The 72,089-nt window shown below is 43.2% G+C and overlaps 1 long non-coding RNA gene across 1 annotated transcript; it reads left to right on the top strand.

Moving 5' to 3' along the window:
• Nucleotides 1–48,313: 48,313 nt before the first annotated feature.
• Nucleotides 48,314–54,110, top strand: LOC133258918 (uncharacterized). The gene is made up of 2 exons (XR_009740196.1): nucleotides 48,314–50,164; nucleotides 53,252–54,110. It is a non-coding gene; the product is annotated as an uncharacterized LOC133258918 (long non-coding RNA).
• The last annotated feature ends 17,979 nt before the right edge of the window (nucleotides 54,111–72,089 follow it).

Here is a 72,089-nt window from a genome sequence, read left to right as displayed (position 1 = left end):
TCCTGGTATAAAGAAACAAAATCCACTACTTTCTAATTTCTTGCCTGTCTTTTACAATGGTGTGATTTAAGCTGCTTACTTTTGTTTTTCAAACTAGCTTCCCATGATTTGCTGTGTGTATCAGCTTTTGTTATGTAGCAACCACCCCAAAACTTACCAACCTAAAATATCAACCATTTTACTTAGTTCGTAATTCAGTGGGTTGGCTAGGAGGTTCTTCTGGACAGGCTAGCTGGTCTGGTCTCTGCTGGATGCCATCATGCATCTGTGGGTCTTATGACAGCTGACTGATCTAAGCTGGCATCACTCACATGTCTGATGGTTTGGTGGCTATTGGCTGGGTGACTACGTTTTCCTCTATGTGGTTCTTCATTTTCATCAGGCTTGCTAGGGCTCATTTACATCATGGTCTTAAGATTTCAACCAAAGGAAGACAAGTCTCAATCTGTACTCTTTAATCTTCATTTTGGATCACCTTTGCTAATATTCTATTTTCTAAAACATGTCACACGGACAACCAAGATTAAAGGGATAGAAAAATGGACTCCATTTCCTGATTGGAGGGACTGCAGAAGTGTGGCCACTCTTTCAGTCTGTAGCACTGTGCTTAAACCATGCTTTCTCAAGGTGATCCCCAATTTATTCTACAGGATCGCCCTATAGAAAGATGCCTTTTTTCCTCTTGGCTTTGTCACCAGTATATTTCCCAACCAATAAAAGAACTAACATGGCTACAACTGTGAAGCTTAAAAGTGACAAACAATGAATAATGGGAGGGCCTGTGTACCTGATAACGTCTAGGGCTGATTCTGTGAGTGGGGCACCCAGTCTGAGCCCAAGCTGGAAAAGTTCACGGGAAAAGATGGCACCAACTGAGTTTATCCCGAGTGGACAGAAGGAAGAGGCTGGGGCATCCATGGTTTCTATACTTCCCTCCAGGAAACCTGTTAGAGACTGTATTTCTGGATGATAGTGCAGTCTGCTCTGTCATATGGAAGCCACTGTAATTCATGTCTTAGGGCTATGAGACTCTGGAAATCTCACATTTCACCATGTGGCCAGAACAGGATGTGTCCAGGGGAAACAATGTATCTTGTTTCCCAAAGCTCATGTGTGTTGACCCTGAGTTCAGTTCAGTGTCCGACTCTTTGTGACCCCATGAATCGCAGCACGCCAGGCCTCCCTGTCCATCACCATCTCCCAGAGTTCACTCAGACTCACGTCTATCAAGTCAGTGATGCCATCCAGCCATCTCATCCTCTGTCGTCCCCTTCTCCTCCTGCCCCCAGTCCCTCCCAGCATCAGAGTCTTCTCCAATGAGTCAACTCTTCGCATGAGGTGGCCAAAGTACTGGAGTTTCAGCTTTAGCATCATTCCTTCCAAAGAAATCCCAGGGCTGACCTCCTTCAGAATGGACTGGTTGGATCTCCTTGCAGTCCAAGGGACTCTCAAGAGTCTTCTCCAACATCACAGTTCAAAAGCATCAATTCTTCAGCGCTTGGCTTTCTTCACAGTCCAACTCTCACATCCATACGTGACCACTGGAAAAACCATAGCCTTGACTAGACGGACCTTTGTTGACAAAGTAATGTCTCTGCTTTTGAATATGCTATCTAGGTTGGTCATAACTTTCCTTCCAAGGAGTAAGCGTCTTTTAATTTCATGACTGCAGTCACCATCTGTAGTGATTTTAGAGCCCCCCAAAATAAAGTCTGACACTGTTTCCACTGTTTCTCCATCTATTTCCCATGAAGTGATGGGACCAGATGCCATGATCTTCGTTTTCAAAATGTTGAGCTTTAAGCCAACTTTTTCACTCTCCTCTTTCACTTTCATCAAGAGGCTCTTTAGTTCCTCTTCACATTCTGCCACAAGGGTGGTGTCATCTGCATATCTGAGGTTATTGATATTTCTCCCAGAAATCTTGATTCCAGCTTGTGCTTCTTCCAGCCCAGCGTTTCTCATGATGTACTCTGCGTATAAGTTAAATAAGCAGGGTGACAATATACAGCCTTGACGTACTCCTTGTCCAATTTGGAACCAGTCTGTTGTTCCATGTCCAGTTCTAACTGTTGCTTCCTGACCTGCATACAGGTTTCTCAAGAGGCAGGTCAGGTGGTCTGGTATTCCCATCTCTTTCAGAATTTTCCATAGTTTGCTGTGATCCACACAGTCAAAGGCTTTGGCATAGTCAATAAAGCAGAAATAGATGTTTTTTCTGGAACTCTCTTGCTTTTTCCATGATCCAGCAGATGTTGGCAATTTGGTCTCTGGTTCCTCTGTCTTTTCTAAAACCAGCTTGAACATCTGGAAGTTCACGGTTCATGTACTGCTGAAGCCTGGCTTGGAGAATTTTCAGCATTACTTTACTAGTATGTGAGATGAGTACAATTGTGCAGTAGTTTGAGTATTCTTTGGCATTGCCTTTCTTTGGGATTGGAATGAAAACTGAGCTTTTCCAGTCCTGTGGCCACTGCTGAGTTTTCCAGATTTGCTGGCATATTGAGTGCAGCACTTTCACAGCATCATCTTTCAGGATTTGAAATAGCTCAACTGGAATTCCATCACCTCCACTAACTTTGTTCATAGTGATGCTTTCTAAGGCCCACTTGACTTCACATTCCAGGATGTCTGGCTCTAGGTGAGTGATCACACCATCATGATTATCTTGGTTGTGAAGATCTTTTTTGTATGGTTCTGTGTATTCCTGCCACCTCTCTTAATATCTTCTGCTTCTGTTAGGTCCATACCATTTCTGTCCTTTATTGAACCCATCTTCGCATGAAATGTTCCCTTGGTATCTCTGATTTTCTTGAAGAGATGTCTAGTCTTTCCCATTCTATTGTTTTCCTCTATTTATTTGCATTGATCGCTGAGGAAGGCTTTCTTATCTCTTCTTGCTATTCTTTGGAACTCTGTATTCAGATGCTTATATCTTTCCTTTTCTCCTTTGCTTTTTGCTTCTCTTCTTTTAACAGCTATGTGTAAGGCGTGGGGCACTGTTGACCCTAATACTGCCTATAACACGATGAGGAAGTGTCAGTGTAGGGCACCACCGTGGACCCAAACAGCCTAAACCTAAATTTCACCTGATGTGCTGCCTGCTTCGTTAAGTTAGTTAAGCAGTCAATGCCATGCCTCAATTTCCTCATATACAAGGTTGAGATAATGACAGTACCCATCCCTTTAGTTATTTTGAAGATAAAATGAGTGCATATGTCTAAAATACTTATAATAGAGCTGGTGTATGTTAGGCACTCAGTAAATACTAGCTCTTTTAATTTGTCAGTGAAATTGGAGAAAATAGGAACTCCATGGTGAATCTCATTGGTGAAACAGATCACTTCTCTATTGGACTTGCTTATTCTCCTGTGCTCAAGCTAGATACTCTGTTGGTGTTCTTTTCTCCTTTATACAAGAGACGCAATTATAAGATGGCTCACTTTCTTGACATAGTTAAAAGCGCTAATAGTTAATAATATTATTGTAGGATAGAGGGGGAGATAACAACTGAATCCACCTTATGTGTGACTTTTTGCCCCCCTTAAATATTTTTAATTTTATCACTCTCCAGGTGATCATTAAATTATGATGTTGGCAAAAGGATCATTGGATCGGGGCCCAAAGACCTTATTTCTAGATAGGATCCTGCCACAAATCAGCAGGGTGGTCTTGGGAAATGTTCTTTGCACCTCTGAACACCTTTTAAAAATGGAGTCTGTTTCCGTAGACTAGGAAAATCTATACAGAATGATTGATGTGTATTGGGAGGACCAAGAGCAAGCTGATAAGTGGATGTTTCAAGGCGTTGGCATGAATATTCTGTGGCAAATAATCATGTGGTATAGTCATGAAGCGACATCCTTAGGTGTGTTTTATTCTATTTCTCTGTAAAGAGAAGGAGGTGGGGTTGGTATTGGACTTTGAAAAATTAAAGGTTTTTGTGAAACTGCAGTATAAATAGGGAGCTTACAGCCTGAAATGATTTCATCTTGGACTCTTTGGACGACTGAGGCTGGTTGACCTCTAGGTGGAAGCAGCTTCTACAAAGCATCTGGGGCTGTTGCAGTGCCTGTGTGCAGGACCTTGCTGATTGCAAGGTGGCTTGTGAAGGGGTCAGTGGTGTGGTCATTTGTGATATTTAATTCTGTAGATATCTATGAAGTGTCTACTCTGTTGTGAGCACTGTGTGATAGGATGATGAAGAAAGTGCACTGGTTTATGATTTCACAAGTGGCCATGCGATACCAGGTACCATCCGGAACTTCAGGCCTTGGCTATATTAGGACTCCAGACAGCGAGTCTTGAACAAGGGCATGACTGTGTGTGGGGGGGGTCTTGACTGAGATTAGTGTCCCTTAACTAGAGCTGAGGTGTCCAGTATGATGAATCAAGATGTGTGGGATATATATGGAGGCCTGCCCAGTTATGCATTGGTGCTTGTACAATTGCAAGGCTTTATTTTTCTGGCCTGGGAAGTGACTAAAAGCAGAACTTGTATTTTATCTAGAGCAGCAGTCCCTAACCTCTTTGGCATGAGGGACCAGTTTTGAGGAAGACCATATTTCCATGAACTGGGGGCAGGAGGATGGTTTCAGGATGATTCTAGCGCATTACATTTATCATGCACTTTATTTCTATTATTATTATTATTATTACATCATCTCCACCTCAGATCATCAGGCATTACACCCCAGAGGTTGGGACTCCCTGGTCTAGAGCAAAGTGTTCTTAGAGGTTGAGGATCCATGCCAGGAGATCATCTCACAGCCAGACACTGACAGCATTTTCTGAATATGGTCTGAAGAATGGCCATCAGTTCTTAGTGGGAGTCATGAATTCCAGGTCCCTGAACAGAATATGGCCTTTCTAGTTCTTGATGTAACCAAGGACATGTTACATCACTGTGGGCCCAAGTGTAGGAAGATGGATCTTCATTAGTTATGTGCAGCACACTGCCTGCTAAATCCATAGTTACTCCTAAGGAAATGTGCATCTTGCCCTGGACACAGCATGTCTTAAAGGAATAGCCATGTTTTCCCCCTCACCTCCAAGGACAGGGCTTATCATATTAAGCGTAGGTTCTGTACAGTGGGCAACCAAGCTTTAGCCTGACCATGACCCAAGACATTACCAGGAGGGGAGCACTGAATAGATTTATTAGGAATTGTTGAAAAAATGAGTCAGGTAATTCTAATGTTCATTCAAGATCCAGAAACACTCTTCTGGAAGGTGAGGCCCTCAAATTCTTAAAGAGCCGAGGAAATCATCACCTACTCAGAGTTATCTGGGACACACGCTGGGTAGATTTGGGTGTCATCTTGGAGAATGGACCTCCTGGGAGCTTGCTGACTCTTTTGTGAGAACCTCTTTCTTCACATCTCAGCAGGTCAGAAGCATTAGAGGCAGAGCCCTTACCTGCAACATGTCCTATAGCAGAGTCTGATGGTGATATCTCTAGGCTTGGGCATCTAAGAGAAAGATAGAGATAGAAGGGTTATGCTTGAGTATGTCTTTATTTTTATTATTAAGTAACTTCAAAAACTCAATTCTGGACCTTAAGGTCAAAGCATTTAGGCCTTAAGTCTAAAGATGTACTTAATGTCAAAAGCTCTTATTAAAAAACCTGATTGTTTTTGTTTTACTTAAGCCAGTGATCAGTTGTGAGAGCTTGGGAAGTACATTGAAAGAGGCACATCAGCATTTCTTAATCTGCAGAATGGACAAAACAGTACCTCCATCTTATGGTCGGTTAGGGTGGCTAATCATATATAAAACATTAAAGTAGCACTTGATATAAAGTCCTTGATAAATGAGACTTTATATTACTCCTGATCAGGCACCTGAGTGATATGAGCTTAAGTGGGTTTGGGTTTTATTTAGTTCCCATAAAAATGGCAGTGTACATTTTCTATGGTGCTAAGAGATACTTTGGCAGTTTTTTTTTTTTTTTTCTGTAAACTTCTGCTGTTTTGTATAGGTTATGTCTATACAGTGCAGTTAGATTGATTTTTCCCCCATTCAATTCTGCATTTTGTTTTTCAGCTGGGATAATGGGCAATTGCAGAGATATTGATGGAAGTTACTGAGCTTCCTTAAAACAACCAAGCAAACACATCTGTGTATCGCTCCAGTGGAGGCAGCCCTACCGCAACTGCCAGAAAGCATTTGAGTCGGAAAGTGCTGTTAGAAAATTCTGGCTTCTCCTATCATCCTCTAACCCTTAGCTCTCAACTATTTCTAATGAATCTGAATCATGTGGAGACTCACTGGGATTGAACAAGAAATGAGAACAATGTATTGGTTATCTCAGTGCAGTTCAGTTGCTCACATGGCCGACTCTTTGCAACTCCATTGACTGCAGCACGTTAGGCTTCCCTGTCCATCATCAACTCCCAAAGCCTGCTCAAACTCATGCCCATTGAGTAGGTGATGCCATCCAACCACCTCATCCTCTGCCGTCCCCTTCTACTCCAGCCTTCAATCTTTCCCAGCATCAGGGTCTTTTTCAATGAGTCAGTTCTTCACATCAGGTGGCCAAGGTATTGGAGTTTCAGCATCAGTCCTTCCAATGAATATTCAGGACTGATTTCCTTTAGGATTGAATGGTTTTGATCTTGCAGTCCAAGGGACTCTCAAGAGTCTTCTCCAACACCACAGTTCAAAAGTATCAATTCTTTGGCGCTCAGCTTTCTTTATAGTTCTACTCTTACATCCATACATGACCACTGGAAAAACCATAGCCTTGACTAGACGAACCTTTGTTGGCAAAGCAATGTCTCTGATTTTAATATGCTGTCTAGGTTGGTCATAGCTTTTCTTCCAAGGAGCAAGCATCTTTTAATTTCATGGGTGCAGTCACCATCTGCAGTGATTTTGGAGCCCAAGAAAATAAAGTCTGTCACAGTTTCCATTGTTCGCCCATCTATTTGCCATGAAGTGATGGGACCAGATGCCATGATCTTCGTTTTCTGAATGTGGAGTTTTAAGTCAAAAATTCCACTGTCCTCTTTCACTTTCATCAAGAGGCTCTTTAGTTCCTCTTGTCTTTCTGCAATAAGGGTGGTGTCATCTGCATATCTGAGGTTATTGATATTTTTCCCGGCAGTCATGATTCCAGCTCATGTTTCATCCAACCTGGCATTTTGCATGACATACTCTGCATATAAGTTAAATAAGCAGGGTGACGATATACAGCCTTGACGTACTCCTTGTCCTATTTGGAACCAGTCTGTTGTTCCATGTCCAGTTCTAACTGTGGCTTCCTGACCTGCATATAGGTTTCTCAAGAGGCAGGTCAGATGGTCTGGTATTCCCATCTCTTTAAGACTTTTCCAGAGATCATTGTGATACACAGTGTCAAATGCTTAGGCGTAGTCAAGAAAGCAAAAGTAGAAGTTTTTCTGGAACTCTTGCTTTTACGATGATCCGAAACATATTGGCAAATTAATCTCTGGTTTCTCTGCCTTTTCTAAAATGAGCTTGAATTTTGTCAAAGGCTTTCTCTGCATCTATTGAGATAATCATATGGTTTTTATTTTTCAATTTGTTAATGTGGTGTATTACATTGATTGATTTGCGGATATTGAAGAATCCTTGCATCCCTGGGATAAAGCCCACTTGATCATGCCACAGTTATCAAGACAGTATGGTACTGGCACAAAGACAGAAATATTGATCAATGGGATAAAATAGAAAGCCCAGAGATAAATCCACGCACATATGGACACCTTATCTTTGACAAAGGAGGCAAGAATATACAATGGATTAAAGACAATCTCTTTAACAAGTGGTGCTGGGAAATCTGGTCAACCACTTGTAAAAGAATGAAACTGGACCACTTTCTAACACCATACACAAAAATAAACTCAAAATGGATTAAAGATCTAAACGTAAGACCAGAAACTATAAAACTCCTAGAGGAGAACATAGGCAAAACACTCTCTGACATACATCACAGCAGGATCCTCTATGACCCACCTCCCAGAATATTGGAAATAAAAGCAAAAATAAACAAATGGGACCTAATTAACCTTAAAAGCTTCTGCACATCAAAGGAAACTATTAGCAAGGTGAAAAGACAGCCTTCAGAATGGGAGAAAATAATAGCAAATGAAGCAACCGACAAACAACTAATCTCAAAAATATACAAGCAACTCCTACAGCTCAACTCCAGAAAAATAAACGACCCAATCAAAAAATGGGCCAAAGAACTAAATAGACAGTTCTCCAAAGAAGACATACAGATGGCTAACAAACACATGAAAAGATGCTCAACATCACTCATTATCAGAGAAATGCAAATCAAAACCACTATGAGGTACCATTTCACACCAGTCAGAATGGCTGCGATCCAAAAGTCTACAAATAATAAATGCTGGAGAGGGTGTGGAGAAAAGGGAACCCTCTTACACTGTTGGTGGGAATGCAAACTAGTACAGCCACTATGGAGAACAGTGTGGAGATTCCTTAAAAAACTGGAAATAGAACTGCCTTATGATCCAGCAACCCCACTGCTGGGCATACACACTGAGGAAACCAGAAGGGAAAGAGACACGTGTACCCCAATGTTCATCGCAGCACTGTTTATCATAGCCAGGACATGGAAGCAACCTAGATGTCCATCAGCAGATGAATGGATAAGAAAGCAGTGGTACATATACACAATGGAGTATTACTCAGCCATTAAAAAGAATACATTTGAATCAGTTCTAATGAGGTGGATGAAACTGGAGCCTATTATACAGAGTGAAGTAAGCCAGAAGGAAAAACATAAATACAGTATACTAACGCATATATATGGAATTTAGAAAGATGGTAACAATAACCCGGTGTACGAGACAGCAAAAGAGACACTGATGTATAGAACAGTCTTATGGACTCTGTGGGAGAGGGAGAGGGTGGGAAGATTTGGGAGAATGGCAATGAAACATGTAAAATATCATGTAGGAAACGAGTTGCCAGTCCAGGTTCGATGCACGATGCTGGATGAATGGGGCTGGTGCACTGGGACGGCCCAGAGGGATGGTATGGGGAGGGAGGAGGGAGGAGGGTTCGGGATGGGGAACACGTGTATACCTGTGGCGGATTCATTTTGATACTTGGCAAAACTAATACAATTATGTAAAGTTTAAAAATAAAATAAAATTAGAAAAAAAAAATGAACTTGAACACTGGAAGTTCACAGTTCACGTACTGTTGAAGCCTGGCTTGGAGAATTTTGAGCATTACTTTGCTAGTGTGTGAGATGAGTGCAATTGTGCGGTAGTTTGAACATTCTTTGGCATTGCCATTCTTTGGATTGGAATGAAAACTGACCTTTTCCAGTCCTGTGGCCACTGCTGCATTTTCCAATTTTGCTGGCAAATTTCCAAAATTGCTTGCATACTGAGTGCAGCACTTTCACAGCATCATCTTTCAGGATTTGAAATAGCTCTACTGGAATTCCATCACCTCCACTAGCTTTGTTCATAGTGATGCTTTCTAAGGCCCACTTGACTTCTCATTCCAGGATATATAGCTCTAGGTGAGTCATCACACCATTGTGACTCTCTGGGTCGTGAAGATCTTTTTTGTATAGTTCTTCCTTGTATTCTTGCCACCTCTTCTTAATATCTTCTGCTTCTGTTAGGTCCATACCATTTCTGTCCTTTATTGTGTCCATCTTTGCCTGAATTATTCCCTAGGTATCTCGAATTTTCTTGAAGAGATCTCTAGTCTTTCCCATTCTAGTGTTTTCCTCTTATTTCTTTGCACTGTTCACTGAGGACGGCTTTCTTATCTCTCCTTGTCATTCTTTGGAACCCTGCATTCAAGTGGGTATATCTTTTCTTTTCTCCTTTGCATTTCACTTCTCTTTTTTCTCAGCTATTTGTAAGGCCTCCTCAGACAACCACCATTTTTCTTTTTTGCATTTCTTTTTCTTGGAGATGTTCTTGATTACTGCCTCCTGTACAATGTCACAAACCTCCGTTCATAGTTCTTTAGGCACTCTGTCTATCAGATCTAATCCCTTGAATCTATTTCTCACTTCCCCTGTATAATCGTAATGGATTTGATTTAGGTCATACTTGAATGGTTTAGTGATTTTCCCCACTTTATTCAATTTAAGTCTGAATTTGGCAATAAGGAGTTTATGATCTGAGCCACAGTCAGCTCCCGCTCTTGTTTTTGCTAACTGTATAGAGCTTCTCCATCCTTGGCTGCAAATAATATAATCAATCTGGTTTTGGTGTTGACCATCTGGTGACGTCCATGTGTAGAGTCTTCTCTTGTGTTGTTGGAAGCAGGTGTTTGCTATGACCAGTGCGTTCTCTTGGCAAAACTCTGTTAGCCTTTGACCTGCTTCCTTTTGGACTCCAAGGCCAAATTTGCCTGTTATTCCAGGTATTTCTTGACTTCTAATTTTGCATTCCAGTCCCCTATAATGAAAAGGACATCTGTTTTGTGTGTTAGTTCTAGAAGGTCTTGTAGGTCTTCATAGAACTGTTCAACTTCAGCTTCTTCAGTGTTATTGGTTGGGGCATAGACTTGGATTACTGTGATATTGAATGGTTTGCCTTGGAAATGAACAGAGATCATTCTGTTGTTTCTGAGATTGCATCCAAGTTCTATATTTCAGGATCTATTCAGATTATGAGGGCTACTCCATTTCTTCTAAGGGATTCTTGCCCACAGTAGTAGATATAATGTTCATCTGTGTTAAATTCACCCATTCTAGTCCATTCACTGATTCATAAAATGTTGATGTTCATTCTTGCCATCTCCTGTTTGACCACTTCTAATTTACCTTGCAAAAACAAGACTGGGAGCTGACTGTGGCTCAGATCATGAACTCCTTATTGCCAAATTCAGACTGAAATTGAAGAAAGTAGGGAAAACCACTAGACCATTCAGGTATGACCTAAATCAGATCCCTTACGATTATACAGGGGAAGTGAGATATAAATTTTAGGGACTAGATCTGATAAACCGAGTGCCTGATGAACTATGGACGGAGGTTTGTGACATTGTACAGGAGACAGGGATCAAGACCATCCCCAAGAAAAAGAAATGCAAAAAAGCAAAATGGCTGTCTGAGGAGGCCTTACTAATAACTATGAAAAGAAGGGATGCGAAAAGCAAAGGAGAAAAGGAAAGATGTACCCACTTGAATGCAGAGTTCCAAAGAATAGCAAGGAGAGATAAGAAAGCCTTCCTCAGTGATTAATGCAAAGAAATAGAGGAGAACAATAGAATGGGAAAGACTAGAGATCTCGTCAAGGAAATTAGAGATACTAAGGGAACATTTCATGCAAAGATGGGCTCAAAAAAGGACAGAAATGATATGGACCTAACAGAAGCAGAAGATATTAAGAAGAGGTGGCAAGAATGCATGGAAGAACTGTACAAAAAGATCTTCACGACCCAGATAACCATGATGATGTGATCACTCATCTAGAGCCAGACATCCTGGAATGCAAAGTCAAATGGGCCTTAGGAAGCATCACTACGAACAAAGCTGGTAGAGGTGATGGAATCCCAGTTGAGTTATTGCAAACCCTGAAAGATGATGCTGTGAAAGTGCTGCACTCAGTATGCCAGCAAATTTGGAAAATCTCAGCAGTGGCCACAGGACTGGAAAAGGTCAGTTTTCATTCCAATCCCAAAGAAAGGAAATGCCAAAGAATGCTCAAACTACTGCACAATTGCACTCATCTCACATGCTAGTAACGTAATGCTCAAAATTCCCCAAGCCATGCTTCAGCCATATGTGAGATGTGAAATTCCAGATGTTCAAGCTGGTTTTAGAAAAGGCAGAGGAACCAGAGATCAACTTGGCAACATCCATTGGATCATCGAAAAAGCAAAAGAGTTCCAGAAAAACATCTATTTCTGCTTTATTTGCTATGCCAAAGCCTTTGTGTGGATCACCAGAAATTGTGGAAAATTCTTCAAGAGATGGGAATACCAGACCACCTGACCTGCCTCTTGAGAAACCTGTATGCAGGTCAGGAAGCAACAGTTAGAACTGGACATGGAACAACAGACTGGTTCCAAATAGGAAAAGGAGTACGTCAAGGCTGTATATCGTCACCCTGTTTATTTAACTTATATGCAGAGTACATCATGAGAAACGCTGGGCTGGAAGAAGCACAAGCTGGAATCAAGATTGCCAGGAGAAATATCAATAACCTCAGATATGCAGATGATGCCACCCTTACGGCAGAATGTGAAGAACTAAAGATCCTTTTAATGGAAGTGAAAGAGGAGAGTGAAAAATTTGATTTAAAGTTCAACCTTCAGAAAACGAAGATCATGGCATCTGGTCCCATCACTTCATGTCAGATAGATGGGGAAACAATGGCAGACTTTATTTTTGGGGCTCCCAAATCACTGCAGATGGTGACTGCAGCCGTGAAATTAAAAGACACTTGCTCCTTGGAAGAGAAGCTTTGACCAACATAGATAGCATATTAAAATCAGAGACATTGCTTTGCCAACAAAGGTTCGTCTAGTCAAGGCTATGATTTTTCTAGTAGTCATGTATGGATGTAAGAGTTGGACTATAAGGAATGGTGAGCGCCGAAGAATTGATGCTTTTGAACGGTGGTGTTGGAGAAGACTCTTGAGAGTCCCGTGGACTGCAAGGAGATCAAACCAATCAATCCTAAAGGAAATCAGTCCTGAATATTCATTGGAAGGACTGATGTTGAAGCTGAAACTCCAATAGGACACCTGATGCGAAGAGCTGACTCATTGAAAAAGACCCTGATGCTGGGAAAGATTGAAGGTGGGAGGAGAAGGGGACGACAGAGGATGAGATGTTTGAATGGCATCACCGACTTAATGGTCATGAGTTTGAGTTAGCTCCGGGAATTGGTGATGGACCTGGAGGCCTGGTGTAATGAAGTCCATAGGGTCTCAAAGAGTTGGACATGACTGAGCGAGTGAACTGAACTTAATTTACCTTGATTCATGGACCTAACATTCCAGGTTCCCCTGCAATATTGTTCTTTACCGCATCAGACTTTACTTCGACCACTAGTCACATCCACAATTTCATGTTGTTTTTTGCTTTGGCTCCATCCCTTCATTCTTTCTGTAGTTATTTCTCCACTGTTCTCCAGTAACATATTGGACAGCTGCCGACCTGGGGAGTTATCAGTTATCTATGGCTGCATAAAAAACCACCCCCACATTTAGTGGCTGAAAACAACATATTCTGTATATATTCATGGGTCTCTGGGTCAGCCATCTAGACTAGGCCCATCCAGCTGGTTCTCCTGTGGTCTTCGTTGAGGTCACTATGAGGCTGCAGTCATCAGACAGCCTGATACTGGCCTGTGGCTAGGTCACACATCTTCATCAGCTCAGCACAGCCTTCCTCACCTGGCAACAGCATCCAAATGGGCAAGAACAGATGGTGTAAAACCACTCAAAAGTTAAACTCAGAAGTTGCATGACATCAAAGCAAGTCAAAGGGTGGCCTAGAGTTCAAGTCATAAGTGAATGGGCTGCATGATTTAATGGGAAGAGCTGCAAAGATTTTATGGCCATTTTAATCTACTGCAGGGAGAGAAGGGAAGAGGGAACAAAAGTAGAGAAACATTTACTGAATACCAGTTATGCTCCTCATCAAACACCTTTTAGTAATGATAGCCAGCCTGAGTCGCGGGCTAGGTGTGTGCTGGCCATTATCAACACTCAGATGCATATCTCATCTCTGTTCTGAACAACCTTAGAAGCTAAATAACATTATTATCCCCACTTCTCAGATGAGAGATCAGAGAGGCTAAGGATCTTTTTCAAAACAGCCTCACTTGTCAATGACAGATGGGACATTTGATTTTGGATTTATCCATGCCAGAGAGTAAACTCTTGATCCTTATGGTTTCACAAATCAGAAAATTCACAGGAAAACTCATTTCCTCTTTGTTTCTCTTTCCTTGGGTGAGAGGCTGATTGACTGGCAGTCAGCAAAGTGGCACTTGGCAGGTGGCTGGGCCACCAAGGGAAACTAATTTATTTGCTTATGGATCATCCCAGGTGGCCCTAGTGGTAAAGAACCCTCCTTTTCAATGAAAGTAGCCATAAGAAATGTGGGTTCAGTCTCTGGGTTGGGAAGATCCCCTGGAGGAGGGCTGGAAACCTGCTCCAGTATTCTTGCCTGGAGAATCCCATTGACAGAGGAGCCTAGAGGGCTACAGTCTGTAGTATCACAAAGAGTCAGCACAACTGAAGTGACTTAGGACACACCTGGATCCTCTGAAAGACCCAAGATATTCCATGGTCTCTGTAGCCTGCCTGTCGGTATCTTCTGATAGCACCCCGTTACACTTGGTCAGTGCCATTTCTCTTTTTAGAATTTCTCCACTTGGGGGACAGTACTGATCCAAGCCGCAAAGGGATTCAGGGGAGGGCACCTGTCCTAAGAGGTCCAGCTGTACCTTGCATGCTCTTTCTTGGTTTTAAAGCCTGAGCTCATCACATTTAAACATAACAAGGACCCTAGGAAGCCAGGCGGATTGGTTGTCGTCTCATCACAACCCGTAGCCTCTTGACTTTGCTTCTTCCCCCACAAGTTCACTAAACTCTCATTTTACCCTTTTCCTAGACCACAGTGCTACCCTGGTTCTACTGTGTTCTTAGGGAAAAGGACATTTTTGTGGTTCTACTGTGATTTTCTCCTGAAAACTAATTGACTTTCTGGTTCTGTTGCCCCTAAAATGTACGTTAAAAAAAAAAAAACAAATTAAATATTCACGGAGACATCTGCTGCAAAATATTGTGATTTTCACTTTCCTTTGGAATAGCTCCCTTTTTTTAAAATAGCTCCTTTTTATTATTATTTTTTTAAATGTATTTACTACTTCCTTTGGACTAGCTCTCTCTGTCTCTTTTTTAAAATAGCTCCTTAAAAAAGATTCTTTTTATTTATCTGCTACTTTTTGGCTGCACTGGGGCTTTGTTGCTGGGTGCAGGCTTTCCCTAGCTGTAGCAAGCAGGGGCTACTCTCTAGCTGAGGTGCCCGGGCCTCTCACTGCAGGGCTTCTGTTGTGGCGGTGCATGGGCCCCAGGGCATCCAGGCTTTAGGAGCTGTGGCCCGTGGGCTTAGTTGCTCTGCGGCATGTGGATTCTTCCCAGACCAGGAAGCAAAACCGTGTCCCCTGCACTGGCAGGCGGATTCTTAACCACTAGACCACCAGGGAAGTCCTTTATCTTATTTTGAATCAAGGTTATTAGAGAGAATCTGATGAAATAACCTTACTGAAAAAATTGTACTTGTCCAAATACCCAGTTTTGGAAATGTTTGTAGCCTGGGTGTCTGTGAACCCTGGGTTAGGAAGACCTGCTGTAAAAGACTTTGAGTCAATGATTCAGAAAAGGGAGCAGAGCAGAGACACAAATGGTGAGGGCTCTGGACCTGTGTTTCTCAGCCATGGTTTTTCATTAGAATCCCCCAGAGAAATTTAAAACAATGGTGATGCCCAGGCTGCGCCGCCCCCCAGCCCCAGACCAGCTAAATCAGAATTTCTGGAAGTGGTTCCTGTGCATCAGAATTTTTTGAAGTTTTCCAAATTATTTCAAATTGCAGCCAAATTTGCTAGACCAACACCACTCAAAACCCAGCTCAGACCCTTACTCGCTGCCTAACGTTGGGAATCCCTGACTCCCATTGTGGGTTTCCGTTTTCTCGACTACAGAATATCGATGATATTAATACTGAACTTAGAGGGTTGTTTGGAGGAAATAAATGGTTTCCTGTATTTAAAGCTTGTAGAACCTGCCACATAATATGCCTTTAACACAGCTATTAATATTTTTATTAGGAAATCACAATAACTTGGTCTCCATCCTTCCAAAGTTTATTCAAGAACATCATTCAGAAGTTGTCGCTGTCTTGTAGTACCAAGGGCGGTTTTTATTTCTTAACATAGGGGAAAACTAAGAGTGAGTGCGCCTGCTTGATTTTTTGGGGGGTTGGCAAGTGCCATGTTCACATTTCGAGGGACTGTTCAATCTTCTTGCAGTTGTTCTGTGTTGCTGGTCAAAGGTGCCACGTTGAGCCCTGGAGTTGGTTTTAAAGTCTCACGGTGCAGAGTCCCTGTGCTCTCTGGGATGTGTTTATTTATTTATTTACTTTAGTTGGAGGCTAATTACTTTACAATATTGTAATGGTTTTTGCCATACATTGACTTGAATCTGCCATGGGTGTACATGTGTTCCCCATCCTGAACCCCCTCCCACTTCCCTCTCCATCCCATCCCTCTGGGTCATCCCAGTGCACCAGCCCCGAGCACCCTGTCTCATGCATCGAACCTGGACTGGCGATCTGTTTCACATATGATAATATACATTATTTTATGTAACATATTATGTTAACATATTATACTATGAAACATATATTATGTTTAAATGCTATTCTCTCAGATCATCCCACCCTTGCCTTCTCCCACAGAGTCCAAAAGACTGTTCTATACATTTGTATCTCCTTTTCTGTCTCACATATAGGGTTATCGTTACCATCTTTCTAAATTCCATATATACGCATTAGTATACTGTATTGGTATCTTTCTTTCTGGCTTACTTCACTCTGTATAATAGGCTCCAGTTTCATCCACCTCATTAGAACTGATTCAAATGTATTCTTTTTAATGGTGGAGTAATATCCATTGTGTATATCTACCACAGCTTTCTTATCCATTCGTCTGCTGATGGACATCCAGGTTGCTTCCATGTCCTGTCTATTATAAACAGTGCTGCGATGAACATTAGGGTACACATGTCTCTTTCACTTCTGGTTTCCTTGGTGTGTATGCCCAGCAATGGGATTGCTGGGTCATAAGGCAGTTTTTTAAGGAATCTCCACACTGGTCTCCATAGTGGCTGTACTAGTTTGCATTCCCACCAACAGTGTAAGAGGGTTCCCTTTTCTCCACACCCTCTCCAGCATTCATTGCTTGTAGACTTTTGGATCTCAGCCATTCTGGCTGACGTGAAATGGTGCCTCATTGTGGTTTTGATTTGCATTTCTCTGATAATGAGTGATGTTGAGCATCTTTTCATGTGTTTGTTAGCCATCTGTATGTCTTCTTTGGAGAACTGTCTGTTTAGTTCTTTGGCCCATTTTTGGATTGGGTCATTTATTTTTCTGGAATTGAGCTGCAGTAGTTGCTTGTATATTTTTGAGATAAATTCGTCAGTTGCTTCGTTTACTATTATTTCCTCCCATTCTGAAGGCTGTCTTTTCACTTTGCTTATAGTTTCCTTTGTTGTGCAAAAGCTTTTAAGGTTAATTAGGTCCCATTTGTTTATTTTTGCTTCTATTTCCATTACTCAGGGAGGTGGGTCATAGAGGATCCTGCTGTGATGTGTGTCGGAGGCTGTTTTGCCTATGTTCTCCTCTAGAAGTTTTATAGTTTCTGGTCTTACGTCTAAATCTTTAATCCATTTTGAGTTTATTTTTGTGTATGGTGTTAGAAAGTATTCTAGTTTCATTCTTTTACAAGTGGTTGACCACTTTTCCCAGCATCACTTGTTACAGAGATTGTCTTTTCTCCGTTGTGTATTCCTGCCTCCTTTGTCAAAGATAAGGTGTCCACAGATGCATAGATTGGGATGTGTTTTATTTCTAGTGCTTATTCAGTCTTTTCCCCCTCCAAGGGTAACTCTGAAGGCTGGGAGGTTGTCTGTGAGCCTCTAGCTGACAAAGGCATCTCTTTCAGGACTTTCTGCATGTAGGTGGAATTTTCTGTATACAGTATCACCAACTTCTCCATAAAATAAATGGGACTGGTGGCAGCTTTAGCTGAGACACGTTGATCTCTTCTGCCAAGCTTGTAAGCATAAACCACATGTTGCACTCTAACTGTACCTCCAAAAGTCAAAACAGAGACTGTGACAGTATGTGCCTGAAAATATCAATCATGTCTTGAAACTATATTCTCTGTCTGTGCTAGGTATTTTAGAGAAATAGTATAGGCACAGAATTTAGCCAGGCTCTGGCTTGAGGAGACATATGATTGAAATGAAAGGCGTAGAGAAATTGTGGCTTTGTAATAATAAAATAAATTAATGTACAGCCTAATTCTTTAAAGCAGGTGATCCTTAGGTGATCAAGCCTGATTCTATAGCCTTGAAAAGATCAAAATATGTTGGTGAATAGAAATTGCTATACAGGCTATTACTGTAACTTAAGGAAAGTATGAGTTCTTAGATGAAATCAGTGTTTCCTAAATGTTGCACATCAGAATATCTGCCATTAAGAAAAATTATAACTGTAGATTATATATCTACAGTTTATATAGTTTTATATACTATATATAATTCATATAACATTTTTGAGATATAAATTACATATAATAAAATGCATTAGATCATAAGTGTTCAGTTGATGAGTCTGGATTATTCTATCCAATCATATTACCACCAGCCAAAGTAAGATAAAGAACCTTTTTGTCACTCTCAGAAGTTACTTTATGCTTCTTTATATTCAATTCTCTTCTCCCCTGGAGCCAGCACTTTCTGATTTCTATCACTGTAAATTAATTTAGCTTGTTCTCCTACAGTGTATCCTATCTTAGGTCTGGCTTCTTTCACTGAATGTAATGTTGGTGAAATTCGATTATATTGTTATGAAAGATTCCATTTCATTTTTCATTGCTGAATGCTGTTCCATTGCCTGACTATATAACTATGTCTTTATGTTGATGGACTTTTGGATTATTTCCAGGTTGGAGTTGTTTTTCTAAGGCTTTTATGAACATTCTTATACAAGTCTTTTGTGGACACATCCCTTCATTGCTCTTCAGTCAACATTTAAGAATGAAATTACTGGATCATACGGTAGATGTATATTGTTTAACTTTATAAGAAGTTGCCACTTATTTCACTTGGTATGATAATCTCTAGGTCTATCCACTGGAGAAGGAAATGGCAACCCACTCCAGTATTCTTGCCTGTAGAATCCCATGGACAGAGGAGCCTGCTGGGCTATAGTCCATGAGGTGGCAAAGAGTTGGATGTGGCTACACGACTAACACTTACTTAAGCATTTGTGGTTAGGGTATTGTATACTTATTTATAGTTTATCCAGGCAGATATTTAATTAGCAATCTCAGGAAAGATCCTAAGGTTAATAATAAGCACGTGGATTTGTATGATTGTGTTTCTCACACTTCAAGTTTCCTTACCTTTCATTAGTTTATCAATCTTTTAAAAAACTGAGATATAATTTATATACCATAAAATTCAGCCTTTAAAAAGTGCCCAGTACAGTAGCTTTCAGTCCAATACCAAAGTTGTGCAAGTTTCACCACTACCTAATTCCATGATATTTCCATCATCCCAAAAGGAAACCCTGCACCCATTAGCAGTCACTTCCCATTTTTCCCCCATAGCAGCAAATTAATTCATTTTGTCTATGAATTTGCCTATGTTGAGTGTTTTATATAATGGAGTGATGCAGTATGTAGCCTTTTGGGTCTGGCTTTTTTCATTCATCATAAGGTTTTCAACATTCATTGATATTGTTTGTGTATCAGTATTTCACTCATGATATTCCGTTGTTTGAAGATCCTAAGTTTTGTTTACACATTCGTTAATTGATGGTCATTTGGATTGTTTCTACTTTTTGGCTATTATGAATGATACTCCTACAGACATTTGTGTACAGGCTTTTGTATGGACATATGTTTTTAATTCTCTTGGGTATATGTCTAAGAGTGGAATTATTGGGTTATATGGTAACTCTATCTTTAACCATTTGAAGAACTGCCAGACAGTGTTCCATAGCAGTGTGTGAGGGTTCCAAATTTCTCCATGTTCTTTCCAACACTTGTTATTATCTGTTTTTTTAGAGCTATCCTAGGGGGTACAAGGAGAAGGCAAAGGCACCCTACTCCAGTACTCTTGCCTGGAAAATCTCATGGATGGAGGAGCCTGGTAGGCTGCAGTCCATGGGGTCGCGAAGAGTTGGACACGACTGAACGACTTCGCTTTCACTTTTCACTTTCATGAGTTGGAAAAGGAAATGGCAACCCACTCCAGTGTTCTTGCCTGGAGAATCCCAGGGACGGGGGAGCCTGGTGGGCTGCCATCTCTGGGGTTGCACAGAGTCAGACACGACTGAAGCGACTTAGCAGCAGCAGGGGGTACAAAGTGGTATCTCACTATGGTTTTTGTTTGCATTTCCTTAATGATTAGTGATATTGAGCATCATTTCATTTACTTATTGGCCATTTGTATAAATGCCTATTCAAATTCTTTGTCTGTAAAAAAAAAGGGGGGGGTTCTTTGCTTTTGTATAATGAAGTTTTGAGTTCTTTATATATTATGAATACAAGTCCCTTCTCAGACATATGATTTACAATTATTTTCTCCCATTTCTGTAGGTTGTCCTTTTACTTTTTTGATAGTATCCTAGCACAAGTTTTTAAAAATTTTGATGCAGTTCAATTTATCTTTTTTCTTTTGTTGTTTGTGCTTTTTCTTTGTCATATCTAAGAAACCATTGCCTAATGCAAGTAACAAGATCTATGTTCAAGGTCTCTTAAGAGATTTAGCTCTTACACTAGGGTCTTTGATGCATTCTGCATTAATATTTTTATATGTTGTAGAGATCCAACTTCATTCTTTTGCATGTGGATATTCACTTGTTTCAATATAATTTGTTGAAAAACTAGTCTTTCCCCAATGAATCATCTTGGCATCCCTGTTGAAAATCAGTTGATCTTGAATATAAGGAATTATCTTTGGGATCTCACTTCTATTCTATTGACCTGTATGTCTGTCCTTAGGCTAGAACCACACAGTCTTGAAGCCTGTAGCTTTACAGTAAGTTTTGGAATTGGGAAGTATGAGTTCTTCAACTTTGTTCTTTTTAAAAATTGCTTTAGTTATTCTGAGTGTTGCATTTCCATAAGAATTTTAGGATAATTTTTTTCCCCAAAAAAAGTAAGTTGAGATTTTGACAGTGACCACATATATTTTGTTTATCAGCCTGGGGAGTGCTGCCCAGCAGTGACTTCTAGGCTGCTGGCTTTCCTTGAAGTTTGTGGCTGTTAGTTTTCAAAGCTACCATGGAGCTGGGGAGAGGAGATGGGTAACAAACAAGTTAAAATACCACAAAACTCTCTGTTCTTACCAAGATTTAGACATTTTTCTTGAATAAACACTCTCCACATTGTTGTAAGAATTTAATTTTCAGAGTTCTTAGTTTATTTTTCGTGGGTATTTTTATTGCTTTTATGAAAGAGGGGATTTTTGGAGGTCTTTATTCCATCTTTCCTGCAAATGTTACTGTCAACTCCTCCACCTTTCCAACTTTGGGAATAGAAGTCCTGCAGAACAATTCTGGCCTAGTCATCTATCAGCTAGTGACCTTAGGAAAGTTACTGAACTCCTCAGAGTCTCAGCTTCTTCTCCTGTCCAGTGAAGCTCCATTGCAGGATATGCAGGAACATTAAGTGACATATAAGATTGCAACACAAACTCTAAGAGCTCTGCATATACGTATATTTCCCTAGTCTCATCTTCAAGGTGAAGTTCAATTAATACTAGTATGCATTGATCTTTTCCTCTCCAGATGCTTAACATCACTTCCTCTTGATGTCCCTAGTTCCCCAGGTTGGAACTTCTATTTTTGTTCCCTGGGATGAACAGACTTTCAGATGCTGCCATGATTCCTGCCTCTTAGGATTCACACCTTTGTATAGTCATCTCCCTTTGAAGGTGGGCGGGAACTGTGGCTTCTAACCAGTAGAATATGACAAAGTGATGGGATGTCCCTCCTATGATATTACACTATGTATGACTTGGTCTTGCTTCTAAACCTGTTCTTTTCTCTCTTGCTGGTTTTGAAGAAGCAAGTTTCCATGGGGTCAGACCCAGCCTACAGAAAAGGCCAGTGGCAAGGAACTGCAGGTGGCCTCTAGGAGCTGAGGGTGGCCTTGTTGTGTGGCTACCAGGGGTACCAAAATGAATTCTGCCAACAACTGGAGTGAATTCAGAAGCAGGTCCATTGGCAGTCAATGACTGTGGAGGTTCTCCTAAAAGCCAGATAGACCAAGTTAAATAATCGCTACTTTGAAAAAAAGGTTCTGAGATAGCAGGAGGTCCGATTCTTATGGCTGATTTATGAAGACGGGGTGAGAAAGCAGTCGAGTCTAGGTTGTCGTCTTGCTGGAGAAACAGAAGATGAAAGACTTTGTCCTTCACAGACACATCACAAAGCTTCCTCTACCCGCTCTCTGCAGTTGGGCAGCAGTTTGCCTTCCTCTCAGCCCTTTCACAGCATCTGATGCACGGCTCTTAGCCAGGTATCAGAGAGGCCCCCATCAGTGATGCCCCATGGCGCCAGGAAACATCCCACCAGTGGACACCTGCTCACACCCCCACCCCATGCTGGATGTGGAGAAAGACTGTGCTCCCACCCCAAGAAGTGCACCACCACACCCGCCTGGCAGAGTTGGGCTTCTCCAGCTGTCTGGCACATGACCGCCCCTGTTCATACAAACGAGGCACCTCTGGGGAGGCCAGCTGTGCTCCAGCTGATGACACATGGTGACTGAAGGTGGTGGAGATGAATGAATGTGATGAGCCATCATCCCAGCTGCTCTCATCTCCGCCTTGCTGCCGCAGGCTCTGCTGTCTGCATCTCTGCACAGGCAGGCGTGGCTCCAGGTGGAGGACCGGCTTGGTCCCACTGCAGGTGCCATTCACTGCTTTCCCTGCAGTTCCCCCTGGATCCCATCACCTGGCAGGTTAGCGTGGAAGCTGGTACAATTAGATGTCAGTTTGCTGCCAGGCTGGCAGAGGCCCCCCAGGGCTGTCAGTTGCCGTCTGTGATGACAGCAGGGCTGCTGTGTGCCAGCCCTGAGCATTCTTGGGGCTTTGGCACCTGCACAGGCCTGCCATGCCTTTGTGATGCCTTAACAGCCACAACTAGGGCCACCATGAGCTTACAGGACAGTCCTCACTCTCTTAATATCCTGTGTCGAAATCTGCGAATGTGAATGAGTTGATTTTTCTGGTGGGAGCATTCGTAGTTTCTATGATATTCTCCGATCAGGAGTTACTGACATTTCTTTTTCCAGCTACTGTTCTAAGCACTTCATATATGTTGATGCCCTTGAACTCTCATAATGACTCACTGAGCTCAGGATTATTATGTTCATTTTATAGGTGAAGAAATTGAGGGCTGGAGATAGTAAGTCATTTGTTTAAAATTGCACCTTGAAGAAGGTAGGAGGGCAAAGATTCAAGTTCAGGTTGCACCACATGATTGTCTATGACCCCAGAAAAGATTGTGACACCCTGCTTGGGTGAATCCATTTGGACAATAACATGACTCCCCTGTCCTGAAAGCTCAAGACGCAGCTCTTGTTCCCAGCATGGTTGTATCTCTTCCCACCTACCAGTGTGATGCATGGCTTTACCTTTACAGGTGACTTGCTCTAGGACGTATTTCTGTATTTTCAGTTTCCCTTCTCCTTACTTTCTGCCTTTCCTTTCCTTCTTTAGGGTTTAGAATAGTCATTGATAATATGTAACTTGATGAAACTTTTCGTATATAAACTTGCATGTAACCACTACTCAGATCATGGTCCATAACTGAAGTCAGCAGACCTTTTCTGTATAGGGTCAGGTAGTAATCATTTTTTTTCTTTTTGCCAAACTGTGCAGCATGTGGGATCTTAGTTCCTAGACTAGGGGTCAAACCCATGCCCCTTGCAGTGGAAAGGCAGAGTCTTAACCAGTGGACTGCTAGGGAAGTCCCAGTAAGGACTGCCAGGGAAGTCCCAGCAGGCCATGTGGTCTTTGTTTGCAATACTCAGCTCTACCTGCAGGGCAAAAGCCACCATGTCCATGCGCAAATAAGTGGGTGTGGCTGTGTCCCCCCAAAAAAGGTTATGGACCGAAGCGGGCAGTGGGTCAGATTTGGCTCATGGCCTTACTTGCCAAATCTTGTTATGGTATATTCTTAGCATCTCATAGAGCTCCCTTTTACCTGTTCATGATTGAGAGTAACCCTCCGTATCCATACAGATGTAACCACTGTTTTGACAGCTGTCATCATTATGGTTTGTTTTTCTTGTTCTTGTTCTTGTTCTTGGACTTGGTGTGAATGGAATGGTATTCATGTATGTACTCCTTTGTGTCTCATTGTCATCATTCAGCATCATGTGTGATTCATCCATGTTGTTGAGTATTTATTATTGCTTTGTAGGTTTCCATTGTGTGACTATACTATCATTTATTTATCTGTTCTCCTGTTGATGAAGATTTGCATTGTTTTCAGTTTGGACCTATTATGAATACTCCTGGGGGTGAAAAAAAAATTCTTCATTTCCTTTTGTGGAATCTATGAAAAGGCAAACGAAACTCTAGATGATATCTTGATTGGTCACCATGTTAATTAAATCAATAAATGGCCTCAGTGAATGCTTTGAAAGCATACCTGAATAGAAGCAGGTTTGCTTACATTATGGATTCTATCTCCATACCTTATTCTTGTTTACAAAAAGTAAAGATATATTTTCAGTGACAATTTAGTGAGTGCCCACTTCCAGGTACAAGGCAATGGACTTGGAACCCAAAGGCCTGCCCTTTCACCCAGGAGATCTGTGCCTTTGGCTATAGCAGGGAACCGCTCTGAGCCACTTTCCTCATCTGTGAAATGGTAGGAGCCAATATGTAAGAATAAAAATGCTTATGGACTGCAAACTTCTACAGATGTGAGACAGTAGTGTTACTGCACAGAGATACATCAATAATGGTCTCTGTCCTCAAAGAGAACCCAATGTAGTAAAAACAATGACCGTGACGTGTGTTCTGCGAGTATACCAGAAGTCAACACTGAGGAGGCGTCTTGCTTGGACCAGCCGCAGTGCAACTGGGTAGTGAGGATGGCAGAGCCCCTGGCTTTGAGCCACCAGGGTTTGCCGAAGGACTGAATATGGGATTATGGGGTGTGAGAGAAAGAATCCTGGATGATTATGATTGCAGGGTATTTGCCTGATCTGCAAGACTGATAGAATTGCCATTGATTGGTGCAGGAGATCAGAAGAACATTTGTTCTGAGCTGTCCTGTGCGGATGGACAGGATTTCCCTAAGAAGGGGATATAGCGGATTCCATAAAGGGATGCCCATCTCATATAAAGGAGAACTGGGGGAATCTTTGGGGAGTCAGTTGGTCAAAGCTGAGAATGTAGGGAAAATGAACAAAACCACATAAAAAATGGTGGCAGATTTTGTGGACCAGCTGACACACATGGCCATTCTCCTACGTGTCCAGGAAGATGACTGGAGGGTTTCAAGCCACAGGACCTTAGAGCCTTGGAATAAGCCGATGAGACTCTAAACACTTCTTCCTGACTCTCTTCCTCAGGTCAGTTTGCTCAGTAAGTTACTCTTTGAGGGGAATCCAGAAGTATTGAAGCTACTTTGAAAGAAGTAAGGTAACTGGGGCTGTGTTGATCCTCATATGTCCCGTGTTGGCCCCATGAGCCACTTCAGGAACTGTTTCTGGGGTCTTATTTGTGGCCGCAGGAACTGAGGTGGGGAAGCAGATGATGCCATGCTGAGAATTACAGAAACACTCGTTTCCTCAAATGATTCAAGAGCCGAGGGTATCGAAGGAAGGCCAAGCACAAGAGAAAATTTAAAGCAAAATCAGACCTGAACCATAATGCCTGAAGACCTGGGTGTGGTTCTTCCCCAAGTCACACAGTCACTGTGTTCTCTTGGACATGTTACCCACTGAATTTAGTGCCAAGTTCATTTGCAAAACCAAGGTGGTTGTCCCTTCTTGACCGTCCCTCCAGGGCTGTAACGAACGTCGAACAAGATCCTGTAAGTGGGACGCCGTTACTTGCTGCAGTGGTTCATCCGGCTCCTGTCAGGTCAGTGGATTAGGACAGCAGAGCTGCTCACTTCTGGCAGGGCCAGCCAGTCTGCTTTTCCGGACTTGTGAGTTCTTGTAATTCTGCAGGCCGCACGGGGCGGGGCAGGCAGGGAGAAGAAGGTAAACCCCAAGGGCTCGCCTTAGAGGGAGACACTGATGTGATAGGGGCTTCCTTTCTGGATGTGGAGCCTGGCTGCTCAGTGTGAGGTTCTTGTCTTCACGGTTCTCTTCTGAGGCCCCCAAGGGTCCCAGGGCACCTTTCTTTCTGAGTTCTTTGCCAATCATGGCCAGTTAGCCAAAGCTCTCTGTGAAAGTTTAGGGAAACCTGAGGAGGCTGGCTTTGACATCTTGGAAAGTGACAGAATGATTCTCTTTTCTGTTTTTGGAGCACTCTGACATACCCTCAGGCAGGCCCGTGGCAGCCCTGGATACAGCTGGAGGACCCTGGCCTCCTCCACTCTGCAGTGCTCACCTGCTTCATTTCAGAAGATGCCTGCGGGCAGAGCTGGGCCTGTTTATTGTCTTCACTCCTGGGCCTCCCTCGCCCTGGAGGAAGAACCTTCTGGAAGCAGACATGTCTGCCCATGGCAATATATGCATAGTAATTACTGTCCTCTTTCATAAATTATCCAGTGCCTCATCATTAAAGGGGAGCTGCCAGATCACTTTAATAAACAGAAGTTTATAGGAAGGGGTGGTTGATAGTTAAGAGCCAGAAATTTAGTCTTAAGTCAAATTGTGTTCAAATCGTCTCTCTGGCTTTTATGAAACAGAGGCAACCTTGGACTAGTCACTTCACTGTCTGAGCCTCATTTTTCTTGTCTGTGAAGTGGACATAGTCATAACTATCCTTTAAGACTGCTGTCTTAAAGTAGTCTTAAAGTAGGAAGTCATAAAAACACCTGGAGTAACAGGCAAATTTGACCTTGGATTACAGAATGAAGCAGGGCAGAGGCTAATAGAGTTTTGTCAAGAGAATGCACAGGTCATAGCGAACACCCTCTTCCAACAACACGAGAGACAGCTGTACACATGAACAACACCAGATGGACAATACCGAAATCAGATTGATTATATTCTTTGCAGCCAAAGATGGGGAAGATCTTACAGTCAGCAAAAACAAGACCAGGAGCTGACTGTGGCTCAGATCATGAACTCCTTATTGCCAAATTCAGACTTAAATTGAAAGTAGGGAAACCACTAGACCACTCAGGTATGACCTAAATCAAATCCCTTATGATTATACAGTGGAAGTGACAAATAGATTCAAGGGATTAGATCTGATAGACAGAGTGCCTGATGAACTATGGATGGAGGTTTGTGACATTGTACAGGAGACAGAGATCAAGACCATCCCAAAGAAAAAGAAATGTAAGCAAGCAAAACAACTGTCTGGGGAGGCCTTACAAATAGCCGTGAAAAGAAGAGAAGTGAAAAGCAAAGGAGAAAAGGAAAGATATACCCATTTGAATGCAGAGTTCCAAAGGATAGCAAGGAGAGATAGGAAAGCCTTCCTTAGTGATCAGTGCAAAGAAATAGAGGAAAACAATAGAATGGGAAAGACTAGAAATCCCTTCAAGAAAATTAGAGATACCAAGGGAACATTTCATGCAAAGATGGGCTCAATAAAGGACAGAAATGGTATGGGCCTAACAGAAGCAGAAGGTATTAAGAAGAGGTGGCAAGAATACACAGAGGAACTATACAAAAGGGATCTTCATAACCCAGATAATCACGATGGTGTGATCACTCACGTAGAGCCAAACATCCTGGAATGTGATGTCAAGTGGGCCTTAGGAAGCATCACTAGGAACAAAGCTAGTGGAGGTGATGGAATTCCAGTTGAGCTATTTCAAATCCTGAAAGATGATGCTGTGAAAGTGCTGCACTCAATATGCCAGCAAATTTGGAAAACTCAGCAGTGGCCACAGGACTGGAAAAGGTCAGTTTTCATTCCAATTCCAAAGAATGGCAATGCCAAAGAATGCTCAAACTACCAGACAATTTTATTCATCTCACACGCTAGCAAAGTACTGCTCAAAATTCTCAAAGCCAGGCTTCAACAGTATGTGAACTGTGAACTTCCAGTTGTTAAAGCTGTATTTAAAAAAGGCAGAGGAACCAGAGATCAACTTGCTAACATCCCTTGGATCATTGAAAAAGCAAGAGAGTTCCAGAAAAAAACATCTATTTCTGCTTTGTTTACTATGCCAAAGCCTTTGACTGTGTGGATCACAGTAAACTGTGGAAAATTCTTAAAGAGATGGAAACACCAGACCACCTGACCTGCCTCTTGAGAAATCTGTATCCAGGTCAAGAAGCAACAGTTAGACCTGGACATGGAATAACAGACTGTATCCAAATCAGGAAAGGAGAATATCAAGGCTGTATATTGTCACCCTGCTTATTTAACTTATATGCAGAGTACCTCATGAGAAACCTGGGCTGGAAGAAGCACAAGCTGGAATCAAGATTGCTGGGAGAAATATCAATAACCTCAGATATGCAGATGACACCACCCTTATGGCAGAAAGCGAAGAAGAACTGAAGAGCCTCTTGATGAAAGTAAAAGAGGAGAGTAAAAAGTTGGCTTAAAACTCAACATTCAGAAAACTAAGATCATGGCATTTGGTCCCATCACTTCATGGCAAATAGTTAGGGAAACAATGACAGACTTTATTTTTTTGAGCTCCAAAATCACTGCAGATGGTAACTGAGCCATTAAATTAAAAGATGCTTACTCCTTGGAAGAAAAGTTATGACCAACCTAGACATCATATTAAAAAGCAGAGACATTACTTTGCCAATAAAGGTCCAGAAGGAGATTAGCCCTGGGATTTCTTTGGAAGCAATGATGCTAAAGCTGAAACTCCAGTACTTTGGCCACCTCATGCGAAGAGTTGACTCATTGGAAAAGACTCTGATGCTGGGAGGGATTGGGGGCAGGAGGAGAAGGGGACAACAGAGGATGAGATGGCTGGATGGTATCACTGACTCGATGGATGTGAGTCTGGGTGAATTCCGGGAGTTGGTGATGGACAGGGAGGCCTGGAGTGCTGCGATTCATGGGGTCGCAAAGAGTCGGACACAACTCAGCGGCTGAACTGAACTGAACTGAGTCAAGGCTATGGTTTTTCCAGTAGTCATGTATGGATGTGAGATTTGTACAATAAAGAAAGCTGAGTGCCAAAGAGCAGATTCTTTTGAACTGTGGTGTTGGAGAAGACTCTTGAGAGTCCCTTGGACTGCAAGGAGATCCAACCAGTCCATCCTAAAGAAATGAGTCCTGAATATTCATTGAAGGACTGATGCTGCAGCTGAAACTCCAATACTTTGGCCACCTGATGTGAAGAACTGACTCATTTGAAAAGACCCTGATACTGGGAAAGATTGAAGGCGGGAGGAGAAGAGAATGACAGAGGATGAGATGGCTAGATGGCATCACTGACTCAATGGACATAAGTTTGAGTAAACTCTGGGAGTTGGTGATGGACAGGGAGGCCTAGCATGGGGTCGCAGAGTTGAACACAACTGAAATGAACTTAACTGAAGTATAATCAGTAAATATTAGCTCATAGGAGATCATAATTTTAGACTTAATTAGAGGTGGTTTGTTGTTATACAGAGGCTATTTAGAGTCAGTAAATGAATTCAGTTTAATTTTTTATTGTCAGTCTAGAAAGTTGGGCTCTGGCCTTTATCACCTGCCAGAATTAGGGAAGAGATTTTAAGATTAGTTACATGAGACTGAGTTTACTCTTTAAAAGGTGATGTTGGAGAAGCTGAAAGGGCAGTGAAGCTGAAAGGAAAAGAAGTGGCTAATTAGCTGAGATTGAGGGATAGCAGAGCCTGGTGGGCTGCCGTCTATGGGGTTGCAGAGTCGGACACGACTGAAGCGACTTAGCAGCAGCAGCAGGATCACTTGGAGTGGGTGGGCAGGAACCAGGCAGGACTCCTCACCTGATAGCCCAAACTCTCATCTGCTTACTCAATTTTCTGAACATTGGAAGCAGCACAAGTGCCATAGGAGAGGAGGAAAACCTTTGATGTCCTAAGTCTAGTAAACCCTTCTTGTTCAGGTTTGGGAAGAGGCTGAGGGGCACTGGTGTTTTATCTTTATATTGTTAAAAACAGTACTAACAATGATCACTGAAAACTGTTGGAGAGGTTCTATGAACCTGCAGTTTATGGGAATCGTCTCTGATAGTTACAACATAAGATGTACTAGTCTCATTCCCCACTGAGAGCGGGTCACTAGCTGCCCAGGGGCGTTAAATAAGTCACTCAAGTACCCACAGCCAGTTGAGATTCTAACCCAGGGAGCTCATGCTCTTACACCGTGCTCCACTGCCTGTTGGAGCTTCCCTCGTAGCTCAGTCGGTAAAGAATCTGCCTGCAATGCAGGAGACCTGGGTTCAATTCTTGGGTTGGGAAGATCCCCTGGAGAAGGAAATGGCAACCCACTCCAGTATTCTTGCCTGGAGAATCCCATGGACAGAGGAGCCTGGCAGGCTATAGTCCACGGGGTCGCAAGAGTCGGACACGATTTAGGGACTAAACCACCGCTGCCACCACTGCCTCTTATAAGCAAAGTCAGCCTAGAAGTACTTTGAATGTTTACAAGCTTCTTCCTCCAGGTAAGACTAAGGCAAGATCATCTTATATTTATAATGTGCACTGTTCTGAGTCAGATGAGCAGAGTATGTTCAAATGTTCATAGAAAATGTCACGGGCTCTTCCTTTTCTGGAATAAGAGGTTCCTATACATTGTTAACCCAAATGTCTGTTTTCCTCAGTTCTGTTCACAAGAGGCGTGGAAAATCCGTTCACAATGCCTTCTTGGGAAAAAGGAGAAGACAACAGCTTAACAGTGTAGTTTGGGGCTCATCAGTGGTCCTTCTTCGGTAAGGCATCCTTTCTTCATTCACTCATTGTTCATTCATTCATTATTTCAATTAAGAATTTATTACATACTATACTTTCTTCTAGTTTCTATCTTTAGATTGTGTTAGTTGCTCCGTTGTGTCTAACTCTTTGTGACCCCGTGGACTATAACCCACCAGGCTCTTCAGTCCATGGGGTTCTCCAGGCAAGAATACTGGAGTGTGTAGCCATTCCGTTCTCCAGGGGATCCTTCCAACCCAGGGATCAAACCTGGATGTCCTGTATTGCAGGAAGATTCTTTACCATCTAAGCCACCAGAGAAGCCCTGTCTTTAGCTTGATTGTCTTCTAAAAGTTTCAACACACTTTCATGTAGTCTGTAAAAGAAGTATAATAGAGTGGACTCTAACTGAGCCCAGAAGGAATTCACAACTCTTGGGAATATCATCCTTTCTCTAAACTAGGGCACTCCCAAGGGCAACTGAAGGCTAAGTTTGTCATGCCTAGAGCAGGTAAGATTTTTGTTTCTTAAGATAAATGGCCAACAGGTATATGCAAAAGTTCTCAGTGTCACTAATAATCAGGGAAATGCAAATCAAAGCCATGGTGAGATATCACCTTGTACCTGTTAGAATGGCTATTATCAAAAAGACAAAGGATAACAAGTTTTGATGAGGTTGTAGAGAAAAGGGAACCCTTTTGCACTGTCGATGGGAATGTAAATTGGTGCAGCCATTATGGAAAACAGGATGGTGGTTCCTCAAAAAATTAGAAATAGAACTACTGTATGATACAGCAATTCTGCTTGTAGGAATATATCCAGAGGAAATAGAACCAGTATCTTGAAGAAATATCTGCGCTCCCATGTTCATCACGGCTTTGTTCACAATAGCCAAGACATAGAAACAAAGTATTCACTGATGAATGATATAGAAAGTGATATATATGACACATACATTTCATTATCTATGATAGACTATTATCTGTCTATTTATAGACAGACAATGAAATTTTATTCGGCCTCAAAGGAAATTTTATCATTTGTAACAACATGAATGAAACATGGAGGACGTTTTGCTGAGTGAAATAAGTCAGAGAAAGACAGATACTGCATGATTTCACTTATATGTGGAATCTAAAAATGTCAGACTCTTAGAAACAGAGGGTATACTGGTGGTTACCAGGGATGGAATGGAGGAAATGGGGAGATGTTGGTCACGAGGTACAAAGATTCAGATATGGAGGAGGGATAAGTCCTGGAGATTAAAGTACAGCATCGCGACTTTAGCTAACGATACTGTACTGTACACTTGAAATGTTCTAAGAGAGTAGATCTTAGTTGTTCTCACTAAAAAGATAACTATGTGAGGTGATGGATATGTTCACTGTTGTTGGTTAGTTGCTAAGTTGTGTCTGACTCTTGTGACCCCATGGACTATAGCCTGCCAGGCTCCTCTGTCCATGGAATTCTCTAGGCAAGAATAGTGGAGTGGGTTGTTGTTTTCTTCTCCAGGGGATCTTCCTGACCCACAGGGTTCAAACCCATATCTCCTGCACTGGCAGGTGGTTTCTTTACCACTGAGCCCCCAGGGAAGCCTGGATATGTTAATTACCTTATGGTAATGGTAGGAAGTGAAGAGGAACTAAAAAGCCTCTTGATGAAAGTGAAAGAGGAGAGTGAAAAAGTTGGCTTAAAGCTCAACATTCAGAAAATGAAGATCGTGGCATCTGGCCCCATCACTTCATGGGAAATAGATGGGGAAACAGTGGAAACAGTGTCAGACTTTATTTTTGGGGCTCCAAAATCACTGCAGATGGTGATTGCAGCTATGAAATTAAAAGACGCTTACTCCTTGGAAGGAAAGTTATGACCAACCTAGATAGCATATTGAAAAGCAGAGACATTACTTTGCCAACAAAGGTCCGTCTAGTCAAGGCTATGGTTTTTCCAGTGGTCATGTGTGGATGTGAGAGTTGGACTGTGAAGAAAGCTGAGCACCAAAGAATTGATGCTTTTGAATTGTGTTGGAGAAGACTCTTGAGAGTCCCTTGGAGTGCAAGGAGATCCAACCAGTCCATTCTAAAGGAGATCAGTCCTGGTGTTCATTGGAAGGACTGATGCTGAAGCTGAAACTCCAGTACTTTGGCCACCTCATGCAAAGAGTTGACTCATTGGAGAAGACTCTGATGCTGGGAGGGATTGGGGGCAGGAGGAGAAGGGGACAACAGAGGATGAGATGGCTGGATGGCATCACCGACTCGATGGACATGGGTTTGAGTGAACTTCGGGAGTTGGTGATGAACAGGGAGGGCTGGTGTGCTGCGATTCATGGGGTCGCAAAGAGTCAGACATGACTGAGCGACTGAACTGAACTGAAACATTTTAAAATGTAAATGTGCATCCAAAAATCCCATTGTATGTCTTAAACGTATACAAATTTTAATTGTTAATTACCCCACAGTAAAGCTAGGATTAAAAAAAAGAGAGTTTAGGAGCAGTGGCTATAAGGATTTTGCTTAGTGCATGTCTATAGCAAGTATTCAGTGAAAAATAGCTATTAAGTTTTGTCATTTAGTCAAACTGCTTAAACCAACTGTGATGATTCATTGCATTTTGAGAACTTTTAAAATAATTCTGCTTTATATGGGGAAAATCCAATGGCTTTTGAGCTGGAGAATATGGATTTGAATGCTGGCTCTGTCATTTAGCTGCCAGTTCTTGGGCAGATGTTTTCACCTCCTCTACCTCTTTGTGTTTTCATCTCCACCCAGTAGTAACATTTACTGAGCATTTCTTATGAACTCCACTTTTGGCTTAGGTTTTCAGAAGATTAAAATATAGTAAATTAAGATCTGATTCTTGTCCTGACATTTCTTCTAGCATGGCTGGGAAACTGAGGGGGTGTGGCCAAAGGTGAAATCCTGGGACAAACAGATCTTTAGGATGCAGAGATGTTGAGAGCAAGGGAAGATGAACAGGGCTTCACAAATTGTGAGACATGGGCTGAGCCTCCAAGGTGAGGAAGTATTAGGCACAAACCAGCCATTTAAGCAGGAGCTGGGAAAGGAGCATTGTGGACTCTGGCTGGAATAGCAGGGTGTGTGCAGAGGAATTGAGACCAGCCTCCCCAAAGCAGAGTGCTGGGTTTGCAGTAGTTGAGTGAGGAAGGTTCACAGGAATTGCTGGGTCTTTTTAGGAGTGCCTGTAAAAGTCAAACCCATGAATTTCATTGTTCCTCTTTCTTGTTCTGGGTCACCTTCCATGTGATGAACCAGAAAGAGGTTTGTTTTGTTTGCTTTGATAAAACTTTCAAAAGGAAAGGTGATAATGAAGGTATTCCCAGGAGCCATGTTCTCCTTTCTTAGGGGATTAATCAGAAAGTGGCCAGAAGCATGTTGGTGCCTGTGTGGACTGCAGGAGGTGGCGTCTATTGGGATGCAGAACCTGCTCTCAAAGGCAGAGCCCGTCTCAAAGAGACAAGCTAGGATTTCTGATTTTCATTTCTGATGACTCCTTCTGACTTATCAAACTTCTAAGATGCTTTCTATCAGGTCTATAGTTCTTGAATGGAGAAGGAAATGGCAACCCACTCTAGTATTCTTGCCTGGGGAATCCCAGGGACAGAGGAGCCTGGTGGGCTGCCGTCTATGGGGTCACACAGAGTCAGACACGACTGAAGCGACTTTGAAGCAGCAGCAGCATACTTCTTGAAAGTTTTCCAAAGAAATGTCAAGAGTAAAATGTTTCCTTTCATACTTTGGAAGCTACATTCTTTTTTAGAAGAAGGGTAAGGCAAGTAAATCTTAATGTTGGATGAACATCTGGTCTACCTCCTTCAAATGTACCAAGGGGAGAATGGGTCTAGACACAGCAGACTCCAGACTCTTCACAACAAGCTCTGGCTACCAGGTGGGAACAATTTGAAAGCTTTGCTTCTATCCAGTGTGCTGTGGCTGTCAGAGGAAGTGGTGCATCAGGTCTCCTTTCTTGCTTAATATTTCTCTTAATGCTCCTTTACAGCTCTCTTGCTAGTGTCTGAGAACACACACATGCAAAGTAGTTTGGAGCAAAAGTGGCTTTTGAGGGATTGAAGTAATAATGATCATGGTTCTAAAGGTGCTAGGACTAAAAAGCTGTACTGGCAAATACTTACAAGGCACATGAAAACTCAGGGCAAGGACAGAAGACCCTGACTCCCTCACATTTTTCTATCAATTGGTCAAGAACAGTTTGGCCACAGCATACAAAAAAAATAGAAAGAGGTTGGTCAGAGCTTACAAAATTAGCAAAAGGCAAGGAAAAGATACTCATAGTCTCCTGGGCAAAAGCTTAACTCAAAGAGCCCAACTCACTCATTTTTTAATAGAAAGATGAGAATAAATATGGGTTCAAAAGAATCCGGGAGGAATTCCCTGGTGGTCTGGTGGTTAAGACTGTGTGCTTCCACTGCAGGAAGCGTGGGTTTGATCCCTGACTGAGAAACTAAGGTCCTCCATGCAGTGAGGCACAGCCAAAAATAAAAATTAAAAACAAATAATGTCTTGAGAAAAAAAGAATCCTAGGTTCCTGGTCTGAAAGAATACTTTCCTGATTTCTCATGGTTATTGAAGAGACTATTAACATACAAAGGTAGCTTCTCCAGATCTCTTCTCTCTCTCTTGTCCTCCTAAACCAGTTGAAATTAGGAAGAGGATGAACAAACCAGAAGACGGAGGTGGCGGGGAAGCCAGCATCCGCCCACCACATCCTCCGTGCGCTTCATCCTCTGTTCCAGAGACTTGGTCTAGTGTTACCTCCTATGCCTTCTGCTAAAGCAGACAGAACAAGCCTCATAAACATGGATTTTGTGATTTGAATTTTGTGAATCTGTTTGCAACTATAACTAGAGGCCAAATTCTGGCTTAGTCATAGGGGCAAGATTTTTGTTTTAATAAGTCAAAAGAGATTGGCAAAGGAAGGTCTGCCAATTCACAGGTCACAGCTCTACTGGCCTGAGCCCTGAGAGTGTGCTTGCATTGGCCAATGCAGTGAGCTGGCCTGCAGGCAGGTCATGAAGAGACCTGAGGAAGGGAGTGCTGGTTCACAGCTCAAGGCCTTCTTCTCCCTAAATTTGTTTTCTACATCTGACGTCTCCACATGAAAGTGGTACATTTAGCACTATACATAAAAACCATTAAGATATTCAAACTCTTTGCCTCAGGAATTCTGTTTTTAAAAATATTTTCTAAGTCAATAATTCGAAATATGGGAAAAGTTGTATGCATGATGATATCCCTCAAACTTTATTTCTAGGAATGCAATTTGCAAATAATTTAAATGGCCAACAAAAGAGGAATGGTTCATAGTACATCCACTTGAGGGAATTATAAACAGCAAGATTTATTTGTATAATAAGAAAAGTTTTCCTATTATAGTGATTTAAAAATAGAATATCAGAAAAAAGTAAAAAGCTATAGAAAAGCCTAATGGATTCTTTATTGCTATTTGGGGGATGGGTCTGTCCAGCCAAAGCTATGGTTTTTCCAGCAGTCATGTATGGTTGTGAGAGTTGGACTATAAAGAAAGCTGAGTGCCGAAGAACTGATGCTTTTGAACTGTGGTGTTAGAGAAGACTCTTGACAGTCCCTTGGACTGCAAGGAGATCCAACCAGTCCATCCTAAAGGAAATCAGTCCTGAGTGTTCATTGGTAGGACTGATGTTGAAGCTGAAACTCCAATACTTTGGCCACCTGATGTGAAGAGCTGACTCATTGGAAAAGACCCTGATGCTGGGAAAGATTGAAGGCAGGAGGAGAAGAGAATGACAGAGGATGAGATGGTTGGATGGCATCACTGACTCGGTGGACCTGAGTTTGAGCAAGCTCCAGGAGTTGGTGATGGACAGGGAGGCCTGGCGTGCTGCAGTCCATAGGGTCGCAAAGAGTCAGACACGACTAAGCGACTGAACAGAACTGAATGAGATTATGAGTAATTGTTTTTTTCCTTCTACCATTTTCTTTTCCTTTTATTTTCTTCCATAATCATGCTTGCTTTTTAAATAGAAATAACATTTTCATGAAAAATGTTTATGAAGCAGGAAGAATGAGATTCCCTCTGGAATGATTCTTTATTCCTTTACTCTGGAAAAATAACCATCCTTATATTCCTTTTCTGGGGTGGTTACATATCAACTGAGTCATTTTATATTTTGAGGGGAGTTAGGCTGTGCTTTCTTTCCTTCTGAGCCTCTGACTGCTTTGAGCTGTGAAAACCCAAGGAATATGCTACCGTGACCAAGAACTCTAACAAGGTTCTCCATCTTAAGTTAGCTTTGTTGTCTTTCCTTGAATTGCCTGTTTGTTCTGAATGCACCAAGGTCTCTGGGAGCTCAGAAAAATACTGTGAAAGGGTGAAAGAAGGAGTATGTGTTCAATCCATCTTACTTTGACAAACATCCATGAAGTAACTGCCTCAGGCCAGACAAGCCCCTCACACCAGAGCTGTACAAGGATAGCTTCCAGGGACTAATACCTAGTCCAAAAGGCAAGAGGCTCTATGGCTCTATGGCAGGGTAGACTGTAAGCCTCCTAGGAGAAGAGATGAGTTTTATTTAAGGGTCAGGGGACATGGAAAACCATTCTGGACGATGAAGTGCAGAACTAGTCCCCAGATCGATCCAACACAAGCAGATGGTCAGGTGCATGGGAAGCCGGGAGGAGTGGTTGAGGCCACAACAGGGAAGTCCTCAAGTGTTAGGTTGGGAGTTTCGGCTCCATTTATAGGTCATGGAGACTGATTTTTGAATCGGAGTTGGAGCAAAGTTTTATTTACTCCTAGGAAGTTAACTAGTGCAGAGACTGCAATTTGGTGACCCTCGGGCTGAATGGGACCACAGGAAGGGTTGGTTTGATTCCAAGATACGTTGTTTTTAATAATTTTTTTTCCTAACAGAGATTTAACATTATAAAAATAATTCAGATTTCAAACTTAAAGAAAAAGAGAAAAGGCGATCTGTGAGTACCAGGCCACATCTCTCTCTCTCTGTTTCTCAACCCGAACTCTCACTTTCGAACACTGTGTCATTTGTGTTACTGACACGGGTCGTCTTGCCGGGGACATTGACTAGGGATGCTGCGAAGGAGCCACTGCTGTGCTGTCTGATGTGGAAGCCGTGAATGTTTGTATCTATTTAAATTAAAAGTTAAATTTTAAAAATTTCTCAGTCACGAGTCTCAGTGGTTTCTCAGTCACTGGTCATGTGGGACTCATGGCTGCCACATTGCGGTTGCTTCTTTATGTCTTTGATGTAGAATACCTTTTTTGGGTGGTTCCTGTGTTTTTTTATTGATGGTTCAGCAGTTAATTTGATTTTGGTGTGTTTGTGAGAGGAGGTGAGTTCAAGGTCCTTCTACTCTTCCGTCTTGTCTCCAATCCTCATGGTTGCCATATTGGAATATACAGACATGGAATATTGCCAAGATCACTAAGAGTCCTATTGGTAGCTCTGGTGTTGGGGTGAACTGGAAGGCCTCAGCAGGAGTCCAGAGGAGGAACTACAAGGTTGCTAAGAGTGGTGGAGATGGAGCGTGATGGCTCTCCTCTCTAGCTCACTATTTTGGTTGACCTCTTACTGACACAATTAGACTGAAGTCTGCTGTTGAACTCATTTTGTTGAGTGTTTGAAAGCACATTTGCTGCTGGTGGGACAATGTTTGACAAGTGTTCCAGGAGGACGTACTGTTTGTATTCAACAGTACTGATCATTTTTGCCCTAAGCTGGCTTCTCTGAAGTGCTTACTCACTGGTGAGATACCTGAAGTGCCAAGTGCTGTGAACGCTCATGAAAGCACAAAGTGGGGAGCATTTGGAGTGCTTTAGAGGAATGGTGTTCCAAATGTTGGGAGCATTATTATCCTCAAAAATAGTGTCGAGAGGCTCCTACTTGTGACCTCCATCTATTAAGATTATAGGCAGAAGGAACCTGGTGGCAATGACAAGAATGGGTCTACCAGATGTATCATCCCTGATCCTGATTCATCTCAGTGTGCTTCTGTGAGACCCAAGGATCTGAGAACATAGGAGTCATGCTTGTGTGCATGTTGCTTCCTCAACACTCATAGAAACACCAACATCTGGGTCATGGGGTAGATATATGTTCAACTTTATGAATGCTTTTAATTGGTCTTCCAAAGCGAGGGCACCAGTTTGCATTGTCTCTGATTCTGATTTCTACATATTTTTCTGAACATTTGGCATTTTCAGTCTTCAAAATTTTAACCCTACTAGAGTGCATGTAGTGGTATCATTTAGTGGTTTCAGTTTTCCGTGTCTTGCTGATTAGTGAGATTGAATATGGTGTTTGCTTTTGCATGTATTTAACTGATTGTTTGAGATCCTTCTTGACTGACTACTCAAATATTTTTCTACTGAGTTTTTTGTCTTAATGATGTGTAGGAGCTCTTTACATAGCTTGAATATGAACCCCTTGGTTGAATGTGTTGAAAATATCTTCTTCCACTCTGTGACATGTTATTTCATTTTCTTAATGGAGTCTTTTGATGAACAAAGTTCCTAATTTAACAGTCAATTTAACAGTTTTTTCCCTTATGATTAGTGTTTTCTGTATACTCTTAAAACAATCATGGCTTACTCTAAGGTTAGGAAAATGTTCTTTTATGGGTTTTTGAAGAGCTTTCTTACTTTTCTGATTTGGATTTACAATCTATGTGCAATTCATGTATTGATTTTTGCTCACTGATTTTGTACATCAGTTTTGGCCTTCTCAGGTGGCTCAGTGGTAAAGAATCTGCCTGCCCATGCAGGAGACTTGGGTTTGATCACGGGGTCAGGAATATTCCCTGGAGAAAGGAAATGGCAACCCACTCCAGTATTCTTGCCTGTGAAATCCCATGGATGGAGGAGCCTGGCAGACTATAGCCCATGGGATCGCAAAAGAGTTAGACATGACTTAGTGACTAAACAATAATAACAACATTTTCACTGTTTCCATATGGATATTAATATTTTGTCTAAAGACCTCATTTTCTTCCATGTGGACATTCAGTTGATCCAGTTCCATTTAATGATACATCCATTCTTTTCTCACTGCTCTGTTCTGCAAATTTTGTCATGAATCAAGTGCCCATTTATGCATGGGAGTCAGCTTCCCACATGTGTTATGGTATGCCCCATCCCTCTAGTTAACTATTCTTGTTTACTAATTTACTGTATGCTCCAAATATATATATATATATATATATATATATATAATCTGGGAAAGCAAATCATCCAACTTTATTCTTCTTGTTCAAGACCCTTTTGTTGTCTTCACTCTTTCGTTTATAATTTTTAAATCAGTTTATAAGTTTTGACATAAACACAGTTGGGATATTGTTTGGTATTGCGTTAAATCTATAGAGAAAGCTAGAATTTACATCTACACAATACTGTCTTACAAACCCATCTCTTTGGGTATACTTTAATTTCCCTCAATAAAATTTCATGCTTTCATGGGTAGATATCTTTTATTAGAGTTATTCTGAGGAGTTCCCATCTCAAAGAGAAATCATTTATCCTTTTACCATCAAGGATGATTGTGGATGGCTCTTGGGTATGGTTTCACTTTGTTATGAAATATCCTTTATCAAATTAAGGCTCAAAAACAAGACATTTTGCTATTTTTTTTTTTTAACCCTGGGCATTTTTAAAGGACCTAAAATAAGCTATCAAAGTTTCAGCTGTGACAGGGTTATGAGGCTGTCTGCTGCATTCAGCCTCTGAGCTGCAATCCATCTTCCCTGAGCTGGAAGGAGAGAAGAAAAAGATGGCAGGGCTGAAGCCTAAAGACTGTAGAAGATTTGGGAGCTAATCCCTAGGAAACCCAGAATTATTTTTAAAATAATTGAGGACAGTCTAGTGTTATCATATAAAGGGTGAGAAAAAGACCAGGAGATGTCTTGTGACAGACTTATGCATATAGCAAAAGCCTGGCACATTTTCACTTTTAACATCCCATCTGTTATATCACTGGATCCTTAGAGCAACCCTGGTTTCAATATAGTACAGTTTTACAGAAAAAGAAAAAAAGAAGATGAATTAGTCATCTAATATCATCGAATGAGAAGAAGATGAGCTGGAAGCAAAAACCAGGTTTCCTGGTTTCTTGGCCTGGACACCTCTGATTAGAACATAAAAGCATGTGAGAAAGGACTTCTCTGGTGGTCCAGCCATTAAGGCTCTGTGCTTCCACTGCAGGGAGCATGGGTTCAATCCCTGATCGGGTAACTAGCATCCCCCATGCCACCTGGCATAACCAAAAAAAAAAACCCAAATAAACAGTTTTAAAAAAATCTAATTAAAAAAGCACATGAGAAACCCCCAATACAAAAGCTATCCTAGGTCACTCAAGAGGAGACTATTACATTAGAACATGCAAAATGTAAAAATACAGTATCAGTTTATAAAAAATGCCTCTTATAAAACCATGATTCATCCTCAAAACAAACTGTTACGGAGGACTGCAAGCTGGGAACCTCTCCTCCAGGCTCCCCCAGATGCACGTCTGCTCATTCTTCCGTCTTTCCTCTTCCTCAGCTGCTCTTCCCTCTGTGACTTTCTTTGGCCAAAGAAATGTGAGCAGAAGTGACCCGTGTCACTTCTAGATGGAAGCATTCCACAGCCAGTGCTTGGCTCCCAGCCCACTCCCCCATGTCATGGAAGGCACAGGATCTCAGCTTGATGTGGCAGTGCCAGATGGCAGGAGCCAACTTGAGATTCTGAAATTTCCCAGAGTTACCCATATCCACAGCAGGTTTCAAGTGAGTGATAAAGCCACATCTGTTCCTTAAGCCACTGAGACTGTGGGTTGGTTGTTACTGCAGCATCACCTCGCCTATCCTGATGGACACAGCAGACCAAACAGGATCTGCTTCTGCCAGGCCAGCTCTGTGGTTTGCGTTTTCATTTGCTGTGCCTCTGGACAAGCCCCAGTGCCTCTGCTCTACAGGGGCAGCTATCCTCAGTTCAGTCGATGGGAAAGAAGGGAGAAAGAGACAGGAGGGTCACTGTGGCCGTATGTACAGCCGTGATCTCCAGTCCCAAGCCAGCATTAGTGACGTGCTTTGCTTTCCCAGGTTTTTCCCACATTCCTTGGCTGATAGCCCCATTCCATCTCTAAAGCCAGCAGAATTTTCATCACATCATATATATATATATATATATTTTTTTTTTTTTAAGAGTGCTTTGATCCCACCAAGGTGTCTGTTTTTAAAATAGTTTAGATTAAAAAAAACAAAAACAAAACTTTATTAGGTTGTGGCTGCAGTCCATGGGGTCGCGAAGAGTCAGGCATGACTGAGCGACTTCACTTTCACTTTTCACTTTCAGGCTTTGGAGAAGGAAATGGCAACCCAGTCCAGTGTTCTTGCCTGGAGAATCCCAGGGACGGGGGAGCCTGGTGGGCTGCGGTCTCTGGGGTCGCACAGAGTCGGACACGACTGAAGCGACTTAGCAGCAGCAGCAGCAGCAGCCTTGCAGTGTATGGGATCTTAGTTCCCCCACCAGGGATCAAACTGATTCTCTCTGCATTAGGAGCACACTTCTTATCCACTGGACCACCAGTGTTGGTGGTGGTTTAGTTACTAAGTCATGTCTGATGCTTGCAGCCCCATGGGCTGTAGCTCACCAGGCTCCTCTGTCCATGGGATTTCTCAGGCAAGAATATTGGAGTGGGTACTGTTTTCTTTTCCAGGGGATCTTCCCAACCCAGGGATCGAACCTGGGTCTCCTGAATTGCAGACAGATCCTTTACTGACTGAACCACCAGGGAAGTCCCTAAAAAAGCCTGGATTTTTGCTACTCAAACAGTGATCCATGGGCCAGCAGGGTCAGCATCACCTGAGAACTGGTTGAAATGCAGAATCTCAGGCCCCACCCTGGACCATCTGAGTCATAATCCACATTTTAAGATCCATTTGATTGGCATGAACATTCCATTTGAGAAGCACTGGCTTAACCTTGGCAGTGAGGAGAGAAGAGTATTTTGGTTTTCCTCAGTTTCCACAGTCCTTGGAGGGGATGAATGATCACCCTCCCCTAACCTCGAGACCCACTATTCCCTCTTTTGAGCCCTGCACAGATTCCTGCTGCAGTTTCTGTAACAGAAGGTGAGCCTTGAGGTTTCTGGTCCTCTTTTGCATCACATCACAAGTAAGAAGTGAGCCCAGATGTCAGGTGTGAGGATTCCATCCAACTCGCCTTCCTCTAGGTGAGACTGCCTGCCATCCATGTGGGAAAGGCAGCCAGAAGGTTTTTCCTGTTCCATGCTCCCATCTGGTGCTCTTGACCTTCTCGGTTCTTCTGCAAACAGATGGACTTGGCAAATGCTGGGGTTGCTGCTGCTCACTCCTAATGTGCCCTCTCATTTCCTCCCTGGCCCCAGTCCCTGCTCTTGCCCGTCTTCTCCAGTGCCCCCAGAAGAATGCCAGGGATGAGGCAAAATGGCTCCCTGGCCCTGCTCCCACATGACGAGAAGCCAGAAGAAGCTGAGCAGGAAGGATGCTGAGCTGAGACCGGGGCTGATCCTCTTGGAGTTCAGGCTGCGTCTGCTGGTTATCGGAAGACAAGGCACAGGCTGGTCTTTGCCGCTCCAGTCCCCTGCCCTGGGCTGCCCTGAGTCCTGGCACCTCCTACTCTGCTATCCATGTGCTGCTGGCAACCTGAAGCCAGGGGGCTGCCAATGGGAGGCCACCAGCTACTCCTTGGAGCTGTGTCTTCCCTGCTGTTTGTGGGAGCAGCGCTCCGTGGGGACCTGACTTGATGCCTTCCACGAAGAATGACTTTCCTCGGGGCTGTGGCTAGGGCTCTGCGGTGGGGGCTGCTGGACTGAATGAGGGCCAGGAGGGAGGGAAGGGGGTCCGGCTACAGCGGCAGATGGAATCCGGCCCAGGGCAGACAGCAAGTGCCTTCTTCAATATGCCTTTCTCCTTTTAATCTCCTGTTGAGCAGAGCTGATCAATTAGAGCTGTAATTATTTTAATCTTCCTCTTTGCTGTCCCTGCCTGCCCGCCTGCCACTGCCCATCGACCCTTTCTGCTAATGATGTACTCAGGTGGCAGCCTTGCCAAGGCCACTTCAGGCAGCCCATCTTCGTAACAGGCCACACCAGGATGCAAGCTTGCCCGATCAGGGACTGCCACCTTCCTTTGCTGGGGGGGCCTTTGGCAAAGCAACACTCCTGAGATGGTTTCTCCTCTACAAAGTGAGTCGGCCCCATGAGTGGGTGAGAGAAATGACGCATCAGAACGCTAGCTACGCAGCATAGATAGCGTGCACTTCAGCATCACTGTGGTGTTCACAGAATCATTTCAGAATCAGAAAAATCTGGGTTGTCTACCTGGGCATCAATCTTGTCATCTCTGAGCCTCAAACCCTCATCTGTTAAATGGGTATCATAATAACTTCAAGAGTTGTAAGGAATGGAGGACTTCCTCAGTGATCCAGTGCTTAAGACTCCACTTTTCAATGGAGTTCTGGGGGTGCAGGTTCAATCCCTGGCCGGGGAACTAAGACTTCACATGCTGTGGGGTGTGACCCAAAAGTTAAAAAAAAAAAAAGTTGTAAGGAATGGGCAAAGTTATGCATATATAGCTCAGAGCATAACATTGGGCCCTAATGTCAACTAGATGAGCAAATTTTTTTTTTTTTTTATCATTAGTTATTTCCAGATTTTCCCTATAACTGAGGGAAACAGGTGTTTGGAGAAAGGAGTGAATTAGTCATCTTGGATATGTGCTGTTATTATGGGTTAATAGAATCTCTTCCTATCCCATCATGGGTGGTAAAATGATGAAAATAATGCAAACTAGAAGTCTTTGGGATATTTGAAAAACTTTTTTTCTTTTCGTATAAACTGTCATGAAGTTCGGGGAAGGCAATGGCACCCCACTCCAGTATTCTTGCCTGGAAAATCCCATGGATGGAGGAGCCTTGTAGGCTGCAGTCCATGGGGTCGCTAAGAGTCAGACACGACTGAGCGACTTCACTTTCACTTTTCACTTTCATGCATTGGAGAAGGAAATGGCAACCCACTCCAGTGTTCTTGCCTGGAGAATCCCAGGGACGGGGGAGCCTGGTGGGCTGCGGTCTATGGGGTCGCACAGAGTTGGACACGACTGAAGCGACTTAGCAGCAGTAGCAGCAGTTATGAAGTTAAGGAGGCAGGTAGTCCCTGGCTCACAAGACAAAGACTTCCATGTTCTGAACATCAGTTTGGGAGCTTGATGGGTGTGGGTTGTCCTGTGGGAAGGTTCGATGCTTCAGCCTGTGAGAAAAGCAAACCGTTGCTGGCAACTTTCTCCCCCTCACTCCCCCTTAATCAACTATCCCATTTTGTTCAGTTCAGCATAATGCAAAGAAATGCATTGCTGCTGCTGCTGCTGCTAAGTCGCTTCAGTCGTGTCTGACTCTGTGCGACCCCATGGACTGCAGCCTACCAGGCTCCTCCATCCATGGGATTTTCCGGGCAACAGTACTGGAGTGGGGTGGCATTGCCTTCTCCCAAGAAATGCATTAGGAGCTTGAAATACAAAGGCAACTGGGACAGGGTTGCTGGCCCTAAGATCAAGGGTCAAGGGCAGGCAGAGAAGCAGAAGTGGAAATTACAGTGGTGAGCATTAGGCAGACACAGACACTTATCCTACAGGAAAACATACAAGGGGTCAGCAACTTAGCAATGGAGAGTATATGGGGGGCGATGGTCAGGGAAGGCACTGCAGAAGTGGAAGCACTTCTGAGATGATTTCTCTTTTCAGGTAATCTTTAGATGCAGTGAAGACAGTTTCAGTGTAACCAGGTGTGTCCGTTTTTAGCTTTTGCTGCATACAAAGCAACCCAAATATTAGTGGTTCTGAACAACAGCAGTTTATTTAGTTCACCATTTTGGGGCTCACTTGGGTGGTTCTTCTATCTGGACCAGGCTGACTCCTCTGGGTGTGTTCTTTTGGGGTCATTTGATAAATTAGCTGACTGGGTGATTTAGGACGGCTCACTCACAGCTAGAGTGCATCGGTCCCCCTCCACATGGGGAAACCACCAGCTTGGACTCGTTTACATGGTGGTCTCAGCAAGAAAGCAAGCCTAAACGCTCAAGGGCTATTCAAGTCTCTGCATCATGCTTTCTAACATCCCATTAGCTGAAGGAAATCACAAGGCAAGCCTGGATTCCAGAGCCACAAAGCAGCTTCCACTAATGTGCCATACTGCTTAGATTTAGGGTACAGAAGACAAGAGGGGACGGAGAGATGTGAACTCAGGAGGTAAACATCTGAATGAGATGATCTATTTCCCTAGAAGGGAGAGGAGTCAAGAGCCCAGCGCTCCATCTTTGAAGTGTTTAGCGTAGTCCATCCCATTGTCCTTGTTGGAATGAGTGTACCCTTGAAAGGTCATGACACTTTCAAGTGTAATTAGTCACTTTGAGCTGTCACTTAATAGCAGCAAAGGCCATGGCAGAAACCTCCTTGGAGAATGGTGGCAGTGGATGAAACATGGGAGGGGTCAGGAAAGGCAGAGAGGGAAGATCAGGCTTGGTTTTAGCTCCCTCCCAATTTTGCCTGAAGCTAGACCTGCATCTGCGTGTTCAAGGGTGAGCCCCATTACTAAGTCACTTGCAGAACTTAGCTCACAAAACTTAGAAGCCAGATGTCCCTGAAAGGATGGTAGCAGCGTGCCAGGGCACCTCACTGACAGCCTGATAAATGGTCTTTCTTGTCCCTCCTCCAGCTCAGCCACTCTGAGCAGCTGGTGTCTGTGGCCGGCTGTGGGCCCTGCCTCAGTTACTGCTCTCTAGTCCAGCTTCCAGGGGGTCATCTGGTGTGGGATGCCAAGGACTTAGAGTAGTAGTTTCTCACACTTTACCAAACCCCAGATTTCTCCGGTTGGTGGTGTTTTTATTCACCATGTAGTGCCTAACTCTCTTTTGACCCCGTGGACTGTAGCCTGCCAGTCTCCTCTGTCCGTGGAACTTCCCAGGCAAGAATCCTGGAGTGGGTTGCCATTTCCTTCTCCAGGGGACCTTTCTGACCCAGGGATTGAACCCATATCTCCTGCATTGGCAGGTGGATTCTTTACTACTGAGCCACCTGAGAAGCCCAGATTTCCCTAGAGTTTGTTAGAATAGATCTCTGGGCCCTACTATGAGGGTTTCTGATTCTGTAGGTCTAAGGATCTAAGCATCTGTCTTGCTAACAAGGTGCAAGGTGATGCTGATGGTGATACTGAGGATTCAGAACTGCATTTTGAGACCTTCTGACCTAGGGTTTGGATACCTCGTCCTTCTACACAGGGTTTTCCTTAAAGCAGAGGTTCTCAATCTTGGCTGCTCCTGGGTACCACTTTAAAAACATGAATATTCAGACTTCACCTGCAGAAAGGCTGATTTAGTTGGTCTGGGTGACCCTGGTATTTACAGTTGTTAAAAGACCCTTGGGTGATTCAGATACACAGCCAGGGCTGAGGACCCCTGTCTTGTTGTAGCGGTTTTCAGAGTGGTCCCCAGGCCCACAGCAGCAGCAGCAGCAGAATCACCTGGGGTCTTGTTAGAAATGCAGATTCCTAGGCTCTACCCTACCCCTACTGAATCGGAAACCTGGCGGATAAGACCTGGTGGCTTGGGTTCTAACAAACCTGCAGGGGAATCTAATGCATACTGAAGTTTGAATCATCAGCTTTTTCAAATGAAATTGGGCCCATGGGACACTGTCTTGGAGGCACCCCTTCAATACCTCCCATCTTCAGAACACGGCCTCTGGGGAGGTGACATGCAGTTTGTAAGTATGGGATTTTGGATGTTCCATTGAAAATCTTTGAAATACATCTTAGAAGCATGGGGTTTGAAAGTGAAAAGTGAAGTGAAAGTGAAAGTTGCTCAGTTGTGTCCGACTCTTTACGACCCCATGGACAGTATAGTCCATGGAATTCTCCAGGCTAGAATATTGGAGTGGGTAGCCTTTCCCTTCTCCAGGGGATCTTCCCAACCAAGGGATCGAACCCAGGTCTCCCACATTGCAGGCGGATTCTTTACCAGCTGAGCCACAAGGGAAGCCCAAGAATACTGGAGTGGGTAGACTATCCCTTCTCCAGGGGATCTTCCCGACCCAGGAATCAAACCGGGGTCTCCTGCATTGCAGGCAGATTCCTTACCAACTGAGCTATCAGGGAAGCCCCAGCATGGGGTATACATATTCCTAAAGAGAGGCGTCAAGCTAGCGTGGGGAAAGGGCTTCACATGTCTGCCTCACTCTGGCCTCCAAGGCAGTCCCTTGAGATCCCTCCCCTCAACTCCTCTCCCTTTCAGCCTGGAGTGGAACCAGGAACTTCTGCCTGAGCTCCAGCACTAAATCTTGTGATCTCTCTGTGCCTTTGCTTCCTTTTCTAAATGTACAACAGGATTTGCATCAAATAAATCATCTACCTTGCCATTCTAAGTAGGTCAATGAAATTTCACAGGTATGGTTTGCAAGTGTTTTATGGTTATTGTTCAGGAAGAAGAATGTTAATGGAGGTCTTGTCTCATGTACATGCAGCTGGCAGGGCTACCTTCCTCAGCTCAGGGAAAAAGCAAAGTTAAAAATCATATCCTTTAGATTTTTATAAATCAATTGTTTGAAATGTCCAAAGTAACAAGGAATACGTAGGAATGCAGGGATTTCTCACTGGGGCCTCTGCCACTCCCAGTTGTCTGAGATCTCTTAGGGTTTATTCCCAGGGAACTTAGAGCATCAGACCTGCTTCTGGATGCTTCTCAGAGCATCTTGAACATGATCAGTGGGGATCATGGCTCATCCTGCCTCTTCCACTGCACGGGCAAATCTGGGCAGCCCAGGGGATACTCTCTACTTGGTGATGCTCTTCCCAGTCTGACAGGTTCTAGAATTGCCCTCTTCTTGGGTCCCAGAGACACAGTAATTTTGTAGATGGCCACACACACACACTCAAGCTACAAGGTTGTAGAGTCTAGAGGGGCTTTCCGCTTGGGTCTTGAGTTAGAGCTAGCCCTCTCCATGAACCTGGAGAACAGGTAGAGTCAGTCAAGTGCCTCCCAGGGGTTAGCAGGACACTTAAATGAGAGAAGCAATACCAGAAACTACAGTAGAAACTAGACCCAGTTCCTCTTGGTCTAGACCTAGTTCCAGGCTCATTGCCAAAGTCTGGTACTCTCTTGAAATATATAAGAATGAGGCTCAGAACTAAGAACTTTGGGATCTAAGCAACAGAAAGATTCTCTTTCCACTGGATGTTGTCTTATTGGGTGTTGGCTTCTTGGGGCATCTCATCGGAGCCAGATCAACGTGATGGGAAAAGTGTTTGCACTAATGTTATAAGTGGTTCTCAAATGGTGGTAATCAGGCCAGAGTAGCAACATTGCTGAGGAACTAGTTAGAACTGGGGCCTCGCCTGCACCATTAAATCAGAAACTCTGGGAGGCAATCCTGCAGTCTGTGTTTTATCAAGCCTGCTAGGCATGTCTGACGTGTGCTAAATTCAAGAACCATTGCTGTTTCTCTATGCCAGTGGATTTTAACCTTGACTGCACATTAAAACCACCTGGAGAGATTTAAAAACTCCCCATGCCCAAGACATACCCCAGACCAATTAAATCAGAACCTCTGGAAGTGCGACCCAGGCATCAGTATTTCTTTTAAAACTCTCTAGATGATTCCAATATGAGCCAAGGTAGAGGACTATTGCTTTAAATAACCAAATTAAATCAGCTGTACAACTGGTCTCTTCCATTGCAACCATTACTGATGGCTGGAAATAAAGACCTTAACAAAATGAAATTGACCTAAAGAAACAGTTTAAAAAACAGACTGGGTCTCACAGGCAACTTGTAGCAGGGAACTGGGCATTGACTCGTAAATTCTATCACCACAAACAGTCCCACAGATAACTCGAGCTATTCCCCCTTTGTCCTCTGACAAATTCACGGTGTGAAAGAATCACTTATTGGTGCAAGAGAGAAAAAAGGGCAGGATCTCGTGAGGATCACATGTCACGATAGGTGTGATGGGAATTTGCTTCAATATAGCGGCTTAGAAAACCCAAGATGGGATTTTTTTTTAGAAGCTAAATTCAGAAAAGGCAGTTCTTACTCATCAATGCCTTTGCTTATGAAAGTGCCTCAGTCTGTTTAGCACCACTGAATTTAATCAAAAGTCTTATAAAGCAGTCCTGCCCCTTTAGCTTTTATTACATCGCCCAGTGAGATCATCCTGCCGGGTTCTTCCAGTGGCTTGCCTCCTCTCTCTAGGGCTCAGAGGATGAAGCAGTGAGTCTGACCCTCTGACACTGTCAGACTCAACTTCAGCAATGTTCTGTCTCTATAGTGACTTCAACCTTAAGAAATGTGTGAGGTGATGTAATTTGGATTTAGAAAATCAAGCCCTCTGATTTGGATGGTGGCCCTGATGGTTGGTTCACCTGTGTGATTGATTTCATGAATCTGTTCTGTTGCTTCTTGGTATTGTGAGCCTGGAAGCATGAAAGGGAGGGAGGGAGGGATGGAGAGAAAGAGAGGAAAGTCTTGGAAGGAGCTATCTGCATGCAGGAGTAGCAGGTGGCTTCTATTCTGACTTTGCAAGCTGCCTTTAATGGGAGTAACAATCTCTTAATTGCCTTAGCGGGGCACACCCTGAGGTCGGCAGCCCATGGTGCTGTTTGTGTGTTCTCTGGGTCTGGGCCTCATTACACTTTTGGGTTTCCTTGGAGGCTCTGTTCTCACAAAAGCAGCAGTGGCCTAATAGATTTTGCTAAATAGTTGATATCAGAATCAGGCCAGAGTAGCAACATTGCCGAGGAACCAGGCAGAACTGGGGCCTCACCTGCACCATTGAATCAGAAACTCTGGGATGCAATGCTGCAGTCTGTGTTTATCAAGCCTGCTAGGCATGTTTGCCTCCAAGTAGCTTCGGTCGTGTCCAACTCTGTGCAACCCCATAGACGGCAGCCCACCAGGCTCCCCCGTCCCTGGGATTCTCCAGGCAAGAACACTGGAGTGGGTTGCCATTTCCTTCTCCAATGCATGAAAGTGAAAAGTGAAAGTGCAGTCGCTCAGTCAATTCTGACTTTTAGCGACCCCATGGACTGCAGCCTACCAGGCTCCTCCATCCATGGGACTTTCCAGGCAAGAGTACTGGAGTGGGGTACCATTGCCTTCTCCGAGGCATGTCTGAGGTGTGCTAAATTCAAGAACCATTGCTGTTTCTCTATGCAAGGGGTGCCTGTTGCATCTTCCAAGGCAGATGACTTAAAATCTTCATGGACATTTCTCTTCTCCAAGGTTTCTCTTTAGCTGGAACATTGTGGGATTGTGTTTTCAATCCATTCTCCTCCCTAAGATTTTCTCTTGGAATTTCAAAATGCTCTTATCCCAAATGTGTGTTCCCAGGAGCAATGGGTGTGGAGGGAAAATGAAAAGGGATGAAGGAAGTGTCATAAAAGAACAGGGGTCTGCAGAGGGAGGGCTAGTGTATCCCCTCCCACCCACCCACCCACCTTCTGCTCCCCATGTTTTCTCCTGCAGTCCTTTTGCCACTTGACTTTGGCTACCAGCCAGAAGATTCTTGGCAACCGACATGGACTTTGTCTCAGCTGAATTTGGTGGGTGCCATTCTGTCCCTGGAAGAGCCCCTATCTGACCTCTGCTTTGACTCGGTCCCCAGCTGATTAAATGGCATTGACTCACCAAAGATTTGTCCAACATACAGCCTAAATCCCTCTATATTACCCGTTGAAGTTCTTCCCTCTTTGTTTTGTCCTTGGCAGTGAGGTGGGGTGGGGGTAGGGGGGTGTGGGAAGTCAGAATATCCCGTTTACAAAAACGGATCTTACCAGATTGACAAAGGGAAGTTCTTGTTTGCATTTGAAGAAGCTGGTTCTCATCAGTCTTCTTTGAGATAAAGAATAGCTGGAGATCTTGGGGGATCACATAGGATGGGATGGCTTCTCAGTTCTTGTGACATTTGTCACCTTATCAAGGGTACCAGGTGAATGTCTCTGAGTTGTGGTGACTGAAACGATCTATCATCAGGGAAGAGAGCCCCAAAATAGACTGTGTGGGATGGTGTCTCTAAATGTTGCCTCTTGACCTTGCATTTTGGGCAAAAGGTATAAAGAAGTGAAGGCAAGAATACAGCTTAGCCTGTACTCCTGCCATAAGAATTTGCTTCAGAAAAATAAAGCTGAACAACAGGAGTGGAATGTAAGCATAGTTTTTGAAATGCATAAATTCCATGTAAGCTGGAAACACGATCCTCTTCTCTTTCAATTGGGATAAATAGGAAAGTTGTTGCAACACAGATTAGGGCACAATTCTTTTAAGACTTCAGAGGTAGTAGGAAAAAAAATGCAAACTATAGCAAACTTGATCTTGAGAGAAAATAAATGTGAAGATGCTTCGCTCACAGCTGGGACTGTTTACAGGTGCTGGTCATCAATCTCTCAAACACGTGTCTTGCATCCTATTCATGATGGTCTGATTGATTCCTTCCTCTTTTTCTGTGTTCATTCTGCTTCTCTCTGTGCCGAACTGCTTTTCCTGCAGGTTAGGAAATGGCTTGATTTTTTTTTTCAGTTGGCTTTAAATCTTGTAATTAAAGCTCTCTTTTCATCCAAATACATATAAAAAGAGGCTTCACTTAAAATGCATCTCCAGCCAGCTTGCGTGAAGCATCTGCTCAATGAGTGAGGTTGTGTAACTTCCAAGTATAGAGCAAGCCATGACAAGCCTGGCTTTTCCAGTGCCCCTCCCTCCAATTTACTCCATGCTTACTTGGTTGGAGACACGCCTGAGTATGGCAGCATGTGGACAATTAGAAAACAGATCTAGGCTTCCTGGGAGATGCGCATCTTCCAAGGTGCCTGTTAGCACATTTTCCTAGGACAGCTTGTAAGTAACGGCCACATAGTTTGTACTGGATGGAGCTGGACTTGAACCCATGACTGTAAGCCTCCTGCATATCTAACTACTCAGTAAACTAACGAATTGTCACAGCATTAGCTCTAGGCTCAACACTGGTAGAAAGGAATTGGTTTAGAAGGACAGAGGAAAGAGAGGTCAGTTCTGACTTCATTAAGGAAGTTTTATAGGAGCAGAGCCTCAGAATCAGCATGACTTTGATAAAAAGAGACAGGGATGTGGAGAAATACCGGCAGGTATTGGACCTGAGGCCACTGAAGAGGAACTACCCCAGTTTCACCCATTGCCAGCTGCACGACCTTCGGAATGTGCCCAGACTTTAGTCTCCTCATCTTGTAAACACCGCTAATAACAATAAGACCTCAAATGGTTTATGGGAATTCGATGAAATGATGCATGAAAAGCGTTTAGATCAATGCTCTTTAAGGGCTCAATGAATCTGAGCTATTATTATTTTAGCCACAGGCAAGAAAGGGCATGTCATGTTGTGATGTTTTTTTTTTTCCCATTACTTTAACTTTAGCCCAAATGTTTGGAACGCTTTGGTGCAGCATGAACACACAGAGCTGCTTGCCCGGAGTTCCCGCAGGAGATGCTGTGATGGAGAGCCTTGAGGGGACTCTAGAGGGTGTCGCTTTTGTCTTTGCATTCAGACCCTTGCGGTGGCCCACACCATGCTGATTTTCAGTAAACAGAAGCTTAAAAAGACTTACTGCACTGTGTTTTGAATTCCAAACCCCAGCTATCCAGCCTGGGATCAAACTCCAGAAGGAAGAGTGATTTCCAGAACCCCTTTATCCCCATTCATGGTTCTCTGCCTCGTCCTTCTTCTTAAAGGGTCCTGCTGCAACCCCCAAGAAACGTCCAATGCTTTCTCATACCTCCATCCCCTAGTGAATCAGCTGAATTGTCCTGCTCATCACTGTGTCCTTTTCTCGAAGCTAGCCACTGCCGGCGTCCAGAGCATGCCACCCCAAAATGCGCCTCAAGTGTGTACTGATTATTTTGAATAAAGTCACTTGAGAAATGGCTGATGCAATACAGACACTCTGACCCTCCTCTCGGTCTCCCTGAAGGCAGGAAATAAAACACCTCTGAACGGTGCAGTCCTTGCATCTGGTGGTAGAAGGATGCCTTTATCACCAGAGGTAGGGAAGCTGGGCAGAGAATTCCTCTTTAATTGACTACCCCAAGCCTAAGCACTGTTCTTAGATTCTTCACTAATTAACCCACTCAAAAAGCCCATATTTCTTTGTTCCATCCTTTCTTCACAAATTTATTGTTCCGTACTCTAAAAGGAATAAAAGCTGCCTGTTTTGGCCACTTCTTAAGTCCTGTTCCTATGAGACCTCTGTGCATATGAATTAAATTAGTTTCTTTTTCTCCTGGTCATTGTCTTGTTTCCATTTTTCTATTGGGTCAGTCACAGAAAATCAAGGGGGTAGAGGGAAAAATTCTCCCCTCCTCAAATGCCCCCTTTTCCTTCCTCCTCACCCCATTCCCCACCTCTCAAATCTGAGATGAGACTGAAATGCTTGAAAAGGTTGGGGCCAGTGGCTGGAGTGGGGATCATGCAAAGGAATGATGGATGGAGAAGCCCAAGAAAACAGCTGTAACATCCAGCTGGTGGCTGGAGCCAGATGTTAAGTCAGGGTGTTAAACCAGAGTATAGGTGCCAAAAAATGGAGGCAGATATATGTGTACTAAATGGGGGTAAAAGCATAGTCCCTGGCAGTCCGGTGGTTAAGACTTCACCTTTCAATGCATGGGGTGTGGACTCGATTCCTGGTTTGGGGGCTAAGATCCCTTGTGCCTGATGGCCAAAAAAAAAAAAAAAACCAACCCAGAAACAATATTGTAGTAAATTCAACAAAGACTTTAAAAACAGCCCACATAAAAGAATCTTTTAAAAAAGAAGAAGAATATTAGCATTTTGAGGCCCTTAATTCTGTTTGTTCTTCCCAAGCACTTATTGTCATGGTCATGGGGTCTACACTGGGGCAAGGACTGAGCAGGGGCTAGCCCGCATCTCTGTTCTCATGGATGACATCCCAGAGGAGCAAACAGGACGTGACACAGGGAAACAGGGTGTTCAGGGCCATCTCCACAGAGGGGCGAGAGTCGGGAAAGAAAGGGAGAAGCGCTGAAGGATGGGCGATCGATGTGCTCAGGGGAGCTGAAACCTGGAGCGTGAAGAGGAACTAGCCACATCACAATGGAGCAACTGGCAGGGGGGTTTCAAGAGCAAAGGTCTTGAAAAGGGGACAGAACTGGTATTTTTAAGGAAGAAAAAGAAGGTATGGTCAACATGTTTGTCATTTATAGTCTGCCCTGTTCTGAGCCCATTTCCTAATTTGGGGGGAATTCTCCATCGGCAAGAGGGAGTCCACTTTTCACTAGGAAAGAAAGAGAGAAAGAAAGAAAGGATGATATTGGCAGTCTCATCGTCCTAGCAGCCAGAGCTGAGCACAGGGCTTAGGGCCATCCAGCCAACTGGGTGCTCCCAGTGGGACTTTGTGCCTTGAGTAGGTCATTCAAAGATGAAGGGTCAGAAAGATGAGGACCTTCCTCCCCTATAGTTGGTGAACACAACCTGTAGTTGGTGATGGAGTTGGTGCTTGCACTACTGCTTTGAAAACTTCTGCTTTTAACAACTAGGAGTAGGAATGGCCAGATGTCTCTGGCAGGGCCAGGAGGGGACAGCAAGGTTGTCCACATAAGACCTGCTCTCACTAAGCCACGCCTTGGCTTAGGGCTGGCCTCAAACAGTGCCTTTCACCTTCCATCTGGTCAGGAGCCCCCACCATAGCTGCCGTTCCCTGCTATGTGCCTGGCGCTGCTGTGGTTTCATGCTGGAGTGTTGAGTTTCTTTGGTTGCATAGTGTGGCAAGTCTAGGATAGAGAAAACCCTAAGTATTTTTCCTGTAACATGGAGTATCTTGTCACACTCACAATTCTACTGCCTTGCTGTCTATTGCTTTTTCAATTCAGTATCTAATAACTGAGTCAGGAGTGCCAGCATTGGTGCTAATGTTGAAGCTTGAGTCCCACGCTGAGAGGCTGGTGGTACAGGATAGGATCATTTCTCTGGCAGTTCGCTCATTTGGTGCCTATGGGTTTACTCATTGGGATTTTAGGATGTCAGTGTTTCGATCTATGTAAATAAATCACTTGTATAAATAATAGAAATGGAAAATAATATGCTCCCTCCAAAGAAGACACATAGATGATAAAGAAGTATATGAAAAGGTACTCCACATCATGTATCATCAAGGAATTGCAAATTAAGACAACAGTGACCGTGTCCCACATGTCCATTTTCTATGTGTAAGTCTCTATTTCTGCCCTGGAAATAGGTACACCTGTACCATTTTTCTAGATTCCACATATATGCATTAATATATGGTACTGGTTTTTCTCTTTCTGACTTTACTCTGCACGACAGAGGGAAGTCCAAGAGGGAGGGGATATATATATATATGCATATGGCTGATTCACTTCACCGTAAGGAAGAAACTAACACAAATTATAAAGCAATTATACTAAAAAAAAAAAAAAGTAGTGAATTATCACTACCTACCTGTTAGAATGGCCAGCTCCAGAACAATGATAACACTAAATGCTGGTGAGGATTTGGGGCAACAGGAACTCTCATTCATTGCTGGTGGGAATGCAAAATGACTTGGCCACTTTGGAAGACAGTTTGGAAATTTATCACAAAACTAATTGTATTCTTACCATATGATACAGCAGTTGTGCTCCTTGGTATTTAACCAAAGGAGTCACAAATTTATGTCCACACAAAAGCCTCCACACTGATGTTTATGGCAGCTTTATTCATAATTGCTGAAACTCAGACGCAATCAAGGTGTCCTTCAGTTGGTGAATGGAGAAGTAAACTGCGGTACATTCAGACAATGGAATATTATTCAGCACTAAAACGATCTAGCAAGCCATAAAAGGACACAGAGGAACCCTAAATTAGTAAGAGAAAGAAACTAATTTGAAGAGGCTCCATGAGGTATGACTCCAACTATACGGCATTCCCCAAAAGACAAAACTATAGTGATAGTAAAAAGATCAGTGGCTGCCAGGGGTTCAGAGGGCGGGATGGATGGATAAACGGATGAGTACAAAGGGTTTCTAGGTCAGAGACGCTATTCTGTATGACGTTACAGTGGTGTATAACGTCATTTATTACACACTTGTCCAAACCCATAGAATGTACAACATCAAGAGTGAGCCCTACTGTGAGTCTAATGTAAACTATAGACTCTGGGTGGTAATGATGTGTCAATGTAGATTATAATAAATACGCCACTCTGGTGTGACGTGTAGATAGGGATGGATTAAAAAAAAACAACCACCAAAAAAGAAAACCATAAAAGCTCTATAGAATTAATCTTTCTAAAACAATGAAAGCTGCATGTAACACTAGAAATGCTATAAAATAATACAAATAATAAACTTAAATGCATGGAAATGAAAATAATAGTAAAAAAAAGTCTTAAATGCTGTTATGATTCTATTAGGTTTTCAGAACGTGGAGCATCATGCAAAATGTCTGATAGCCGGTTGTCATGACGACAGATCAGGAGTCCCAGAATGAGCATCGGGGACACTGAGGCTTGGAGGGGTCCTTCCCAGACCATCCACGAGGGTGTCAGTTGGTTCTACCCTGGTAAACAAGCTGAGGCACTGTTGCATTTTAACAGCTGGGGTGCAAGCAAACACCTCTCCCCATACAGACTTTTTACTGTTGTTTTTGAATTTGGAAGACCGTCACTTCTGTTGTCATAAAACAGCAGCTCAGCAAGTGATAGACAATATCATTTCAAATTGCAACCGCATTTAGCTTATTTAATGAAAACTGCCCTCCACATTCAACCTTCACCTAGAATTCTTATCAACGCCAGAATGCTGGCTCATTAATTAAAGCTGCCCTTGGACTGAGCTGAATCCAAAATGATGACTGGCTAGAGAAAAACAGAATGTCCTGGTGAGGCAGGATAATGCTGGGAAGGGCTTCTGGGGAAAACAACATTGGTGTATCTGGTCTGTTGATGATTTGGGGGCCCCAGCCTGACACCCAAGGACTCAGATCCTCAACGTCATATAGACCTTTAATGATAGTGCCCTGATGTCCGATGGTCTCCTGCAAAATCAGGACAGATTTCATCTTTCTCAAACAGAGTAGATATGAAAGCCTCATGGTAAAGTGAAGTTATAATAACATTTTACATTCATAGAGCATTTAGTTTCAAAATGATGGAGAATCTGGGCTTGAAGATCAACATCATACAATTAGCAGGTTGTGGAATCACAATCTGAACCCAGGTCTCTATTACCTGAAAATGTGTGTTAAGCACTTAGCACAATGCTGACATTCATTAAATACTCAAGAAATAGTATCTATTGGTAGTTAGATAGAATAGAAGATCATTATTGAAATTCTGAGACGTTTCTAGCCAGCAGGTGATGACAAATGGAAATGAATCGACAGTACATTCTGTTCCCTCTGTTGCTAATTTAAAATGTGGAAAATGTAAATCATATTCTACTAATCAGCACTTTGTGGGTTTTTTTTTTTTTTTTTTTTGATGAATGACTTTATAAAGAACTTTCTTAGGCTTCTTCTCATCTTGTACCTCCAATGAAACACTTTTCTTTGTAAGGTTCTAAGTGGATCAGTTTGAGTTCTAACAGGAGTTTTTAAAATGTAATGCTTTAAGTTGGGCAAGGTTTAATATTTAGGTGAAGGAAATAAGCACCTAACAGCATTTAGGAACACTCTTCTGAGAGCTTTAGCCAAAGCACATCTTGCAACTGATTTTTTTCCTCCTCAAATATCATCAGCCGGTTATTTCCGCCTTTCGGGATGCTATAATTGCATTTTTCTATGTAAATGTCAAATCAGGGTATGAATACAGTATAATTACTGCACAGGAAGGAAACTAAACAGGTGACTATGGGTTTTAGAGGGAGAACTTGGAAGAACTTGAAGGTGGCTTTCCTGGAGAGGCAAGAGGGTCAGGCAGGGAGCAGGCTGGGCCTGGGGCAGGTGGTGGCAGATCAGGAATGAGGAGGCGGTCAAAGAACAGCAGATGGAGCAGCCTTGGTGTGTATGTGTTGGTGGTGAGGCTGCAGACTGAGGCATCCTTGTAAAGTGTGCAGTGCAGTGTTTCAGGCTGAATGCAAATCCAGAAGTTGGGTACAAAAATTGAAAGAGACAGAATTTCCAAGTTGGGGCTGAAGTTTGCACATTCAGGTCCAAATCAATTCTTGCTACCGAAAACTGCAACAAACAGTCCATTGGTTGGGCTTTTCTCAAGTGGTGGCTTTTAGCTATTGGAAAAAAAAAAAAAAAGGTCCCTAACATCCAAATCCTGTTGACTGCCTCATAAGATTGATTTTTATCTATATGGCTTTTAACTTGTTTTTGTCAACAAGTTCTGCATGGAATATAGGAAACACACTTATCTGTCTTTCTTAAAACAAACAAGATAGCATTACTGAAATAAAATTTAAATACCACACAATTCACTTATTTAAAGAAAACAACTCAGAGATTTTTAGTGTGTTCACAAAATTGTGCCAACATCACCACTGTCTAATTTCAGAACATATTCATCATTCCATAAACAAAACCCATACCCATTAGAAGTTATTCCTATCTCACTTCAACATCTCCCCAGTCCCAGGCAACCATGAATCTACTTTCTGTTTCTACAAATTTGCCTACTCTGGACACTTCATATAAATGGAATCATGTGATATCTGGCTTTTTGAGTCTGTTTTTTGCATTTTCTTAATAGTGATGCTGAACTCTTTTCATGTACTTATAGCCCTGCTGTATATCTTCTTGGGAGAAAGTTATTCAAATCCTTTGCCCATTTTTAAATTGAGTATTTGTCTTTTATCATTGAATTATGAGTCTTTTGTGTATTCTGGGTACAATTTCTTATCAGATATATGGTTTGAAAGTATCTTCCCCCATTTCATGGGTTATCCTTTCATTTTTTTTTCACGGTGTCCTCTGAACTGCAAATTTTAATTTTTATAAAATTCAGTTTATCTACTTGTTCTTTTGTGATTCGTTCTTTGAGGTTCATATCTGAGAAAATATTCCCTAACCCAAAGTCATGAAGATTCATACCTGTGTTTTCTTCTAAGACTTTTGTAGTTTGAATTCTTATAGGTGAACTCTGATACATTTTGAGTTGATTTTTTTCAATGTGATATGAGGCAGGGGTTCAGTTTGCTTTTTTTCCCTTTTGTGTTTCATTTTTTGCATGTGGCTATCTAGTTCTCAGTACCATTTGTTGAAAAGACTATTCTTTCTCTACTGAATGGTCTTGGCACCCTTGTTGAAAATCAATTGACTATAGTTTTATGGATTTATTTCTGAACTCTCAATTCTATTCCATTCATCCAGAAGTTTGCCCTTATGCTGGTACTACACTGTTTTTGACTATTGCAGCTTTGTAAAACTTTGTTCTTCTTTTGCAAGATTATTTTGGCTATCCTTTCATATTTTAGAAACAGCTTATCAATTTCTTCAAAGAAGCCAACTGAGATTTTAATAGGGAATGAGTTGAATTTTTAGATCAGCTTGGGTTATATTGCCCACTTTACAGTGTTATCTTTCAATCTGTGGACATGCGATGTCCTTCTACTGACTTGGATCTTTCATTTTTTTAAAGAATGTTTTACAGTTTTCAGAGTGTACACTTTTACTTGTTTTGTTAAACTTATTGCCAGGTATTTTATTATTTTGATGTTGTAAATATCATTTTCTTAATATCATTTCAGTTTGTTTACTGTTATTGTGTAGAAATACAGTTGACTTTTTAATGTGGTTCTTATGTCCTGCAACCTCACTTAACTCATTCATTAGTTCTATTTTTATAGTTTTTTAAAAGATTTTCTATATATAAGATCATATCATCTGCACACAGAGGAAGTTTTATGTTTTCCTTTTCAATCTGTTTGTCTTTTCTATAATTTCCATTCCCAATTTCCCTGGCTAGAAATTGTAGTACAGTGTTGAACAGAGGCAACAAGAGCAGAGATCCTTGCCTCGTTCTTGATTGTAGGGAGAAAGTATTCAATCTTTTTACTGTAATGTCATTTTCTAACATAATATCAATAAGTATGATGTTAGCTGTTTTTTTGTAGATGCCCATTATCAGCTTGAGAAAGTCCCTTTCCATTTTCCAGTTCTTTGAGAGTTTTTTAAATCATGAAAGGATGTAGGATTTTGTCAAATGCTTTTTCTGCATCTGTCATGCGATTTTTGTCCTTTATTAACATGGTGTATTAATGAAATGTGAGAAGTGTGGAGGAATCAAACTGTTACAGCATTTTGCTAGGAGGGTCTTTCATAATTACTATAAATATCATCTCTTGGAAAATTGTTTTTGGGGAGATATTGTTACATCCATTCAAAGTTTAAGAAAACATTGCTTTAAAAGAAAATACTGCAGAAAGTAGTTTCTTTTCTTTGAGAACTCTTTTCTAGTTAGGTCACCTGAGGTAACCAAAACTTGAATTTAATTAATCAAGCAATGCTCTAGCTTCTGTCCCAGACTCTCTCTTTTATCTTCACCAAGGTTTAAAAAAATAAAAGTTGTGTTGACATGGATCTGGGCATGTATCTCTACATTTCACCCCCCTGTAGAATATAGACATTAACATGAAGTACTCGTTTCAGCTTTCTTAGTGCATGTGTCTCCATTTAGTTCTTTTGTCATTTAATCACCCGTTATTCATTCAAATGTTTGTTGAATTTCCCCTATTTGCAGATTTAGTAACTCTTCCCATGTCTAAATGCAATTTTCACTTCCTGATGCTAACGCACTTAACATATGCTATTATAACTATTTATAAAACATCGATACAATAGACTGCCATCTCCTAAAATAAGAGATGTCTGATTCTTTATATCCCTAGATTGTTATACAGGTGCTCAAAGGTGTTTGTGAGAATGAATGAACAAATGAGTGAGTGAATTAAAAAATGCAAAACAATAGGGGTGGTCCTGTGTGACATGAAAAGGTATTCTTCATGGTCTCCCAGAGATATGACTTCAACCTGGGCAATGAAATGGCAGGCATGACGACAGACACTGATATTTACCTATCCGTCAGCCATATCCCCTTTTCCCTGCTAACAGAATTCCAAGTTTGTTTTCAGGTTGTGAGTGGCAATCCCTTGATTTCCAGGAAGACTGGCTGCTCCCCAGGAATGAGTTAGAATTGATCCAATCACAACCACCTCACTTTTCTTTGCCGGTGATTGGCCCAGAAGTAAACATGTGATCCATTTTGAGCCAATAAGGCAGGAAGGCAGTCTTCCGGGAAGTTAGCTTTTCCCGTATAAAATATGAGACACATCTGAAGATAAAACCTTTTGCCTCATGCCCTTTCCCTATTGCTTGGAGAGTCTACCATGATAGTGGTGAAAGAGAGCCATGGTCTCAGTCCTTGTGGGGATTATAGTCTTGTTATAAAGACAGAAAATGAACAGTGAACACGTAGAGAAATAGGAAATACACGCAGAGGGAAGACAAATCACGGTTGTTTCATGGAGAGAGATGGGTTGGGAGGAAAGTTGTCTTTTTAAGCCAAGAACAGAAAATATCTGTGGAAACAATATTCCAGTGAGTGAAGAGGTCATTCTAGAATTGTGAGTATGGCCAGTGTAGGTGAAGGAGGGAGAGTCAGGGTGAGCTTGGCAAAGGGGTGGGAAATGAGGGAGCAGAAAAGGCAAGAACAAATGATGAAGTGAGTTAAAGGCCTTTACAAAGAATTTGAATATTTTTGCTTAAATGTGATGGGAGCCACTGGAGGGTTTTAACCTGGGGACTTATTTCTATAAAAATGTTAATGCAAACTAAGCTTTTGATTAATTACCATGAAATGTAAAGACCTTGAGTTGAAAGAGATTAATCTAAGTAAGAAAGACCTAATTTACTAGCAATCCTAGGCTTGCTATTTTCTTTATTTACTTAATGGCATTTTCTATTAATCTTACTTGATAATTTGGGTATTTAAAAATGTTTGGTTTTATTTTTCACTGTGATAGCATTCTTTTAAAGCCATTGACAGACTTTTATAGGCTTTATGAGAGAAATGGATTTAACAGATGTTTTCCCCCACAGTCAATAGGTTTTGACAACTCACTGGGTGTGAAAATGAAGGAAAAAGTAACGTAAAGACTACATTATGTCTTCAGGACTGCCCTCTGTTGTAGCATCTTCCAGTTTTACCGCTATTAAGCTCTTATCACAGTTTTTGTTGCCTAAACTAGACAGTGAGTTCTTTTAGGCAAAGGTCTATGCCTTCCTGCTACTGCTACTGCTAAGTCGCTTCATCGTGTCTGACTCTGTGCGACCCCGTAGACGGTAGCCCACAAGGCTCCCCCGTCTCTGGGATTCTCCAGGCAAGAACACTGGAGTGGGTTGCCACTTCCTTCTCCAATGCATGAAAATGAAAAGTCAAAGTGAAGTTGCTCAGTCGTGTCGGACTCTAAGCGACCCCATGGACTGCAGCCTACCAGGCTCCTCTGTCCATGGGATTTTCCGGGCAAGAGTACTGGAGTGGGGTGCCATTGCCTTCTCCCTATGCCTTCCTAGGACTCCCTCAAAGCAGCATGGCACCTCATGAGAAGGAAATACTCACACATTGGGTTGATTAATTAACCAAGTCAAGAATAGATTACAGTTATGTTGTAGTTCTTAAACCATGCAAAGGGCCCTCCACATCTGTCTTTCTCTTTCTTTTGCTTCTGCTTCTATCTGCGTGCCCACTTAATTTGCCCACGTCAACTTTTCCAAATGGTGAAAACATGGCTACCAATATCTCCTGGCCTGGGAATCACTTTTTTCTTTTTGGTGCCAACTTATGAAGTCAAGGAAGAGCTCTGAGCACTTGCGTTTGAGTTGCATGGACACCCTTAGGCCAATCACCATAGTTACCGAAATATGGCCCGCCTGTGTCATGTGCTGCCCCTCCCCGCCCCAACCAAGAAGGAGTGGGCCCTGTTTGAAGATGGGACTCCAGTTTGAACCAGCAGGCTGAAGTTAGAGGATGACCATTTTGAGTAGGACAAACACCACCTTACCTCCCTACCTGCACACGCAACTTCCTCCTCTATCTCTCTGTTGAATGTTTCACAGACATTTCAGATTCAGCATCTTTTCCTCACACTATCCCCAAACCTGATTCTCCACAGTACATGGCTCTGCCATATATCCAGTTGTTCAAAGAAGAGACCTAGGAATTATCCTTGACTTTATCTTCTCTCTCTCTTGCTCCTTATTTCTTATATTTTTTGAGTCAGACATAATGTTTTGCTCTGTTTCTTGCTGCCGTCACATTGTTTATGCCAACATTACTTCTCTCCTGAAGGAGTTACTCTCCCAGTATGCCAGTATCTACTTTTGCGGGCAATCAGTCCGTTCTCTGCACTTGCGCTGTCCAATATGGTAGCCACAGGCCACGTGTGGCTATTACATTTACAATTAAGATAAAACACATTTACAAGTTCCTCAGTTGCACTAGCCATATTTCAGATACTCAAACAAGAACCCTTTGTGGTAGATAGGGGCTACCGTGTTGAGGCTGCCATGAAGGATCCAGCTGGAGATGTCGCAGGTCTCAGCTGCAGGTGGGGTGCTCAGAAATGTGATGATATACAAAGCTTGCTTTACCCAAGCTTAGAGGATGCTCGTAAGACTCTTTCCTGCATCTTCCCAGTCTCAATGGTGTCCTCCTTTTCTGTAACATAGCACGTTGTTCTTACCTCAGGGTTTCATGAACACTTGGCCTACGCTTCCTCATCCTTCTAGCCCTCTTTCTACTAGGAGGCCAAAGGGCACTTGTCCAACATCCTAGGAAACCCCTCAGACCCAGGCGAGCCAGAACAGACATCCTATCTATTTTTAACATGCTGCTGCTGCTAAGTCGCTTCAGTCGTGTCCGACTCTGTGTGACCCCACAGACGGCAGCCCACCAGGCTCCCCGTCCCTGGGATTCTCCAGGCAAGAACACTGGAGTGGATTGCCATTTCCTTCTCCAATGCATGAAAGTGAAAAGTGAAAGGGAAGTCGCTCAGTCATGTCCGACTCTTAGTGGCCCCATGGACTGCAGCCTACCAGGCTCCTCCATCCATGGGATTTTCCAGGCAAGAGTACTGGAGTGGGGTGCCATTGCCTTCTCTGGTTTTTAACATGGCCACCTATTAATTATCCTACTGGTCTCAGCTACAGCATCCTCCTGCAAAGCCTCCTTGGCTTTGCTACTCAAAATGCAGTCCCTAGACTAATGTGGTCCCTAGAATACTACCCTTATCCTACTTAACTGTAACTCAATGGGTTAACAAAATGCGGAGGTGATTCAGATGAACATTAATGTTGAAAAGCTTCAGCGAATCTGTCCTACCTTTCAAACCAGACCATATACAACTGTCTTATTATTTATCTCCTAACTAGAAGCTTGTACCTTTGAACCACCTGCCTCCAATTCCCCCTCATAAGTCAGTCTTTAAAAAAAAAAAAATCATTTATTTTTTCTTTATTTGGCTGCACCAGGTCTTGGTTGCAGCATGCTGGATATTCAGTTGCAGCAGGCAAACTCTTAGTTGTGGCATGTGGGATCTAGTTCCTTGACGAGGGATCAAACCTGGGCCCTCTGCACTGGGAGCTCAGAGTCTCAGCCACTGGACCACCAGGAAAGTCCCCTAAGTCAAAGGCTTATCTCTACATCATTCTAGGTCCCTTGATTCTAATCACTGGTTTTCCCTGGTATATTCCTCAAAGGGAACTTGAGGTGAAACCCACTTACCAAAGAGAAGTGAACACAATGTATATTCACAACACTGTGTTCTCCCTTTTGCAGCATTCATCCCAATTGTGTTATTAATTCATTAAGTATTTAATTATGCTTTTAATATCTGTCTTTCCCACTAGACTTTAGAGGCCGGGTCTTCCCTGTTCACTATAACCTTTTGTGCCTAAAGCTGTACTTGGCAAATAGCAGGCACTTATTAAACATTTTGGAAAAATGACCTAATGAACTCCTTTTATATCAGTTAATATTAATACCTCCTACTGAAAAGCTATTTACCAAGCATCTTACTATAAATTCCCATTTTATTCTCTAAAACCATGAGAAGTAGAATAGACATTTTTATTAATATCTTCTTTTAGGACTGATCAGGTGGTTCTTATATCCCAAGCTCTTTGCTAGGACCTGGGATACAGGATGTATGAGGTGGTGCTTCTCAGACTTCAGTGTGCATTCAGATCATCTGGGAACCTTTCCCCTCCCGAGTTCTTTGATTTTTACGATCATCACCCTGAATTCTTTCTCAGGTAGGCTGCCTGTCTTCACTTAGTTCCTCTACTGGGCTTTTACCTTGTTCCTTCATCTAGAACATTTCCTGTGCCACCTCATTTTGTCTAAGTTGCTGTTTGTATTTTTATGTATGTGGTAGGTTAGATCCCTATCTCAGCCTTGGAGAAGTGGCCTCTGTAGGAGGTAACCTATGCCATCCTAGCAGGGAACACCCCTGTCATCACCTAATCTATATACTCTAGGGGTTCCCCTTAAGAGGCTGCAGGGGGTCCTTCTGTTGAGGCAGGCTGGCTATGTGGGTGGTCTGGTGGGCTTGGCTGGCCTTTAGTCTAGTTGGGTTCCAGGCCCTGCCTTGTGTAGATGCTGCTGGCTGCTGTTTAGCGGAGCCTGGTCATGAGGTGGCTCGCTGTGGGATCCTCAGGGGGCCCCGGGGCTAGTGGCTGGCTCACTGGTGGGCAGAGTCAGGAATGGCAGGTGAAGCCAGGTCCTGAGGTTAGTGGCTGATTATTAGCAGGAAGAGCTGATTCCTGAAGTCTGGCTGCAGGGCCCAGGGATCCCAGAGCTCATTTCAGATTGTCGTGGTGGGAGAGGCTGGTTCCTGATACAGTTGGTTATGGGGCCTGAGGTGTCCTGAAGGTTGTGTTTTCCTGCCAGTCAAAGAGCCAGGGTCTTGCTGGTTCCAGGGCAGGGTCTGGCTTGTGTTGCAGGATCATAGTCTCTTGCTTCTGGTTTCTGCTTCCTGGTGGCAGAGGTTGGAATAGAGGCTTATGCGGGCTCACTGGTGGGAGGGGCCACTGCCTGCCCAGGGATGTGTCCAGAGGCAGGCGTGGCTCTTCAGTCTAGACAGCCTGTCTGCAGATGATGGGTGGCCTTCCTGTCCAGTTAGTTGTTTGGCCCAAGAAGTCCCAGCACTGTTGCCTGGGGGCTGTTGGGTGGTGCCAGGGCTCAGTGCTAAAGAGCCAAGATATTTGCATCCAGTAGCAGGGTTAATGCACCAGAGTGTTCCTCAGTGTATCTGCCACTGGTGTTCACATTCCCAGAGTGAGCCACAGCCATGCACCCCCGTATTTCTCCCGACCCCCACATTCTCCAGGAGACTCTCCAAGATCAGCATGAAGATCTGTTGCCCTGGGCCCCAGTGAATGTGGGATTTTATGTGTGCTTTCTAAAAGTGAAGCCTCTATTTCCCCCAGTCTTGTGGGGCTCCTGCAATTAAGCCCCAGTGGCCTTCAGTGTCAAATGCTCTGCAGGCTTGGCTTCCTGTTGCTGGACCCCTGGGTTGGGGAGCCTGATGTGGGGCTCAGATTTCTCACTCCTGTGGGAGAACCACTGCAATATAATGATTCTCCAGTCTGTGGGTCACCTACCTTGAGAGTATGGGATTTGATGAGCCTGCAAGCGCACCCCTCCTACCCATCTCATTGTGGTTCCTTATTTATCTCTTCTGGTAGGTTCCAGTCATTTTCATCAATGGTGATCCTGCAGACACTTGTGATTTTGGTGTGCTCATGAGAGGAGGTGAGCGGAGGGTCTTGGTGCTCTACTGTCTTGGCTGCTCTCCCAGATCACCTGGGAATCTTGTTAAAGCAAAGATTCTGAGTCAGTGTGCCTGGGAAGTAACCTGAAATTCTGTCTTTCTAACAAGTTGTCAGATGATGCTTATGGTGCTGATCCGTGACTACACTTTGAGAAGAAAGGTCTAGGTTAGTGCTTCTCACCCTTACTGCACGCTGGAATTCCCTGGCTTAGTATTAATCTGTACATCTAATTGCTTACCAGATATCCCAGTATTAAGCTTTTGTATTATTGCTACCTCTGTCCCTTGCTCAGAGACTTTAATTTAATTGGGTTGGGATGTTCAGAAACTTCCCAGGTGGGACTTCCCTCATGGTCCAGTGGTTAAGAATCCACCTGCCAATGTAGGGGACATGGGTTCCATCCCTGGTCCAGGAAGATCCTCATGCCTAGGGGCAACTAAGTCTGTGCACCACAGCTACTGAGCCTGTGTGGCAACCAGAGAAAGCCCGCATCACAGCAAAGACCCAGTGTGGCCAAAAAAAAAAATTCTCAGGTGATTCTAATGTTTGACCAACTGGTCCAGGATAGTGGTTCTGAAACCCAAGTGTGCAACAGACTGATTCCCTGGAGGACTTGTTAAAACATATATCACCTGGGCCAACCCCAGAGTGTCTAATTCAGTACATCTGGGGTAGGACCTGAGAATTTGCATTTCTAAAATGTTCTCATGTGACACTGACTTTGGTCTGGGTTAATACACATTAAGAAACAGAAGTCTACAAGCAACACAGGCATATACATAGAAGAGTTGCAGTAAAATGTTGGACGTTTTAACAGTGGAATCATGTACAATGGTAGCAAGAGAGAGAAACTGGGTTCAGAAAGGGCTTCATGGAGGATGTGATGTATGAATTGGGATGAGAAAGACAACGAGGATGGGGAGAAGTGGTGGAAGAAACAATTTCAGCCAGAAAAAACATATATAAAGATATGCTGAGATGAAAGGCCAGGGGTGCCTTTTGGGGACTCCATGAAGTTTGAGATTATGAGAATATATAAACTCAGAACAAGGTAGTCACTGTAGGACAGAAGATTTGAGCAGTGGGCTGGGACTAAGGCATGAGGGTACTATTCTTAGACTTTATTCTCAAAGCCACTGAAGGGGTAAGATCAACCTGATTGTGATGGGGGTGGGTCTAAGAAACAACAGATGGATGTAGAAGCAATGGGAACAACTCTGGGTGGAGACACAGAAGACACAAACTGGGTAGCAGGAGCCCATGAGAATACAGAGGGAAGGACTCAGCCTGTGAAGTTGGAATTATGTTGATGGCATCACCTGCTTGATGTTAGCATTGGCTAACACCTCTCTCTCACCCCAGACCAGTTTTCATTCCTTGGTGGTCGAAGCTTTGTTTTGTTTCTTGATGGGTTAGCTGATTGTAAGTTACAAGAAAAATTCTTTGATCTTCCACTGCTTTCAAGAAGGTGTATACCCTGCATGTTGCTCACTGAGTTGAGACCCAGTGCAGACTGGGCTTTTGAAGCTCTTGAGTGCTGATGTACTTTGCCTTCTTGAGAACTGTAGACTTGCTTGAACACTGACTTCCTGGTGGGTTTGGTGCTCCAGCTAACCTTGGGTGGACTCTTGGTGGTCTGGTCAGGGGATGTTGGCTCAATTGACCAAACTGACTGTGGCACTGGATAAACAAGGAGGAAAGTATTTAGGGGTGGGGTGGAGATGGGGACAGAGGAGGAGGTAAGGATCTGTGTAAGCTGGGGATATCCGGTAAGCAATTTAGACATATAGCTCCATAGCTCAGAAGAGGGGAGTCCAGGCAGGTGGTAATTTAAATAATGGGAGTGATCAGGTTATGCAGAGGGTGTACAGAGTGAAAAGACCCAGGGAGAGGTTCGTTAAAGCCATGTTCCAGATAATATCATTGGATGAAAAATACTCCCGAACCTTGAGGCCTAAAGGGACGATGATTATTTATTTTGCTCACAAATTTTCCAGCGAGATGTACAGAATTTCTTAAATCTAAGCAGGAATCACTGGGGATTTCTATCCCATGTATTTATAGATGGGGCAACATGACTGGGGGAGAGAAGTCACTTCCTAGATGGATCTGGGGCATTTTATTTATTTAAAAATTATTGAATGTTACAGTGTGATTTACACTGTTGTGTTAGTTTCAGGTGTGCAACGAAGTGATTTAGTTATATGTATATATACATCTATTATTTTTCAGGTTCTTATCCCCTTTAGGTGATTACAGAGTACTGAGTGGAATTCCCTGTGCTGCACATTAAGTAGGTCCTTGTTGATTATCTATTATATATATAGTGGTGTGTGGTGTGCCTGTTAATCTTGAATTCCTAATTTATCCCTCCCCCACCCCTCTCTTTCTCCTTCGGTAACCTTAAGTTTGTTTTCTATGTCTGTAAATCTGTTTCCGTTCTGTAAACAAGTTCACTTGTATTATTTATTTTAGGTTCTATATGCAAGTGATATCCTATGATATCTGTCTTTGGCTTACTTCATTTAGTATGATAATCTCCAGGTCCATCCATGTTGCTGAAAGTGGCCTTAGTTTATTGTTTTCTTATGGTTGTGTAATATTTCATTGTGGCAAAGAACCTGCCTGCCAATGCAGGAGACGTAAGAGACGCAGGTTCAATCCCTGAGTTGGGAAGATCCCCGGGAGAAGGGCATGGCAACCCACCCCAGTCTTCTTGCCTGGAGAATCCCGTGGACAGAAGAGCCTGGTGGGCTACAGTCCATAGGGTTGCACAGACTCAGACATGACTGAAGCAACTTAGCACAGCAGACAATATTCCACTGTATACATGGACCACATCTTCTTTATCCATCAACCTGTCGGTGGACGTTCAGGTTGCTTCCATGCCCTGCTATTGTAAATAGTGCCCCAGTGAACAGTGGGGTTGCTGTATCTTTTCAGATTAGGTTTTCCTCTGGTTATATGCCCAGGAGTGGGATTGCTAGATCATATGGTAGCTCTGTTTTCAGTTTTTTTAAGGAGCCCCCTGTGCTGTTTTCCATTGTGGCTGCGCCCATTTCCATTCCCACCAGCAGTGTAGGAGGGGGTCGATCTGGGGCGTGTGGAAGTACAGTTCGCATCTATCTGGCAAGTTGCTCCAGGCTGTCAGCTGGGAGCTCGGCTGGGGGCTGTGGACCAACAGCTTCAATTCCTCTTCACCACGGGCTCTTGCTGGATGTGTGGGCTTCTTCCCAGTAGCATGCCTGGGTTCCAAGAGGGAGCATCCCAAAAGAACCAGGGATAAATTGTATTGCGTTTCACAACCTTCTCTCAGAAGTGACAGCATCTCTTCCTCGGTGGTCCCAAGGTCCACCCACGCTGAGTGAATGCAGGCCCTGCCTCTCAATGGGACGAGAGTTGAAGCCCCACACTAAGAAGGGTTGGGGAATGGGCTGTTATTGGGCCGTCTTTGGAGTATAGGTCTGCCACACTCTCTACTTCTTGGGGAAGCCTGGGGAGAGGACTGGCCCAGGTGCCCTGACTGCACATCTGGGGCACCCGCCTGTCTGTTGCTCAGGCTCCTGAAAGGGTGATCTGTCAGGCAGCAGCACCAGCATCACTTGGGATGAGTCTGAACTGCAGAATCCCAGCCCTGCCCCGGGGCCTGTGGTCTAATAGGATGCCCAGGAGATGCATCTGCACAAAAGATTTAAGAAATATCTCTCTACGCCGCACTGGCTCATCTGGCTGCTGCTGCCTAGGGCCTCATCCCAGTTCCCAAGTGCTGCGTGAATTTCACATCATGCCTCCTTCCAATCCTCCTACACAAGATGTGTCAGAGCCGTGGTCCACGGAGACACCTTAGAGGCAGGTGCAAGGGTTTCTGGAGCGGTGTGTGCTCGCTTCCTCTCATGCTAATCCCTGGCTGGGCTTTCAGCGAGAGCATTTTCAACATCCTTCTCCGGCAACAGGCTAGTCCCAGCTGACTGGCAGACGGGCACTTGGAGAGAGAGGGCTGCTCAGTTCATTACCTTCCTGCTCATCAGCGCAGGGCTTGCCGGAAACAGGACATACTTGAAGCCCCTTAGGGAGTCCCATTAATGCTATGGGCCAGGACACAGGCCCTTATGCCTTCTGCTCCTGGCAACAGATGAAAAAAGTAGCTTCTGTTGTCATTTGTTAGGATCCTGTATGTGCAAGAGACATGGAAGATGACTCTTTTGGAAAAAATAAAAACCTGTAAGCCTTCTGCCTGCTAATATGCAAAGTTCAGTGGCCAATTATGCCCTCGATGGCTTGAAGATGGATGCTACTCAATTGAGCATCTCAGTCTCTGGGGTCGTTGGCTCATCAAAGATTCGTGAACTCTGATGCTGTGCCAGGCACCAGGGATGCAGCAGGGAACAGGCCACTCCTTGCACGGGGCAGAGAAATGTCAAAGCAACAAGCCACATTTGTGTACACATAGCTATATTTAAACTGG

Source organism: Bos javanicus, chromosome 13 (genome assembly GCF_032452875.1).
Source record: "Bos javanicus breed banteng chromosome 13, ARS-OSU_banteng_1.0, whole genome shotgun sequence".
Lineage (NCBI taxonomy): Eukaryota > Metazoa > Chordata > Mammalia > Artiodactyla > Bovidae > Bos > Bos javanicus.
Note: the sequence above shows the minus strand (reverse complement) of the source record. Positions and strands in the feature narration are given on the sequence as shown.